This window comes from Cynocephalus volans, chromosome 5, assembly GCF_027409185.1.
Source record: "Cynocephalus volans isolate mCynVol1 chromosome 5, mCynVol1.pri, whole genome shotgun sequence".
Taxonomy (NCBI): domain Eukaryota; kingdom Metazoa; phylum Chordata; class Mammalia; order Dermoptera; family Cynocephalidae; genus Cynocephalus; species Cynocephalus volans.
In genome coordinates this window covers 60,556,858-60,628,946 of record NC_084464.1, presented here as the reverse complement: position 1 = coordinate 60,628,946, position 72,089 = coordinate 60,556,858, and the positions used below count along the sequence as shown (strand labels likewise).

Below are 72,089 nucleotides of genomic sequence, written 5' to 3'. Positions count from 1 at the left end.
ACCATATTAAGTATTATTATTAAAGGTAACAAAGGCATATTAGAATAACCCTGTAGTATGAAGAGTTTTAGTGTTCAAGAAAGAAAATGGAGTTTATAGTTTCAACTTCTCTTTGTTGTCTTTAAACACTGCTCAAGCACTCAATTCTTCTCCAATGGGAAATATGAACTTTCACCAAAGGTGGGTACTGGAATGTTGTTGTTACAGAAAAATAAGGAGGCCACAGTTGATAGCCTCAAGGCAAAGTAAGCAAAGACAGAAGATATAGAGGGGTCTGTTGCTGTCCCTCCTTTTACTTCCACATGGAATTGCAGGACACTTGCTCATATAGAACTCTTGATTTAGTAAAAGGAAAGAGAATATAAATAACATTCACCATTGTCACAAACCAGCTGGGCACTATAACCCAAGAGAAAATCATTACATTCTTTCACTTAATATCTATCATTTCAAAGTACATATCCAGTTTTGATTATGTTATATTCCTCTTACTGACTTCTCCATCCACAAAGGTTGGAGAAACCTAATGTTCATTTGTTTGGTGAAGAAGAGAGAGAGAGAATAAAAATGTCTGGAGTGAAAAGGTGAAAATAATATGACAGGTTTAGACACATAGATTTATTTTCTGGCTTCTCAACATAACTAATAACATATTGTGTGTTTGAATGTACAGGTGGAAAAGCTTTATTTTCTAAAGAAATTATTTTAATGTAAGGATTTGAGTGTTTTCTGTCTTTCGGTATTTGAGTTAGCCTTGTCAGAAGATAGCAAAGAAGTAGTAACATCAAAATAGTCATATAGGTGCTCAGTAACTGGCTTCAGGAACAGAACACATCAAAGGCTATAAAAGCAATACAGTGTTACATACAAACAAAGTCCAAATTATATTGTTCTTTCAACAAATGTTACTTTAGTCTTTTTAGCTATAACAAAGGAAGGTTGCATGGAAAAGGTAGAACCTGGAATGGGTAAATAAGAAGTAAATACATTTAGAATGGGAAAGGGCGATAGAGGAGAATAAAATAAACCTCAGTGGAAAGAGAGAATGGTCAACTGGAAGATATTTACAGAGATTTTCCACAAAGCAGCAAGAAGAGATAGGAAAATAAATTATGTAAAATAGAGGTTAAAATACAAAATGAGAATGTCTAATATACAACTGCTTGATAGGTCAGAAGAGAAAAATAGAGAACATAGATAAGGGGATATTTAAAGTAATGATGACTATGAATTTTGCAGAATAGATAAACAGATCCAAGAAACAGGATATGTAAAAGTTATTTCATGCTTGCACATTATAGTGCAATAGTAAATCATCAAAAATAAAGAGAAGGTCTTGAAAAAAAGCCACAGAGATGGAACATATCATCTACAGGTGAGTAATAATTAATAGAACAGAATTCTCAACAAGGCAATGACAGCCAAAAAATAGGAAGACAGTATCTGGTAATTGTTGAAAGAAAATAGTCACCAACCTACAAATGTGTATCAACCCACAATTGTGTATCAACCTATAATTGTGTATCTATCTGGTAATATTACCACTAAATAATAATTAAATAGAAATGTAGACTAATGAAATATGAAGGTTTATAACCAACAGACTAGTGTGAGTTATAAAGCTTATATTTAAAAAAAGAAAAAGAATACCAGATGTTTGGTCTAAGATCTGAAAAGAAATGAAGAAAAAATAAAATTGTAAAATTATAAGTAAATTTAAATGAGCCTTGTCTCAATAAAGTATAATAGATTATTTGTTGGCTTTAGAAAAATATTTAAGCATTAGTCAAAATTGTATGTAGGGTGGAAAGACTGGTGCTGAAACATCCTAATTTTTTTTTCCTTACTGTTCAGGAGGCAGATTGAGATATTAAGAGTTTAAGTTAAATCTGGATGTTATAAGAGTAAACAAAAGAGGTAGAGTGTATAAAGAGTAAAGAGAACAGTATACACAGTATTATATAATTTACATCTGTAAAAAGCGACACTGATGAAGTAAACCAGAAATAATGAAATCATTGGGCCTCAAGCCTTTGGGTGGAATGAGGTATACAGAATTAAGAGGGAGATGAAATTTCTCTGAGGATTTACTTTTTAATGTAATTTTTATTTATTTAATGAGTATTAATGTTTTACAAATTTAAAACATAAAATTAAATCTACAAGGATGATATGAATGATTCTAAACTTGGGTTTAATAAAATAAATCTAACTGCATGTTAATATAACAATTATCACCTCAAATACTTACCATTTTTTGTGGAGAGAATATTTGAAATGTACTCCTAGCAATTTTTAAATGTACAAAACATCATTATTTACTGTATTCACCATACTGCTCAATATATCTCAAAGAATAGCTACATAGGCTCTTGGAGAATTTAGGTGTTTTTACATTGTGTTTCTCTACCGTACCTAGCGGTACTGCTGAGTTGCACCTCAGAACACTATAATTTTAAAAGTTTGAAAATAACTGACATAGGACAGTAACATCATCTTACGGAAGAGACAACAGAAATTTTTTTAAAAAGAGAAGTAATTTGTTCAAAGTCTAGTGATTTCCATCTCTATTACTGTATGTTATTGGGAAAGTTTTTTAAGCCTTTTATTTTTTAATATGTAAGGGGAGAAAATAATACCTCTTTCTAAGGTTCGTTTGAGTTTTAGAAGAGATAGTATATATCAAATTACCATAGTGTCTGTTTCAGAGTAATCACTCGACAATAGTTAATTATAATTATTTGTAATCAACTGATACTCAAACCCATGTCAATTGTCTAAAATAAAAGGTGGCTGGAGAGAGATGGGGTAGAACACAATTTCAACATATGATGGAGCAACAATATTTATATTTGATTTGGGAAGAAGTTTTTTAAGTTCTCCACAGATTAGGTCTGCATCAAAAGTTGCCTAAGTAAAGCAGTGTAAATATTTTCCTTTTCATGGTTCATCTGACAAGTTTGGAACATAGACGTTCCAAAATAGTCATCCTTTTAAGCAGAAGCCCTTAGAGTCTCGCTACTGCCATATGCTATAACCTTCTATTATCCTATGCCTTTGTATTCCCATTTCTCCTAGAAGAGATTCTGCAAATAGGAAAGGCATAAAATTAAGCATTTAGTATTTAAGTCTGCTTGCTAGATTGATTTTTTTATAATGTTTATTCTTTTAAAATTCTGATATAATTCATATAACATTACTATGCTTTGAGTGTGTCTACAAAGTTCATGTGTTGGCAACCTAATCCCCAATGCGACAGTGTTGAGACGTGGGACCATAAAGAGGTGATTAGAGCCCTCATGAATGGATTAATGCCATTATGAGAAATGGGTTGGTTATTGTGGGAGTGGGTTCTTGGTGAAAGGATGAGTTCTTCCCCCTTTCCTCTCTGTAGACCCTTGGTCTTGGATTTCACAGCCTCAACAACCATGAGCCAAATAAATTTTTGTTCATAATAGATTACCCAGTCTCAAGTATTCTGCTATAGCAGCATAAAACGAACTAAGAAAAACATAAAATTAATCATTTTAAGGTGTATGATCTAGTGGATTTTAGTACATTGAAAATGTTGTGCAAAAATCAGCACTATCTAATTCAGAACATTTTCATCACTCTAAAAAGAAACCTCATCTTAGCCGTCACTCCCAAATCCTTCCTCCTCTCATCCCCTGGAAACTATTAATCAACTTTCTGTCTCTATGGATTTGACTATTCGGGACATTTTATACAAGTGAATTCAGGCAATATGTGGTCTTTTGTGTCTGATTTAATTCACTTAGCATAATGCTTTCAAAATTCATTCATGTTGTATCTTAGTACTGTATTTCTGTTTATGGGTGAATAATATTCCATTGTATGGATATGCCAGATTTTGTTTATCCATTTATCAATTCATGAAAATTTGGATTTTTTTTCACCTTTGTCTTATTCTAAATAATGCTGTCGTGGATATTCCTGTAAAAGTTTTTGTATGAATACGTATTTCAATTCTTTCGGTCATATATAGAAATAGGATTGCTGGGTCATAATGGTAACTTTAGATTTAACTTTTGAGTAACTATGAAACTGTTTTCTATAGTGGCTGCACTATTTTACATTCCCACCAGCAATGTATGAGAACTCCTATTTTCTGTTTGCTTTCTAAATTATAGCCATTTTAGTGGGTGTGAACTGATACCTCATTGTGGTTTTTATGTACATTTTTAATGACTAACAATTTTGAGCACATTCTCATGTGCTTATCAGCCTTATATATATATATATATATATATATATATATATATATATATATATATATATATATATATATATATATAATATATTTTTTTTTTCTTTGGAGAACTGTTTAATCAAATAGTTTCCCAATTTTTATATCAGGTTACTTGTCTTTTTATTATTGAGTTATATTCTACATACTAGACTCTTATTAAATATATAATTTGTAAATATTTTCTCCTGTTCTCTATGTTGTCTTTTCACTTTTTTGACAGTGGCCCTTTAAACATGAGGATTTTAATTTGGATAAAGTCCAATTTATCTATTTTTGTTGTTGTTGTTCTTGAGCTTTTGGTGTCATCTATAAGAAACTACTACCTAATCCAAGGTAATAAAGACTTACAACTATGTTTTCTCAAAATAATTTTAGTTATAACTTTTACATTTAGCTATTTTTTTCCCCATTGAATTAATTTTGTATATGGTTTGAGGTAAGAGTCAAAATGTATTCTCTTTCATGTGAATGTTCAGTTATCCCTACATTATTTACTCAAATAGCTACATTTTCCCCATAGAATTATTTAGGCACCCTTATCAAAAGTCAATTTACACAAATGTATTTTTATTCTGGACTCTCAATTTTATTTTGTTGATTTTTGTGTCCATCCTATGCTAGCAGTAGATTTTCTTGATTACCGTGACTCGGTAGTAAGTTTTGAAATTAGGACATGTGAGTCTTCAATTTTTTTTTTTCTTTTTCAAGGTTATTTTGACTATTTGGAGTTCTGGCATTTTCATATGCATTTGTTGTACTCCATAAGTTTTGGTGTGTAGTATTTTTGCTATTATTCATCCTAAGAATACTCTATCTTTTTTTATTCAAAATGTTTTAATTTCTTAAATTTTCTTAATTTTTATTCAAAATGTTTTAATTGTTTGCACATATTTGTGGGATATAATGCATTATTTCAATACATACATATACTGCACAATGATTCACTTAGGGTAGATAGCATAGTAGCATAGTTTCACACCCATTAGTCTATCCCTTCTCCTCTCCCCCACCGCCTTCCCCACCCAAGCTCTGGTAAACATTATTCTACTCTCTACTTCTATGACAACCACTTTTTTTTTTTTTTTTGGTTCCTCATATGAATGATATCATACAGTATTTATTTTTTTGTGTCTAACTGACTTCACTTAACAGGATGGTTTCTAGTTTCATCCACGTAGCTGCAAATGATATCTTTTTTTAATAACTGAGTAGTATTCCATTGTGTGTGTGTATAATCCAGTCATCTCTTGATGGACATTTAGGTTGATTCCTTCGCTTGACTACTGTGAACAGTGCTGCAATGAACATGGGAGAGCAGATGTCTTTTTGGTGTATTGATTTCATTTACTTGGGGTGTATACCACTAGAGAGATAGCTGGATCATAGGGTAGATCTATTTTTAGTTCTCTGAGAAATCTCCATACTGTTTTCCACAGTGGCTATACCAATTTACAATCCCACCAGAAATGTAGGAGAGTTTCTTTCTCTCCACATCCGCCCCCTCATTATTATTTTTTTTTTTCTTGTTGATATAGCCATTTTAACTAGGGTGAGAGGATATCTCACTGTGGTTTTAATCTTCATTTCCCTGATTATTAGTGATGATCAGCATTTTTTCATGTGCCTATTGGCCATTGACATGTCTCCTTTTGAGATATGTCTATTCAGGTTATCGCTCAATTTTTAAGAGGGTTATTTGTTTTTCTATTAGTCTGTTTCTGTTGAGTATAACAAAATACCTGGAACTGGGTACTTTGTAAAAAAAAAATGAAATTTGTTTCTTACAGTTTCAGAGGCTAGGAAATCAAAAGTCTATGGAACACACCCGGTGAGTGTCTTCTTTGATAGTGGCTTTACAGCAATGCAGGGGTCTCACATGACTGAAAATAGTGGAGCACAGAGAAAGAGCTCCTCATGTGCTCTCCTTTTAAGCCCTCAGAACCATGCCTCTGACCACCATTATTAATCCATTCATTACGGCATGGTCCTACAATCTAATCACCTCTATGAGGCCCCACCTTTCAGTTAGCACAATAGGACTTCCCACCCTCAACAGTTACAGTGGGAATCAAGCTTCTACCATATGAACTTTGGGGGGCACAATTCAATCAGTCCACAGCAGTTTTTTTCTGTCGAGTCATTTAAGTTTCTTATATATTCTGGATATTAGCCGCTTGCCTGATGTGTGGTTGGCAAACACTTTCTTCCATTCTGCAGGTTGTCTCTTCACTTGGTTGACAGTGTATCTTGCTGTACAGAAACTTTTTAGTTTTATGTAGTACCATTTATGTATTTTTGCTTTAGTTGCCTGTGCCTTTGTAGCCTCGTTCAAAAAAGCACTGCCTGCTACCATTTCATGTTATATTTCCTCTATGTTTTCTTCTCATAGTTGCATAATTTGGGGTCTTAAATTTAGGTCTCTAATCCATTTTGAGTTGATTTTTGTGTATGGTGAGAAATAAGGGTCTAGTTTCAATCTTCTGCATGTAGATATCCAGTTTTCTCAGCACCATGTGTTGAAGAGGCTGTCCTTTCCCCATTGTATATTCTTGGTACCTTTGTCAAAAATCACTGGCTATTAAGTGTAAGGGTTTTTAATTCTTCTCACCCATGAACATGGAATATCTTCACATTTATTTGTGTCTTCTTCGATATTTTTCACCAATGTCTTACAGTTTTCATTGTAGAGGTCCTTTACTTCCTTGGTTAAATTTACTCCTAGGTATTTTATTTTTGATAGCTATTGTGAGTGGAATTACTTTCTTGATTTCTTCATTGGCTATTTCATTGTCAGCACATAGGAAGGCTATTGATTTTTTTATGTTGATTTTGAATTCTGCCACTTTACTGAATTAATTTATTATCTTTTGTAATTTTTTGGTGTAGTCTTTAGGATTTTCTATGTATGTGATCATATCATCTCAAATAAGGATAGTTTGACTTTCTCATTTCCTATTAGGATGCCCTTTACTGCTTTCTCTTGCCTTCTTACACAGGCTAGAACTTCTAGTACTATGTTGAATAAGAGTGTGGAAAGTGGGCTTCCTTGTCTTGTTCCAGATCTTAGAGAAAAACCTTCCAATTTCTGTCCATTCAGTATGATATTAGCTGTGGGTTTATCATATATGGCCTTTGTAATGTTGAGGTACATTCCCTCGATACCTAATTTGTTGAGTGTTTTTATCATGAAGGGATGTGGGATTTTATCAAATGCTTTCTCTGTGTTTATTGAACTGATCATATTTTGTTTCTTTCATTCTGTTGATATGATGTATCACATTTATTGATTTGCATATGTTGAACCATCTTTATATACCTAGGATAAATCCTACTTGATTATAGTGTACAATCTTTTTATAGTTTTTCTTTCTATTTACTTTTGAACCAGGTTATTTAGAAATATATTGTTTACTTTTCACATGTTTGTGAATTTTCCAATTGTTCTTTCAGTTATTGATTTCTAATTAACTTCATTGGAGTCAGAGAAAACATACTTTGTATAATTTCAATCTTTTACATATATTGATACTTGGTTTGTGACCTAATATATGGCTATCCTAGAGAATGTTCCATGGTCACTTGAGAAGAATGTGTATTTTGCTTTGTATCTATGGGATGTTCCACAGGTTTCTGTATAGGTCTAGGTAGCTTATAGTGTTGCCCATTTTTTCTGCTAACTTACTGAACTGTCTAGTTGTTGTATCCATTATTGAAAGTGGGGTATTAATGTCTACAGATACTATTTTTTAAATGTCTGTTTATTTATCCCTACAATTCTGTCATGTTTTGTTTTATGCATCTTAGGGCTCCTATGTTAGGCATATAAATGTTTATAATTGCTGTATCTTCTTGATAGATTAATCATTTTTTCATTAAAAAATGTCCTTTTTTGTTTCTAGCAACAATTTTTGCCTTAATGTCTATTTTGTCTCATGTTAATATAGTCTCTCTAGTTCTCTTGTGGTTAATGTTTGCATGGGATATTTTTTCTATTCTTTTAGTATAATCAACTGATAAGGAGTACATGGCTCAGTGTTAAAGATCTGTTTACCTTTTCCTTCTTTTTAACCTACACCAGTAGACTACTTCCCATTGGTACAAATCCTTAGTATTCTGTATATTTTCTGAATACAATAGAGTGAATTAGAAATTAATAACTAAATTCTGAATTTTAGTGCTCAATATTTGTTTAATAAATGTTATACAGTGATATATTAAAGTGGTCTTCCTCCCATCAGTTGATGCTGAATTCTCAATTTTTTTTCTTTCCCACAAAGAAAACAGCTAAATCAATTTTCCCACTTCTGATTTAAGTACAAAGTTTTCATATGTATTTTATAATATGAAGCATTTGTTGTAAAGGATAACAATCGTTAGGCAAGTAAGTTCATCTCTCCTGATTTCACTTTCCTCACCTGTAACATGAAAGGATCTGATTAGAATCTCTAAGCAGCCTGATATTCTTTATTAATCTGTGCCATAGATTCTGTTAAGTCTGAGATTCATTTTTTTTATGTTTTATAGAATGAATAATTTAAGTTTTCTAGAGTAATATGTGACCCCTTTCAGAAGTATTAGCATTCCAGGATATTGTTAGAAACACAATTTATTAGGTCCCATTCCAGACCTACAAAATCAGATATGCTGTGAGTGGGACCCTGTAATCTGGTTTTAACAGGACCTTTAGCAGATCTGCATATAGCTGAAGTTTAAGAACCAGTGTCCTAGAAATTCTCTTTTTTTTTTTTTTTTTTTTTTTCTCGTGACCGGCACTCAGCCAGTGAGTGCACCAGTCATTCCTATATAGGATCCGAACCCGCGGCGGGAGCGTCGCCGCGCTCCTAGCACAGCACGCTACCGAGTGCGCCACGGGCTCGGCCCCTAGAAATTCTCTTGACTCTGCAGTAGGAAAGACTTGACTAACCATTTTCGCCTTACAGCATCAGCTCCTGGGTACTGGGGAAAACCTCTACCTCTTCCTTATATATATGAAATAATAGACTTTGCAACCATGCAAATTAGATCAGACATTATTTTCAGTTCCAAAAACTGAATTAAAAATATTGGATCTAGAATTTTGAAATTAGATGATTATAAGAAATTCATAAATCATACTTAAACATTTGTTTCGTTGACTATTTCCCAAACTCATTACTGAATCCAGAATCTCTTTATTATGTTACACTTAAGTAATTACATATTACATTAACTGAAATAAATCACATAATTTCCTTGGTTCTCATTATTTGCATTTGTATAACAAAAGTGATCTCAATGAAAACTTCTAGCTATTAAAATTGTACATTCAGATATTCAACAATTTAACACTAGGGGTATTAGAATACTTAGCACTACATACACATAACATATAATAGAGGTTCAGATTACTGTAACATTTCTATCTTGATGTTTTAGCAATTCAAACACATATCCCTTATTTAAAAAGTGTCTTAAAGATTGAGTTTCATGGAAGTCTATTTAAGATAAACAAGCACATTTTACTTTTATGAGAAAAATTGAACAATATTTTTGGGACCATGTTCTTTGAAAGTGGCATTATTCAACCAAGCATGCAAATGTTCATCCTTTGATAAGCTTCAGTAGTTTAAACCGCTTCCCAGGAGAATATATAAATGAAAGTGATTCCTGTTTGTTTCCTTAATTCAAAAGCACCTGTCTTGAAAAAGAAGATCTGTTGACACTTTTTTCTTAAGAAACTCTTTATCATGAAGATTCATCTCTTTTTCTTTATTCTGCTCTTTTGGGTCACAATTTTATCAGGTAACATGCAAATATTTTGAATGGATTGGAATGAATTCAATTTGAATGAATTTGAGGAGACAGTAGTTGTTTCTTGATAAAAGATATGAAAATGCCATAGGAATTAAGAGATTATTACACTAAATGTAATGCAGTATTCTGGATTGAACTCTAAAACAGAAAATAAGACAATAGTGGGAAAGCTGATGAAATATGAAAAAAGTGTAGTTTAGTTAACAGTATTGCATCAATATTAATTTCTTAGGTTTGATAAATGTTACCACGATTATGTGAGATATAACAAAAGGAGAATCTGGCCTCTATACATTTGCAACTATTCTGTAAATGTAAAATAATTTCAAAATAAAAAGAAAAAATATGAGATCATTGAATTAGTTCTACCACCTTCATCCAGCAAAAATTTTTCCATATCTATTCTTGACGCATGCTATACCTTGCTGGAAAAATATTATTTAACGTAATCAACTAGTAAGGGATAAATGGCTCAGTGTTAGAGATCTACTTACCATTTCCTTTTTTTTTTTTTAACTTGTGCCAATAGACTACTTCCCATTTGTAGAAATCCTTTCTTAGTATTCTGTTCTTGGTAGTGCAGGCAAATTATATCCCTTGTTGGCCTTTCTTTAATTATTTCTTGCCACTGCCTTCTGTCTTTGAATGCTACAGATCACATGAATGTAAGTAATACCTTGCACACAAGCTATGTTTTTGGTGAAATCCCCCTCCGCTCCACCAAAGGACTATTCCTTCACATCAGGTACATAACAAGTTTCTCTTCTCCTGAACTGCACAGAAATAGAATAAGTGCTGGAGATGGAGAGATCATTGAATCTACTCCCTTCCTCTTAAACAGCTTGAGATGAAAAGCTGAGCTCAAGTCTACCCAGCTTTTGATAGTGGCAATGAAATCAGACTCATATTCATCAACTCTTGGGACAATACTCCTTTTCATTACTGGGCTGATTTTTTTAACCCTAAGAGGCCTGAAGACTAAATTAATTTATTCTTTCATTTTGAGTAATCTAAAAATTCACACCACAAGAAAATGATAAATCATTTAAGGGCTGCAAGTAGATAAAATTCAATATTGGGGCAAACATCAATAAAGTAACAAGGTATTGCAGTTAATTTAATTAAGAGAATAACTTCCTTTCCTTTCATTCAAAATTGTTCAAAAAGGATCTCTGGATTTTATTCCAACTCTATAGCAGGACAAAAATAATTCACACAGCTTTCACTAAGTAGTAAATCTTTTTCTTCTAATTTTAACAATAGCTAAAATTAATAAAACACTATGCTAAACATTTTAATTGTTTTAGCTTACTATTTATAACAGCTATATGAGGTACTCTTACTAACTAAAGTCATTTATGTATTTATTCAGCAAAGTTAAAAATCATTTTGCCCCGTAGATTTAGAAATTATAAGCCACTTGGGGGATATAGTGATATAGAGTACAACATCAGTGTTAATACATTTCTGTATATTATTTTTTATATTTTCAAAGTCAGGCTATTGTCTTTTTTTTATTGTTCATGGACCAAACCTTCAGAGAACTATTACCATTAAAAAACAAACAAACAAAAAACTCACATTAAAAAAAAAATCAGAATACATATTTTCTCCACAAAACTAGAAGAGGTGTGATATGGACTATATAAATTTTTAAAATATTATAAAGCATTTAGAACGGTGTCTTTCACCTTACAGTTCACTAACATACAGCATTTGAACTAAACTGAAAAAAAATAAATGTCTTATGTATGACTCTTTGAGAGTTCCTCAATTTTTTTTTTTTTGCATCTCATCTTCAGTCTTCTAGATAATGAAAGTTCCTATTCATATTTGAGGTAGGAAAATTCATCTCTTCCCCACTCGGTTACAGATGAAAAGATGTCTACATAAAAGTTCTTAAATTTTCTATGCAGGGGAATTTCTATTCAAGTAACTTAGCTTTGTTTATTTTCTAGAGGTTATAAATGCACAGGAAGTCTAGAAATGGAGTACTATTTCATCATCCCTTTCCTTTCACTTTGTTTGCCAAATTGAAAAATGTTTTATTGCCAATAATCACTTTTCTTTAAATCTAACCTGTACTTCGAGCGTAGGACAGTATAGATTTGGCTTGAAAGTGTAGTCATGATTTTTCTCCTGATTTCAAGAAGGTTAATAGCGGCCTAAAGAATAGAAAAGCAGGTGAGTGAAAATAAAAAGAAATTGTGGTTGAAGATTTATTCTGAGAAACATCTTGTCTAGTTCTAGCTTATATATGAAGAGTGACTTTGTACAAATCTTTGAAAAAATTCTCTATCATGTTCGAATGGTATAATGCAATATGTGTGATACATGCAAAGTGCTATGAGAGAGAAATGAGGGAGAGATTACTTTCCTGAAAGGGATCAGCAGAGGCTTCAGAGAGAAGTTAGTATTTGAACAATGTATCTGAGGGCTGAGACGATATTTGCTTGGCTTATCACAGTATTACTAAAACAGCGGTTAGTCGTTCTCAGCGAGGCGTGACTGAGCACAAGGGAACACTAGGCAATGTCTGGAGACCTTTTAGATAGTCACAACTGGTACCACTGGCTTCTGTGGGTAGAGGCCAGGGATGCTGCTAAATATCCTACAATGCACAGAACAGCTCCCCAGAGCAAAGAATTTTCCAACCCAAAAGGTCAATGTGGCTTAGGGTCAGAAACTCTTTCCAAGAGTTTGACATAGAGCTTGAAAAGAAGTATAATTAACAGATACTAGTTGAACGTGTGGCTGGATGCTTGCAAAGATGACTATTGGGAATCCAAGAACACAAGCTCTGGGACACGTTTAGAGGTCAGAATGAGGAAAAAGAAGACCGTGATATTTTGGAAAGGTGAAATAAGACACAGAATGAATAGGGAAAGGGGTGAAGTCAGTTCAAGGTGAAATATTGAACAGTGTTAAATGTGACATAACGCTTTTCTAAAGTGAGTATAAATCGGGTTTCTATCACTGGCAAATCACATATGGGTTTCATTATAATAACTCCTTAGAAAATGTGTAATAAGTAATGATATTTAGAAGTGAACATTTAAATTATGTAAATTAACTATACTTTCTTCTATGCTTTTGTTTCTTTAAGTTTCATCATATTCTGCATTGCTTCAGTTATAGTGAGATGAGAGCCAATATCAATAGAATAACTAGGTTTTATATCAGCTGTTTATACCAACAACATGGGTAGTGTAGGTCTGATTCTATGTAGTCACCAAAAGGCATCACTACTTACCACCATTTCTCAACTATTGGAAATGCAGACAGAATGTCTAGGCAGAAAGTCTTTAAAGGGACTGATTGGAACAGCAAACCTTACTTAACGGGAGAAAACAGTAGACAAATGTACTTTCTTTCATTTATGCTTTATATATGAAAACATATATCAGAACATTTTCCTGACCCCAGCTACAAATCTCACTCGTTCTTTCATGATTGAGAAGAAAAAGAATCAGGAGCAGGGGTTAGCAAAATTTTTCCAGAAATGAGCCAGATAATAAATAGTTCAGGCTTTAAGAAGCCTATGATCTCAAATGTGTCATTTTAATGCAAAAGCAGTGTAGACAATGTGTTTAAAAAGTGGGTCTGGCTCTGTGCCAATAAAGTTACAGTATTTACAAAAACAGGTGTCAGGCTGGGTTTGGCCCCCTTATCATAGTTTATTGGTTTTCAATAAAGAGGATTTACAGCACAATGATTGGGAGATATTCTTTTTAAGTTACTGTTATTTCAAAAATTTTGTAGTAAAAGAAGAAAAAGACATCACTAGCAATTTTAGACATCATGTAATGGCCAACAATGGTTGTACCTTCTAGTCTCGCCCATATATATATTTTTAATTAATGCTGTCATCAGACACATGTCTAATTTAGATAATTTCTTTGGGGAAAGTAAATCCCAAAATGTCCAGAGTTGTGGGAATTCAGACAAATTGCCCAGCATTGCCTAACTCTTAACACTTTAGAAAAATAAAATCAAGCTGTGGTGGAATCCCTTAAAAAATAATTCATAAAGCACAACATTCAGTCTAAATAATGTTTATGAGAGTAGAAAAAAGGGCAGCCTAAATACAGTTAGATAATTGTAGAGATGAAACCTGACAGAAGATAAATTATGGTCACTTTTTTACGGTTGATCTTGGGAACTTTCCTTGAGTCACTGCACAGTCACGTGTAAGGCAGCAAGTTGGAACACCTGACTTAGGTCCAAGATAATACCTGATTTCTAGGATGTACCTTGCACCAAGTGACAGTAAATTCACTTAAACTTTCTCCAAAAGGTAAAAGTTTTCAACTCTATGATCTTTTGCTTTTTAGACTTTCTCCTTTTAAAACACAGTTGTATCATAGTTAGATTGCTAATTCCAGTCATTCTTTCCTTCTTACAGCCAAAAAGAGATATCCTGAGTATGGTAGCTTGGATTTGAGGAGAGAGTGCAGAAAGGGTAATGGTCGATGTAAAAATGAGTGCCAAGAATATGAAGTTAGGATTGCTTACTGCATAAGACCCGGAACTCATTGCTGCTTGCAGATCTAAGGATGACAGAAGAAGAGACAGACATGCTCCAAGAAGAGGGGACAAGTGTTACTAAGTCTTTCCAGCACATCTTTCAAGGCTTGTGTGTCCGTAATACACAAAAAAATAAATAAAATTTAATATTGAACCATTCAGAAGTGGTTCTATGTCACACATATCTGGTGCCTTTGCATTGCATTTTTCACCCGATTACTTGGTACCAGAAGTAAGCAGAATTTATTTTATGAAAGTTTCTCCAGAACTACTCAAATTTCTATGTGCCTTGTTTTAGTTGACAAAAGCAATGTTGTGGGAAACCCTGGGTCGAAGAATTGTAGCATTATATTTCTGAGGTACAAGCCTCCAGTAAAAATGTACTGTTATTTTACTAGATGTAGATTATCCATGAAGAAATGTTGATCCACTGTGAATGGAAAACTAGACATTGAGAGTGCAGATCTTTCTCATGAAACAGACAGAGCTGATGAAAGAGGATAACCAGAATGTAGGAGTGAAAGAGCAGGGGAAAATCACAACCAGTTCTAATTTCTACTCTTATTTATTATCAATTACGAAAAAGTGTGTATCAAAAAATAGGAGAGGGAGTAAAAATTTCAGAAAAAAAAGAGACTGTATGTAATTAAAAATTTTGACCAAGGAAGTCAGAAACTATGGCTAATAGTTTAGCGCAGCTCTTCAGTCCTGAGATATGATCCTGCCTCAGAAGATACACAACAAAAGGCAGGAGCAATAACCTCCACTTTTCAGCTTTACTCTGTCTCAGTTCCTCTTCTATTGCCTCTGAGGGTCCACAGTATTCTACCCTACAGCACTCTCAACAATATATCTGTACCATACAGTTTCCATTCAAAAATGCTAATTCCATTTATGAGTTTAAGAATACAATTCACCAATTTGTATTAATTCAAATTCTCATTAAGAAACACCGCCAATACCACAACACACTAATAAAACAGAAGCTACCCTCCCCACAACCCCACCAAAAAAAATTAAATAATCTCTTGGCAAATCAACTAAAGAAAAATAAAATTTCTTGAATGCATACATGTGGGCCAAACTAGGACTCAACAAAAGAGGAGAAATCAAAGAATTTCAGGTACCAGTTCTCTTGGTATTTTTATTATGGCATTTTTGTGAATCCATTCTATTTTCCAAATGCAGCTATGAGATAATATGTTCAAACAGAGCATTAATCTATAACAGTGACTTGCATGGGGAAATAATTTTTTCCTATTTAGATAAAATTGCTCTGTATATAATTCCATATGTAATTTATATATACTTTGGTCACAAGGGACTGATTAATTTTCACTGTTTTAGTTTAATAAACATATTAGTTTTATTATGAAATAATTCTTTACTAAGCACATATTGGAACATTACATGTATTCACATATTATCTTTCACAGATTTTAATAATGTAAAATTGTCTTTGGCTGTTCACTGTGTTCCCTTGCAATACAAATATCTTCAAAATACTTTTATAATATTCATTTATAACAGGGGTTCTCAACCTCAGCACTATTGGTATTTTGGTCCAGATAATTGTTGTGGGAGGTATCCCGTTCATTGTGTGTTTAGCAGCAGTATGTTTCTTAGCATCTCTAGCCTTTACCCACTAGATGCCAATAGCACCCTTTTTCCTAATTGTGATAATCAGAAATGCTTACTTACATTGTCAAATATCCCCTTTGCGGGGCAAAAATCATACCTGGCTGAGAACTACTGATTTATAAAGTTAAGCATTCATTCTCACAGAAATTTAAAAAATAAAAATGGAAAAACTAAAAAAAAACTAACATTTTTAGGTAACTATAACTCTGCGTCTTTTGAGAATAATTATCTGTTTGAAATTGTCATATTTTTGCATATAGGCTAGAGAGGATATACTGATGGCCTCAGAAAAAATTAGCTTAACTTTTGGACAATGTTGAGAAGGAGATTAGTAAAATTAAATGCTTGACATGAAAGTTTGGTTATTACTATTCATCTTACCCACCCAGAAACTGAGCCATTGCTATATCAAGACCTCTAACATAGAGGCCTAATATAATATTAATATGGGGAAAACAAGAATTGACCTTGTTAGGGGCCACCTAGCAATTGAAGATGATGACAGATTTTCTAGAAAACAACTAAGGCATATCTGCACATAAACTAGGCTGTGCTAAGATTACTGGTATACACTCTATTCTTCAGTGATTTACTGAGAGAAACCAAAACCATCTAAGTTTCTGAGCTGGTCTTTCTTGTGTAGTCAAGTGTATATTCAAGCCACCAGCCTCTCCTTCAGCTCAAAGGACAAATGTCAGAAAGCTAGAAAAGAATGTGAACTTATGTGTATCAACTATGAAATTCATATCATTCCATGAAGAAATCTTCCAAGTGCTTTCTGTGTGTAATACCAAGATTGAAACTCTAGAAGCCACTTTGAGAAGCTCTACAACCTATTACCTTAAAGAGAGAGTGTTACTAATTATTCTTTCCCCAGAATTTATGTGTCTGACTTTTTAATTTGTTAATAAAATTTTTTAAAGTAAAGAAAAAAAAAAGACAAATACTTACAAATAGGAAGATGTCTGGCAACTTTCCTGATAATGCATTAGAATTCTCATTGTATGAATTGACATAAAAACTAAATAATCTTAAACTAGTTAGTTCTAAAAAAACTGAGTTTTACATTTTTCCCTCCTTTGACCCTGAATATAAATTTCTGTGATCCTGTGTATTTCCCTTCACTTTTAGTTTTCTGTGAGTCTTGATTAGCTGTGATTCTTGAAATATACACCACCAATTGTTGGATATTTTTGCTGTTATTTAGCAGTTCAATACCCACGAGTCAATTAAAATCATTATATTGAAATAAAATTTATTACTATCAAATTCCAGCACAAACTAGGAAAATAAGAATTAGAATCCTACCTCATATCATGCCCTCAAATTCAACCTATTTGAGGATTTGTTTCACTTCAATGTCCTGGGGCAAGAATCAAATCTAATTCCAATTAGCAATTTATTTATTCAGGCAACCTTTAATTAATGGCTTACTTCTTCCCAGGCATAATGTCATGGGTTTTAGATTTAGAGATATAAAATTTCAGTTCATGTCTTAAGGAACTCATATTGACTCACAAAGTTCAAAAATGAATAAGATAGGGAATGTTCTCCCAGAAAGATAAATGTCAATTTATAGCACATATAACAAGATTTAGACACTGTGTTCAACATGCTCTTTCTCATTGTTTACCCATTCAATAAATATTCATTGAGCACCTACTATGTGTCCATCAGAGTCCAATAAGATTGGGACACAGCAAGAAACAAAATAGGTATTACTCCCTATCTTTGTGGAGCTCATATTCTAGTGGGTAGAGACAAATATAAACAACAAACATAATAAATAAGCAAATTATATAGTGTATTAGAAGGTGATAAGTGTTACAGAAGGGGAATCAAAACAAGGTGAAGGGGCCCATAATTGCTAGTTGGCTGTAGTAATTTTAAATATACTTTTTCATGGGACTCTATTGAGAAAGTAACATTTGAGCAAAAAGTTGGAAGAAGTGGTCATGGAAGCACACTTGAAATTTGTGAGGAATGCCTGGAAGACAAGAGTTGCTGGAAAATAGTGACCCAGGAGGAGAGTCCTGGGGAAGGAGTTCAGAGAGGAAACTTGTTGACAGATCACCCAGGGAGTGCTAGGAACAAGAAGTGATCTTGACTTTTATGACTTATTCTGAGAGAAATCCAAACCAGTTCTAGCTGGAGGAGAGACATGATTTATTTTTTGTTTCTTTGTTTGTTTTTTAAAAAGACATCTATGGAGTGCTTTAATAACATAGGAGTCCATTTAAATAATATAGACAGTAAATTATGGTATCTCATTCCAGGGTGACAACAATAAAAACATTGAGAAATGGTAGGATTCTAGATATGTTAAAGGCAGAGTAAGCTGAATTTTATGAGCGATTGAATTTTGGATATGAGACAGAAAGAGGTCAAGAATGACTCCACAATTCCTTGCTTGAGCAACTGGAAAAATTAAGTTATTCCATTGAGTAAGACAGGGAGAATATTAGGTAGAACAAGTTTGGATTGGAAGATTAGTTCAATTTTGGACATGTGACACTTGAGATAGTAATAGATTTGACTATTGTTTATGTGAAAACAACAAAATTGAATACCAGAGTGGATATAGTAATCCATTGAGTTGGCAAGAGGGACTGACATCTAATTCATGGTATGAGGGATTAGCTCTTCATTAGAGCAAGGAGATACCATGTTCATTCATAAATAGGAGGGGTAGAATATACAGATATAGATGCTGATGGGTGGGTTAATTCGATGGTGAAAGTCTGTGGAAAGTCACTTAGGAAACTTCAACTGGATCATTGAGGAAGGGAGCAAGAGTGAAAATGGAAAGGATGTTTTGGAACTGAGAGGAGAGAAGAGAATTTGTAATAATCTCCAAGAAGAATAGAAGGTTGAATTGACTATTGATATTCTTTACAACTGTCCTGTTTCCTGCATCTTCATCCCCTCCTTAGCTACTGATTTTGTTTTTTCTTATATATTGATCTATACAAGTTTGCCATTCTTGCAAGTCAAAAATCATTTAAAAATTCAGCTATCTTATATGATTCTACTCAAGTCTCACCTTCGAAAATAGTCTCCCTTATCTTGTTTCTTTCTTCAAGCTCCTTTCTAATTTGATTTGTTCTATTCTTCACCAAACTTTTTGAAAAACAGCCTGGACTTGTAGTCTTCACTTCATCAACTCTTACTCACTCTCCACCCCCATACGTTCACCCACATAAATTAACTGAAAATTTTCTTGCTGAAATTATAAAATGTTTTTCTAAAAGCAAACCCAAAAGCCTATTTTAATTCTTTATCTAGTTAGACTTCTCCTAGACACATGCTAGAGTTGACCACTATATTGACAATTGTTAATTGAATTCTCTATTTTCAATAGTCTCCTAAATGTCAGTGGTCTCCAGTGTTTTATCCCTGAATCCTCTTTCATCTTATTTTTATATGCTTTGTCTGGGTTATGTTGCTAACTCCAATGAGTTCTGCTATCAAAAGACACTTTCTCAATCTCATTCCCAAACCTAAAAGCTGTATTCATTGTTCCTTATGGAACTTACCTGGATAGCTTCCAAATTCTTCAATCTTGATATGTCCAAAAGGAATTCGTGTTACTCACAAAGGATAAACTCTGTTCAATCTATTCTATTCTCTGTTTCACTATTGACCATATGGTCTTAAGGGCTAAAACTCTTGGCATAATTGCTATTCTACGCCCCAGTTCCCCTCCCTCCATATCCAGAACTAACCAAATTAGGCTGCTTCTCATTCAGAAATATGCTCTAGATTCACTTTCTCCTCTTTAATTTCAAGTCCTATTAACTTAATTATCTTTCTCATCATTTCTGGTTTAGACTAATGTAATAACATTTTACATAGATTTCTCACTACAAAATTTTTTCTACTTCTCCCTTAAAGAGAAAGATAGTGTTTAGAATCTCTTCAGTTTCACCACTGTATTCATGATAATATTCAACTCCTCAGCTTTGTAAGGCCTTTTGCCACCTGTACCCAATTTGACTACTATGTATTTTCTGAACTCCACGTCAATATCATTTTAATCATGCTAAAAAGATATATCATTCCCATAGATCAAAAATTCGTTGAAAAAGACATATCTAAGTGTTGGATATATATTTTTGCCTGTAAAGTCTTCCCCAAAGTTCCTTTAAAATATGCTATTGGCTTCTCAAGAACCAGCCAGAAGTTTCCTCCTCAATGAAGCAATTAAGCTTACACTTGCTTTCGAGTCCAACATACCTAGCTTTGTATCCTGCTTCCTCTCCTGCTCCCTCTGAAATCTTGTGCAAAGTTCTTAACTTCAGTTGTCCTTATAGGTGAAAAGGGAAGGATTATATCTATTTTATAAGGTTACTGGAGAATTAAATCAGATAGTGAATATATCTTGCTTAGTAAAGAAACTGAAACTTAGGGAACACTTAATAAAGCATATCATTTAGGAGTGGTTCTGGCAGTAGCAGCTGTTGTAGTAACAGTAAAATAGATTTTCAGAGAGAGTTTACAGCCCTTCCTTTACAAGCAATATTGTACTTTTTCCACACCTATGTCATTATCTCCTCACAAATATTGACTGTCTTTGGGGGGTGATGTGCTTAAATATTTCATTCATTTTTTTGTTCCTACTTAGGACAGGACCAAGCACAATATAGTCGCTTACTAAATGTGTGTTGTATGATTCACAACAGAGGGCATTCTCTTCATTTCATAGTAAAAGTGGAGAAAAATTGGTAAATTAGTAAAGGGTTATTTTAACCTCCCACAAATCTGTAAATTACTCCTACTAAATAAAAACTTACTTTTTATAGGCTGCAAAATAGTTCCCTATTTATTATCTCATTTGATTGCCACACAGCCCTCTGAAGTAGGTGATTAGTACTAAACCTATTTTACATTTGTGTAAACAAATACGGGGCTTAAGTCATTTGCTCAGTTGACACGGATATAAAGTGATGAAGCACTTGTAATAAAGCACATGGAGTTTTTCTCTGTGGTGACAGAGAAGTTGTTTGCTAAGAGATGGGGAGATATATGCCAGACATTTCTCCTAGGAGAATGAAGAACTCCCTACAGAGCTTGGGAAAACTAACATCAAGTCAGTTGTATGGGGATCACTGAGCTTTTAGCCCTTGGTTTCTTAACAGGTTTGTCCCTATGCATGTGCATGTTGGACTTGCTATAGGTGGTGTCCACAATACACCTCCACCATATTTATGGTACCTCACTCTTGCCATGATTCCCAGAAACCATTCTGGAATGTATTCTTATAAAAGCCCCAAACTAGCATTTTCTTTCCTCTCTTTTCATAAAAATTAGTTATCGTGGGCCTTGTTTCTCCAGTGATGTACAAAATGTGCAGAAGTATAAGTGGGTGAAAGAAACACTATGTGTCCTTCCTCATTTTTGCTTTTATGTGGTATATATCAACCAGTTTTGATCATCTCACATAAATACTCATGCACTCATAAAAGACATTTGAACAGCATTCTACAGTTTAAAAATTGCTTTCACACATATAACATACTATAGTTTTCCTAACAATACTAAGAAGTGTTATTCTCATTTATAACTTACACATGCCAAATCTGTGATTCTATAATAATATATAATTTTCAAATAAATACAAAGTAATAGAACCAATTTCGCCATGTGTGTCTCTTGGATCATATGGTTGTACAGATTTCTTCATGATTCAAAATATTCCTATTCTTTTAATTAATAATAAAACAACACTAGTACATTTTTAATATTGCTTATGATCACTATAAATCTATACTTTCTTTCCTGAATCTTAAAAATCACCATAGATTTGGTGGGTTGACATAAGGATCCAGGAATGTTGATTAACTTAAAATACCCATCCCAGCAAAAGTTAAAAAAAAAGAAAACGTGAAATGCAATCACGAATCATGCTCTTCCCTACTTTAAATTGCATCGAATATGTCTCTGAGATTACTTTAGATTTCACCAAAATTCACCAGGGATTCTGTCATCATGAAGGAGATTCCCTTTTCCTAAAAAGATACATATATTCACGTAGGAAACCCCTTGATAGCTACTTTCTCTTCAAGTTTAACTTCCTTCTCTTTTTTACCAATTTCATTAAGGATAATAAAGTTTGTACATGAGAAATCTTCTCTAGTTTCTCTCTGGTTCTTAACCTAATGTCTGGAGAATACTAGGTACTCAAATAAATGCCAGTCATTTTGAGTTGAAATAATACACCTTTCTAAATTTCAATTAGGCTCTATACAATTAGGTTCTACAAGTAGACATTATATAATTTAAATGCAAATTTAATTGATTCTCCAATTTTAATGAAATTATTTTGCTTTGTTTTTTCCTGACACATGCACATACACAATATAAGATTCAAAATATATTTGTGGTAATTATGTTTGCTATATTATATCATGCAGATAGGTGGAATGACTGACACAAGATAAGTAAGTACGTTGACAAAATTTGGCAAATAAAGAGGTCTGACTCCAAAGTCTCTTTTCTTTCCTAAAGACACAATTGCAGCACAATTGAATCATGAAGAACAATAAAACCCTAAAGAAACAAATTTTTTTCCTCCATTTACTGTAGTTTAATGTATGAATATAGAGCTATGATTTTGAAATTTCAGAACTTTTTTATTGTTATTGTTTTAGATGATTCACAAGGAACTGGAAGACTAATGTAGGGCTCACCTTTTTACTAGATATGTAATGTACAACATAACAATGTTTCTATGTGTGTATCTAAAGCACTTTAGTTTTCTCAATGATTGATTGTATCAATAAATATTTCCATGACCACTATGTTCCAGTTATTGGACTATACTGGGTAAGAGATAAAGAATCAGAAAAAAAATCCATAACTATCATATAGGGCTTTATATTTTGGCTACAAGAATAAAATAGCATGACAAATGTTTGGGAAAAATACATATAATTAAGTTCCAAATTATGATATTCAGTCATTAAGTGTTCCTGTAGACTGGTGGCAGAAAGAGACAGATCCATTTGTTCTAATGAACAAAGTTTCAACTAAAAGTAAGATCTGGAATGGAAAACAAAGCATTGAACAAGTGATGATGCTATGAAAAGACAATAATATTAGATTTAAAATTTGCCAAAACATAAAAATAAAAATGTAAGGTTTTTAGAAAACTATAAACATTACCTTAATGAAAGAATGGGAGAGTGTTTGTTCTAAATAAACTGAGAAAAAAGAAAGGGTGTCAAGAACCCCTAGGAGTCAGCTGAAGTTTAGTATTGATGTGAACAGCAAGATAAGGTCATACAAATTTTGTACAACTAAAATATTTATAGCTCATTCACTTTCTAAAATGACTAAAACAACTTGATGTTCCATACTCTCCAGCTTGCATGCATATGATCTCATGAATAGAACAGATTTTGTCTCTGCTTAGTAAGAAGACCTCCCAAATGGATAATGGACTGATAACTTTAGATGTCTTTCTTGATTGCAGTCAGAAGTCACTTCCCACCAAAGTACAGATTGGAAAGATGCCAAAAAGTAAAAGGAATATGTAAAACATTTTGTGATCATGTTGAGTATGATTACGGATACTGCATTAAATGGAGAAATCAGTGCTGCATATAAATTCTGGAATACAGAAGTACTATTGGGCATCCAGTCTGGATCAGAGATGAATCTTATTTACCCGAGTAGGTAAAAAGAAAATGTTTCCAATGTTTAATGAAAATATGCACTTTTAAATCCTAAATATATCTATTTACTTACAAAAAAATTAGTCTGTATTTATTGGGGATTTTTGTATTTCAGATGGATGGGCCTATTAATCAAGCAAAAAAAAAATCAGAATCTAATTATGCTTATAATCTTATTATCGCAACTTTGCCACCCAGACCTTCATGCTGTTTATCTCAGTTACTCTGCTCCCTCTCTAAATAAAATATATGTGACCTTATTGCCAGCTTTACTGTCGTGGGTATCTTCATACGTATATCCTTGTTTTCACATCAAAATCATTCCCTGTGTTTATAGCCTTTCATTCTTCTTTAACAGAAAACACCTGTTTTCTCCCTTTCAAATGTGAGACCCTTCAGTCTTGGCTTGCCTAATGATTTTTTGTATACTTTTAACAACTTACTGTGCTCTTGAGATGACACAAGTTTAACAGTCTTCTCTCAGTAGGGTGATTAAGTACTATTCATAATACAGCAAAGGAATACATAATGAGGTCTGAGAGACAGGGCTCCTTTTAGTCCTGCAATCTTTTATTCAAGGGAAATCTAACAAGGAAGCTCAGTAATAGGTATTCTTGTCCCAGAAATGTTGGAGGACTGGTATCTGGCGAGCTCGCTTCCCTGCCCTTAGAGAGTGTGCCAAATGGAATCATCTATTTGGTTGGGGCAAGAATTGAGGCTCCATTGCTATGGAAAGTCTTGTGTTGTGAAGCACAGCGAGCTGATGAATAAACCTGACCAACTACTCAGAATTCCTATCTACAAGACTAAGCATAAAACCTAGCAGAGTTACTTTTGTCTAAAAGGGTAATGGAGATATTTGTAGAAGTGATTTCAGTTTCAGAAGGAGCTCTCACAATTATGCAGCTGATATCTGATAATTTGGCAAATGTCATAGTGAACCTGGGAAATGTGAAGACACATGGAAAACAGAGTTCATGTATAAGCAGAATGAAGACTCCCCTGGCCACCCTGGAGACCATATTGCATACCCCAGAAATCCTCACTGAGGAAGGAGGGCTTTTGCATTTCTAGAAGTTGTGCTACTGTTGGGGACAGGGATGGGGTGATGACATTTAGTTTAACAAGAGATTGTTGTTATTATGACATACACCATGTACTTAAAATGGTTTAGGATACTGTACCTGAAATATTTAATTTAAATTGTTTACATAGAAGTTGATATATGATATGAATTTATTTACAAGTAATGAATTTCTGGACAGATAGGCCTAGAGAAAAAACAATAATGTTTTTGTGAAAGTACAATAATCTTTCTCTGACTACTAGCTCTTTAAAGATAACACTATTTAACCAAATGCAGAACTCTTCTTTATTATTAATAAGCTTCAGATGGCAAGCATTTTCTGTTCCCTCTTTTCAACACCTTACATGAGAAGGAATATCTGTAATTCCTTTTTACAAAGAAATTTTCTAACATGACAATTCTTTTTCTCTTTTATTTAAAAAAATTTTATGTTGTTATTTAAGATCAGAATTCCACCAGGAAACATAGAACTTTTTTTACAGGGATATTTATACTGTTGAATTGGAGAAGGAATCACTTGTTTCTTCGCAAAGTAATAATGATACTCTAAGCATTAAAGGGTCATTACATCAATCATATGTAATAGCCGTAAAGTCATCTCTGACCACTTAATTTTGCCCAATGCAATTTTTACTTTACCTAATAAAATGACAAAACTTTGGATTGTGGGCTTGGAAGGTTTGTTTAGAAAAATATCCTTCCCAGTATGGTTCTGGTATTAAACACAGCTAATAATATTTTTTGGAGAAATTTACTTTATGATAGAATGTTCTAAATGCACGAGTTACACATGTGAATGCTGTGAGAAGGCAATGAAGATTATAATCCCTTTTTAAAAAACAGTCCGGGAAGACTTCAGAGAGGAGATGGTATTTCAGGGAAGGAATTGGCATGTACGTTTGGTTTATTAGATATCCTTAGAGCCTGGCACAGGGCTTAACCAAGAGTAGATACTTAATATATTTTTATTAAATGAATGAATAGATAGATGAAGGCATGCATAAGTAATGGAGATCCAAAGACTCCATTTTGAGGAAAACTCATAATTAAGAGCATAACATGGAAAAGAAGAAGACAAGTTTTTCAGAGTTATTACTGAAATAAGGTTAGAATTAGTAAAGGCATTTTCAGAAGAAGTGGTTATAAATAACATTAAGCAGAGTATCTCGGATGATGTGGTGTTTTGAATAAAGTGAGTATGTTTAGGTTTTACTCAGTGAGAAGGTTCCATGTGGGATTGACTATACTGCTTCCGAGAACTGAGTTGTAGGGTGAGTAAACATACTTAATAGTTAAAGATTAAGCTGTGCAACAATTTGCTATTTTGTTTTTTTTGTTAGTATTGTCATATACCCCATCTCTTTAGCTATAGTTCGAAGAAAGCCAACACTATATGTTCAAAAGAATTGCTTATCTATTATCTGTGCCAAATAATAGCCTGAGTTTTAATTTATGTATTCATTAAGAATATATAGATATTCATAATATTCATAGATATTATTAATATTCATTAAGAATGCTGTTCTCTGTTGGAAACATTGACAAAGCGTTGAAAGAGAAAAGCCTGGGATTCATGGGATAAAACTGAAAAATCCAAATTTAGGTATTGACAGAAAATAAAGAACACTTTTACTAATTTATCACGATAAGTATGATAAAGTTTAGGTCTGCTCTTTCATCAGTAAACTGAAAATCTTGAATTCATACTTAGGATTCATACCCATCCTTTTTATGTCAATATTTAAAAATTAATAAAACAGAGCAACTATAATAACAACTTTACACCCGCCTGACTTTGTATGCAAAGCCAGAAACCATTGCTGTACTTATAGAATTTCATATATATAGTTATATAAATTCAATCTGCCGACAAATGTATTAAAATCCCAACTGTTAGAATATGAATGCTAAAATTCATGAAAAAAAATCTAATCTTTTGGCACAGTCCCCTGACTGTATTCTATGTCTGTCTTTGCCTGGCTAGTCCTCTTCACAGAGACATATCTACAAAATATCCCTTGAAGAATGCTAATAGCAGGAGTTCTTTTGGTCCTTCTGGGTTTTCTTAAACCCTCTGCCTAAAAGATAAAGCTTTACATCACATTGCTGATTCTATTGAGATTTTAATTTTAACTTCCATTAATTGTTATCTCATTGGGTTTTTGTTTTCTGTGCTTTTCCATTAAATGTCTTAGTGGAAGAAATGTTATTTCTAGACAGAAAATTCAAGCTTTTCATTTTTTTCTTCTAATTTTAGCATCTTTTTTGAGATGACTGACCAAGTAAAATACATATGTTTAAATTATAAAATTTTATGTTTTTTGGCTTATGTATGCACCTATGAAATTATCACCACAGTCAAGGTGGGAAACATACCAATCATCTCCAAAAGGTTTCTCTTGCACCTCTGCATTTCTTGCCTTCCACTCCTTCTTGCCCTCTTCCCCCACCGCCAGGCAACTGTTGATCTGCCTGCTTTCTGTCACTATATATTAGTTTGCATACACTTTGTGCTTTTAAAATCTTGTTTCTTTTACTTGGCATAGTTTTGAGGTTCACCCATACTGTTATTGGTAGCCACATTTCATTCCTCTTTATTGCCGATTAGTAAACCATTGTATGAATATACCACAGATTAGTTTTCATTCACCTCTTGATGGACATCTGGATTGTTTCCAGATATTGGCTATTACAGTAAAAGTGCTATGAACATTTCTGTAAATTCTTTGTGTGAACATATGTTTGCTTTTATTCCTCTTGGGTAAATACCTAGGAGTAATATTGCTGAGCCATACGGTAGATGTGTGTATAACTTTTTTAGAAAAATTTCCAAACTGCTTTCTAAAGTGTAAGGTTTTACATCCCCACCAGGAAGTATACGAGTTAAGGTTTCTACATCCTTGCTAACATTTAGTATGGTCAGTCTTTAATCTTAAATATTCCAATAGGTGTTTAATGGTATATCATTGCTGTTTTAATTTGATAACAGCAAATGAATAATTATATTATTGCCACCACATATCTTTTGTCAAATATCTATTCAAATGTCTTGCACATTGTTATATTGGATTGTTATTTTTGAGTTTTGTGAATTTTTATAAAGTCTAAGTAAAATTCTTTTCTAAGATATGAAATTTACAAATATTTTCTCCTCATCTATCATCTGCTTTTCATTCTCTTAATAGTGAATAGAGAACAGAAGTTCTTCATTTTGAAAAAGTACAATATGTCTTTTATTTTTGTTTTATGAGTTGTGTTTTTAGTATTGTATCTAAGAAATATTTGCCAAATCAAGATTACAAAGGCTTTTCCTATGTTTTCTCTATGCATTTTATGTAATTGTAGGTTTTACACTTAGGAGTATAATACATTTTGAGTTAATTTTTGTGCATGGTGTGAAATCCAGTTAAAAGTTTGTATACAGATATCCAATGGTTCCAGTACCATTTGTTGAAAAGACTCTCCATTCTCCCTGAATTGCAATAGCAACTTTATCAAAAATCAATTGATCACATATGAATAGGTTTATTGGTCTACTTGTTTACCTTAATGTCAATAACACACTGTCTTGATTATGGAAGGTTTACAGTTAATGCTGAAGCAATTAGAGTAAATCTTTCAACATTATTTTTTCCAAAGTTGCTTTGGCTATTCAAGGTCCATTATATTTCCCTATGAATTTAACAATCAGCTGGTCAATTTCTCAAAAAATCTTGACGAGATTTTGATTGGGATTGCATTGAATCTATAAATCAGTTTAAGGAGGATTAACATCTTAAGATATTGAGTCTTGCAATCCATGAAGCTTGTATAATGTTGCACTTATTTGGGTCTTTTAAACTTTCTCTCAGCAATGTTATATACTTTTCAATGTATAAATTTTACACTTTTGTTATATTTATCCCTATTTCATATTTTAAAGCTGCTTTAAATGCTGTTCTTTTAAAAGTTTGGTTTCTAAAAATAAAGACGTAATCTGCAAATAAAGACAGTTTTACTTCTTCTGCTCCAATTCAGATACATTTTATGTCTTTTTCTTGCGTTATTGCCCTGACTAAAATCCAAAGTGGAGTTGGGGGGAAAGGGGGAGGGAGAGGGTGGTTGGGGATAACTGGGTGGGGGACATGGGGTACAAATGCAATGTGTGGTAATGGATATGCTGCCAGTATGAATCTAACCTTCACATTTTGGGCATGAGGTATCAGCTTTGTATCTCATGAATATTCATAACCAATAAAAATAATAATAATTAAAAAATTTAAAAAATAAAATAAAATCCTTTAGTACAATGTTAAATAAGAGCAGTGAAAACAAACTTTCTTACCTGGTTCCTCATCTTAGGGAGAAAGCACTCAGGTTTTTTGCAATCCAGTAGGATGTTAACTGATGTTTATTATAGGTGCTTATTATCAGGTTGAGGAAATACTTCTATTAGTAATTTTCTGAGCGATTTTATCAGGAACTGCTTTCGATTCTTGTCAAAAATTTTCCACATCTATGAAGGTGATTCCAAATACACACACACACACACACACACACACACACACACACACACACACACACACACACACACATACACACACATATATTATCCAGTTAATGTGGTGAATTATATTGACTGATTTTCAAATGGTAAATCAGCCTGCATTCCTGATAACCCCCTTCTTGGTCATAATGTCTTGTTCCTTCTACATTAACTGTTTTCATAGAATTTCTTAGTGATAGCACTTGGGAATGGAGTTTTCATTATGAGGTTTTAAAATACAAATTCAATTTAATAGACATTGGGTTATTGGGCTTTGCCTGTTTCTTTTTAAGTAAGTTTTTAAAGTTCATATTTTTTCAAATAATACATTTATTATACGGTGAGAGGTATGGATCTAGTTTCATTCTCCTGCATATCGATATCCAGTTATCCCAACACCACTTGCTGAAGAGGCAGTCCCTTCCCCAGTGAATAGGCTTGGTGCCTTTGTCAAAGATCAGATGGCAGTAAGTGTGTGGGTTGATTTCTGGATTCTCTATTCTATTCCATTGGTCAGTGTGTCTGTTTTTATGCCAGTACCATACTGCCCATCATCAAATGAGTGGATACGGAAAATGTGGTACATCTACACAATGGAATACTACTCAGCTATAAAAACGAATGAAATACTGCCATTTGCAACAACATGGATGGACCTTGAGAGAATTATATTAAGTGAAACAAGTCAGGCACAGAAAGAGAAATACCACATGTTCTCACTTATTGGAGGGAGCTAAACATTAATATATAAATTCACACACACACATACACACACACACACACACAAATCGGGGGGGGGAGGGAAGAAGATATAACAACCACAATTATTTGAAGTTGATACAACAAGCAAACAGAAAGGACATTGTTGGGGGGAGGGGGGAGGGAGAAGGGAGGGAGGTTTTGGTGATGGGGAGCATTAATCAGCTACAATGTATTTCAACAAAATAAAATTTAAAAAATAATAATAATAATAATACATTTATTTTATCTAAATACTTAAATTTGTCATAAAGATACTTATAATATTCTCTATTATCTTTTTAGTAATTGTAGAATCTGTAATGATCAGATCTCTTATATTCTTGATATTGGGAATTTGGAATGTTTCTCACTTTGTGCCTGAGTATTCTGAAAGAGGCTTATTAAATTATTAACCTTCTCAATGACTGTAATTATTTTATATTTTTCTCAGATCGTTTTTCTGATTTTGTTTTATTAATTTTATTTCTGTTATTCATTTCTTTTCTTCTGCTTAATTTGGTTTTAATACGCTTTTCTTTGTCTACTTTTTTAAGATGGAAATCGATGTCATTAGTTGATGACATTGCTTCTTTTCTAATCCAGGCTTAATGCTATAAAATTCCCTCTATATACCATTTAGTTGCATTACAGATACTTTTATATGTTACATTTTATTTTTATTCATTTCCAAGCACTTTCTAATTTCTCTTTCAACTTTTTTGATTTATAAGTTATTTAAAAATGTGTCATTTTGTTTCCAAATATTTGGGATTTCGCAGATATTTCTGGACATTTAAGATTTTTCTCATTGATTTCTATTTAATTTCATTATTACCAGAGGACAGGATAGGTATGACTTGAATTTTTTGATTTATTAAGACATGTTTTATGGCCCAGAATATGGTATATCTTGGTAAATGTTTTTGTTCACTTGAGAATGTGTATTTTGCTCCCACCAGTTGAAATGATCTGAAATATTCAATTGGCTCGAGTTGTTTTTGAAGTAAAATTACCAACATGTTCTATAAATTATTGATAATGATATTTTGAAATCACTAATAATAACTATGAATTTGTCTATTTCTTTCTGTAGTTTTATTAGTTTTTGCTTCATATATTTTCAGTTCCTGTGATTAGATGCATAAATGTTTAGGATTTTCATTTTCTTTTAATGAATTGACTCTTTATTATTGTAAAATGGCCTTTTTATCCCTGGCGATATTCTTTATTTGAAATGTACTTTGTCTTACTTCAATAAAGGAGCTCCAACTTTCTTTCAATTAATGTTAACATAGCATATCTTTTTCTGTACTTTAACTAGTAACCTCTTTGTGGTTCTTTTTTTTTTTTTTTTTGTCTTGTTTTTTCCTGGCAGCTGGCCAGTACAGGAATCCAAACCTGTGACCTTGGTGTTATAAGGCTGTGCTCTAACCAACTGAACTAACCAGCCAGCCCCTATTTGTGTTTTTGTATTTAGCACATGTTTCTTATATGTAGCATGTAATTGTGTGTTTAGATCATGAACATTTAATGTGATTTTTGACATAATTTGCCTTATGTTTATTATCTCAGAATTTGTTTGCTATTTGTTCCTCCTGTTATTTATTTCTATTGTCTTCTTTTATTGGCTACTTTTAAATCAATTGTACAATTGTATAATTTTGTTTTGTCTTTGTTGGCTTATTAGCCATAAAGCATGTATTATTTTGGTGAATGTTCTGGTGTTTAAAGTCGACATCTTTGTCCCTTCACAGTCTGCCTTCACATTTAGTATAATAACCCTATTAAAAATATACTTCCTTTTCTCCTTTCCTGGCCTTTATGACATGGTCGATATGCATTTTAATTCTATATAGTTTATAATGCGTATACTACATTGTTATTACTTTTGCTTTAACAGTCAATTGTTATTTAAAGTGATTTAAGTAATAAGAAAAAAATCTTTATATTTAGAGATTTAATACCATTTTTGGTGTTCTTGATTCTTTGTTTAGGTTGAGTTTTCCATCTGGAATCATTTTTCCCTCTACTTGAAGATTTCTTGCTATATTTTTTAATATTTCTGCTGATTAGTTTTTTAGCTTCTTATGTCTCAAAAAGTCTTTATTTTAACTTTTTTCTTGAAAGATATATTTCCTGAATTAAAAAATTCTATGTTGACAGTTCATTGTTGCTGGGTTTTTTTTTTTTCTTTTTCTTTTTCTTTTAGTACTGTAAAGATGCTGCTTGATGGTCTTCACACTTGCACTGTATGTGATGAAAAATTTACTGCTATCCTTATCTTTTGTTATTGGCCACTCAAAGTGAATGCTGGTATGAGGTTTTTTAACAGAGACCTGGGATTACCCCCTTCAAGTGACCTAGGCTTCTCTAAGACAAGTGTTTTAAGTGATGAAGAATACACCTCAATGGTATCTTCCATCCTTCGGTGTTTGACACAGAGAAACCAGAATTCTCTAAGTTTCTAATTCTTCTTTTGTTTTAGACCAGTGTACATTCAAGTAACCACCCACTACAATCAATCCAAGGAAGAAACCTACCGTCCCCTACTTTCAGTTGCTGCTCTGGGGTGAAAGTGGAAGTCAACTAAAGGGAAGTAAATTAGCTAGAAACAGGGAGATTTACAAACATTTCCCCTGGGAATTCAAAGCACACTACAGACCTTGAAAGAACTTACATTGAATCAACTGTAGAGGGCCAATGGGAGATTTTAAGCATGAAGACCCTAATGGGGTTGTCTCTATGAGTGCGCATGAAGAACTTACATTACAGGTAACAGTCATTGGTGCCTCACACTATCTAAGATTTCCAGAAGCCTTTGAGATATACACCAAAAGCAATGTACACATTTTTCCTCTTCCCATTAAAATTTACTTATTTTGAAACAATATTTTAGGGATGCTGTTTTGATGAGCTGAGGTTTAGATGAAAGTATGAGAGTACTTCAAAGGGTTCACAGAAAGATCCGTATTATCTTTTAATTCTGTTTTTCAAAAAACTTTCTTAGTTCCCTTGTATATATAAAATGTGCCCTTTCCATAAATGAATCATGCAATTAATTTTGATGTATCATATATCAATTGATTCTACCTGTCTAAATAAACACATATTTCCATACATCATGGTTAATTAGCATTTATAGAACATTGTTAAGTTTATGAATTGCCTTCACATATATTACCTTACTGAATCACCACATTTTTAAAGTTGACTGTTCTTCTCATTACAAGTTTACACACAAGAAAACAAAGATTTCAAATGAATGCCTTATTTATTCATAGATAAGAAGAGGCAAAACTTATTTTGCAATGCATATCTGTTGATCCAGAGCACATGTGCTTTGTACAATGCTTTGCTTTAAGACTGTAAACTTGTCCAGTCTCTCCAAAAATAACTTAAATAATTTAAACATAAAATAAATTTATGCATTTTTCATTTTCACTTTTGTTAATTAATAATTGATCAATATTTTCTTTTTTAATCTAGCTTACTTAAAACAAAGTTCTTAGTTACTAGTGAGAATTAGAGAGTCTTTGAACACTGATTGTCTTAGAAAAACTAATCCCATTAAAGAATTCTAAATTTTAGATAATAGCAAAAATAAATTGATCTAGATTTTGCATTTTAACAAAAGTCACCATGGCCTAAGTGCTACCTCACTCCTGACAACAGTAAATACATTAACCTGAATACCTTAAACAATAGATTTACAGAATGTTAGAAGGAAACTTTAGTGGTACTGTACACCTCATTCTACAACTGAGGAACCCCAGGCTCAGAAAACTTAATAAAACTGTATAATGTTAAAAAATTGCTAAGCATTGGTTAGAAAAGAAACACGTTAATTTAGTGGTTCTCAAAGTATTGTCCTTTGATCAGCAATATCATCATCCCCTGGGAACTTAGAAATGTATATTCTCAGGCCTCCACCCCAGACCTGTGGAATGAGAAACTCTGCAGGTGGGGCACAGGGCTCTGTGTTGTAATGAACTCTTCAGGTAATTCTGATGCATGCTAGGGTCTGAGAGCCACTGCTCCAACTCCAATATGTTTTCCTTACATCATGTTGCTTCGCACAATGTGAGAGCTGACACATGATGTGAAGTCCTTGGGCTTATAGTCAGCAATAAAAAAGCAGTAAGTAAAACATGTCCCCGCATAGAAGTGCTATGACAGCTTCTGAAAATTTCAGGGAACTTAGTTCAAAAAACCATGAAATGAGATTGAATAACACGCATTATTTTTCATTTCAGTTGTTAAACTTACCACACCCTATAAAAACACACAGTTCACTGGTTTTGAGATTTTCAATTTACCATGTTTCTTTTCTTATTAAAAATTCTCCAACACTGGGTTAGAGGAGCTCAGTGAGGATTGCAGGGTATCACAGACACATAATGTTTGACTTTGGATTTTTGATTCCATGATGCCTCTATTAAAGCTTCCTCCATGCTCATAATTCAAGGAACTCACAACAATATGTTGAATCCTTTGAGATTTATAGAGATGAATAAAAGTACCTAATTTTAAGAGTCCCTTCAATTGTAATATTTGCTTGAAGCCACTGACTTCAGTTATTTCTCTTGATACTTTCATTTCTGTGATGTTTTTGTCATGCAAGTATTCATTTAATTGAGAGAACAGAAGGATAGAAAGTAAAAGAGAACTAGAACTCTGAAGCTAGAAGCATTCTTTGCTTTTTACATGCACCTCTAGCAATCAAAGATTTCTCTTTTGACTTAATCTACATTCTGTATCTTTCTACCACAAGCAAATAATTCCAAAATAAAGAAATTCATAAGAAATTATGTAAAATAATAGGAAGACAGGGAAAGTTTATCATATGTGGAAAGAAAGGCTCATGAGTATCGTATTTGTCTGTTTCCTCATATGTAAAATGAAGACAATGATTTCTTCCTACCTGAGGTGGATAAAAATTTAATTGTCTATTTTATTTATAACAAGTTTTCTAGTGTCATATCCACACTATACTTATTCCTTTGGGGAATTTCTCCCATATTCTAGCCTCGGGATTTAATTCGGCATCAACATTGTCTTATAATTCTTGCTCCCTGACAACAACAAGGTAAAAAGTTGAACCCTTGACCCCTGTTTCTCAGTTAGTTTTTAGTTTTTCCCTGGGATTGTTATCACATTCCTCTCTATTCAAATATTCATTACAAAGTTGACTGGGTTTTTCCATCAAGTAAATAACCCCTCTCACTCTCCAACTCTCTAGTAGGTAAGAAGTAGACAAATACGAAGCCAGCTTGCAGAGAAACAGGTATGAGAATTACTGGGACAGAATATCACTGGAAATGAGTCCCATTTCAGTCATTTCTAATATAAGCTTCACACTTGTTTTCCTCATTGGTTTGATTTGGTTTGTTATGAGATCTTTTAAATTTCACATTTGTACTTTATTACACTTCTCACTGTGTAACGGAGACAAAAAAAGATTACTCAAAGCAACATGAATGCAATGAGAAGCCCGAAGGAACTGCACCTCAGCAACTGCTCTGTTAGAAGGAGAAACTGGGAAGTTTCACAAGAAAAATCAGTTGATTCAATCATTTCAAAAGAACACAGAGACATGGGCAATGTGACAAAAGTTATCTATGGCTAAGTAGAGCTTAAACAATAGAAACTAGTAACATCATTTAAATTAACAATATTACATTGCAAAGTACAGTTTGTGAAAAGCTAAGTTGATCAAACTGTGATCATTATCTAATTTAAAATGTAACCTCTCCTTAAATGATTTAAGCAAAAGTTTCATCTTATGATTAAATCTAAGTATAATTGTCTCTAAAGTTTCCACCAACAAACAGCTTGCCCTTAACATTTTTTTCACATTTTTCCCTACAGCAATTCTTTCACCATCTTTTAACAACAGTCAGTATGTTAAATAATCAAAGTACATAATCCCATCCCTAATCAGTGATTAGAATTGGGCTTTTGCCTGCTAGCTGTAGACCATTGTCTCCTAAACAAGGACTTTTGTCCTATACATGCATTACCTAAAAACCTGATCTAAAAATCAACTGAGAATCAAACATATACTTGATTAGAATTGATTAGACAGGCTTTCTGCCTGTTAGCTGTAGGCCACTGCCTCCTAGCTAAGGACTTTTGTCCCATAAGTTTTTTTTAGCTAAAAGGCCCTGTCTAAAAATCAAATGAGAATCAAGATCTTTGGCCCTCTACATTAGCTTCTCATGGCATGAGTCAGTGAAAGAGAGCAGCCAAGAAAAGAAAGATATGAGATGAGTCACAAGTCCACCATTTCTAGCTGTCTCATCCCAAAATCAGCTTTTGCTGGATTTGCACCAGATCTGTATTTAGCCTTAAAATAAATTCTTATTTTTTTTGTCTTGAGCTATGTTGAGTGGTTTACTCTTACTTCTGAATAATAATTTTGACCAGAATATTGAAAAATGTTTGATGACTTATTTCTCTGTGCGTGTGTGTGTGTGTGTGTGTCTGTGTTGGCAGAGAGGACACACATACCAGATTTGCATTCCATTGCCACCTAAGGTAGATTGACAATATGCATCATATATTCAAAAGGTGAAAGACCACCAGTTCAAAGACCAAATTATATGATGCTTTGAATTTTGTTTGCAAATTATAAAGCTGATGACATTCAGTTATCAAAAAACAAAACAATGGTAATGGGCTACAATAATCAACCACATTATATATTGACAAAATAAAAAACAAAAAACAGAATTGAAAAACAGTACTGAGTTTACTGCTTTAGCTTCTGGTGGATGTACAGTACTAGGTGATACAGGTCTTCTTTCTTGTCTCTTTCAGTACTGTAAGACCCGTGCACCATGCACAAATCCCGCATGTTGGGATGGCTCATCTCACAAAGACCATGAGATAGAGACGGTTGCAATAAACATGAGGTTTTATTATTCCAGCATGCTGGGGTCGCTTCATCTCCAGGACAAAAGCGGCCCCCAGTTTACAATACAAGCACCTTTTATACAGTTTTTCCTGAACAGATCTCTATGACAGGATGAGTTGTTGGTTATCTGTGGCACCCTTGGATTTATGGGCAGACTTTAGCAGGCTGGCACCCCAATAGATCTAGATCTGTGGCGCCTTTAGATTTACAGGTGGGCTTTAGCAGGCTGGTACCCCCGATAAGGAACAGCGCTTCTCTTAATCATATATCTTCCCGGGGGTCTGGCCAGGAGGCTCTTAGATAAGGTACTAGTCAGTTCCTGGAACTGGGTGAGGGCCATTCCCTTCTTGGAATGTTTAGTGTACTTGGACCCTCCTGCCCCTTTGTACGGCCTCTTTAGAAGCTGCTTAATAGCCCCTTAGAAGCTGCTCTACATCTCAATAGCCCCTTAAAAGTTGCTTAATAGCCCCTTAGAAGCTGCTTTACTTAGAATGTCATTAGCAAGCATTTGTCACAAAACTGTGTATACTAAAGTTTATATTTTTCTACAGTCCCTACAGTACCATTTTATATATACATTCTGGATTTTAAATAAAATTTTCTTCCACATTTATGCTAGAGACTTCGTTTCATGGGGCAAAATTTTACTTCAAAAGAGACCTCAAAGATTTGTGGTTCTCGTAATGTGGCAGAAAGAGATAAGTCAGAGCTCTTACTGCTATAAATACCCAGAAGATTTAGAAAGAATACAGTTTTCAAATTGTTAATTATATAGTTAAGTTCTCTAGAATAAGACTGCTCAACATACTAGACAAAAGAATAATCCAAAAACTACGTAGTAATGGCAAGAGCTGAGATAGCACATATGGGGTGGAGGTAGGGAAAGTACAACCAAGCACAGCAAAGGCCTTGAGGTTTTACACACAGGCAGTTAGAGACATAGTTATAGTTTCTCATTAGGCTGATATGAAGAAAACTAGACCATTTTACTCCAAAGTATGGCTGAACTAAAGAAGTGGCCTCAAGATCTGACATTCCACCCCCACCCTCTATGTCTCTCAACCCTTTGTATTTCCCAAAGCATAGGACGAGGCTGTTCCCTGAAGTTCCCTTATCTAACGAGAAACCAGATCCCCAAAGGGAATAACAATTGCCCTTCATCCCCTCCCTGAAATCTCATTGTCTGTCTCAGGGGAAAACACTGAGGAATACAGCCAGGCTTGGAAGGACTTTTTCACAGAATGATGTCTGCCTCTCGGGCTCATTCAAATTCCAAAGAGAATCATTTACAAGTTAATTTCTATCTCCTGGGTCTACTCATTCTCCTTAATAATTACTTACTGTCCTTCAAATAATTATCTAGATATCCCATCTTTCCCCTCCCCTATGAAGAGGGGTATGTAACCTTCTGTGCCGGAGACCAGCTCCATAGGATTCGTTGGACCTGAATAGGTAGTGTGGATTTGGTGAAAAGGAAGAGACGGACCACAGATGTCTAGTGCAAGTGTGGACAACAACCACAAGAATCTTGCTTTATTTATATTTTTTACTTAACCTCTTACATGATGATTTATCCTTTAATCAAAACATTTTTTATTTCACTCTATAGAAAAAGAAAAATTAGAATGTTCCAAAGCACACATGCTGTGATAAAAACACCCACTCATGCATCAATAGTTAACCCCAAAGCCTGTGGCTCATGGCCAGGAAACTACAATAGCAACATGCTTGGCTTTAAAACGTCATACTTTTGGTCTGAATCATAAACCTTAACCTTCTTAGCTTACAATTTAACCCCTTTTTGATCTTACTTATACTTACTACACTTAATTTTAATAACATTGATTAGTTATGGTTAACAATTTAATATTGCTTCACTCTATATTGATCATTTTAATTTATAGTCAAAATCACAATATTTATACCTTTTATTTCCCTGCCAATAGACTCCAGGAATAGCACAGGGAGCAAAGTAAAAACTTAAATGATCCTATTCAAACTAACAGAAACACACTATATCATTCTTATTATTACTAGGGAAAAAACATGTTCTTGATAAATCAAGTGAAACTGTGGGAATGGGGAAAAACAAAGAAATCTATAACTGGTTATGATCAATTAATTGTAAACAAACAGGAAATTCCACGGAGCCATGTCAAACATACGGGACCCCCTGCAGCCTAGCTGAACAAGGGGTATCGCTCCTCAGGCTCCCATGCCATTCCCTATAGCAGGATGGCTCACGGCACTTCTGTACCCTGTTGGGTTATTGAGCAATCATTCTCCTGTGATTTCCTCGTGCTATGCATGCTAAAATCAATTTCTATGCCTTTTTCTTCTATTGATCTGCCTTTTGTCAGTTGATTTTCAGAAAACCCTTGGGAGGCAAAAAGGAAGATTTCCCTTGGCCCCCTACAATTGAAAAATCACTGCTTAGGACAGTGACATGAACCATTATAGCTGTCACCCTAAGAATATGCAAGTAAATAAGAGTGCGTGGATATCCCATTTGGGGACCTTGAAAAATGAGTCAGTAAATTGGTCAGAAGGGCCCAGACTTCATATGGAACAGCAATGACAGCAACAAAAGCATGGAACAGGCGTGACCCCTGTTACAAGAAGTTATAAAGTGTAAAATCATCGACATAGTAGTAAAACTCAGAGCCATTAACAAACAGCAGAGTTGTAAGTAAAGGCACAGGGCAATAGAGATGGACTACTCACTTCAAAGGAGAACATACTGACCATCAAGCATAACACAGAAGCTCCAGCAGGACCTTGCAGGCCACAGGGGAGACTTGTGGGCTAGGTAGAATGGCTCAGAGACAAATTGTTCAATAAATTCCCCCATGTCACTTTATTATATTGGCACAAATAACTGTGAAAGCTGGGTAGGTACTTTAAAAACAAGGTTAATAAAGTTTTCTAAATGAAAACTGGAGATTCAGAGTGGACTGCCAGGGAATCATTAACAAATTTAATGTTCTGGAAAACTACCAAGCCTTGAATGATAAACATGCAGATTCCCTTTAATTTTTTTGAGATGCTAGTGAAGTTCTTCAGCTATAGTTCTCCTCAATAAGCCATAGATTCAATAAGCTTCTAATATTCAATGAACAAAACTATGTGCCACACACGTGAACTAGAAATGTAAATATGTATCTCATCCCAAACTGCAGAGAGCTTCACATATACAATCTGATTGTGTCTTGATTAAAAAAAAAAAAAAACCCACTAGCCAGGGAAATTAGTATTTCTAGTGTTTTCCTTCTTTTTGGCACACATTTCTTCAAATAAGCATAACATATATATTGGAATTTTTCCTGGAAAGTTACAGAAGGGGATTCTTGAAGTCCCTTCTAGATTAGTAAGTACATATCTAGATTAGTAAGTACATTAGAAAGTACTGCTGATAAAGAAAGAGTCTATGATTTATTCAACAGAACATTGACATACTTGTGACTAAGAATATTATTAAGGTTGAGAGAGGTTGGAAGGAGTGACTGGTAGCCCTAAGATTCTGGGCAAATCAGTAATCCTTTATCTTTTTTAGTTTTCTAACTACCATTCACGTTAGATTTCCATCTAAACCTAAATTTAAATCACTCAGTTTTATCTATAGCCGTATGTTGTATATACATATACACACGCACACACACATGTAATTTTCCTCCATAAGTAGTTTCCTGACTCGTGAAGCATAAAGAAAGGCCAAAGGATAAAAGTTTGTGATAGAATATTGGCTGGTGACTCCTGGAGCGGTTAGTACAGTCAAAATGTAAAGGGTAGGAATTTAAAAGAAGACACATTAGTTTAGGCCTGATTAACTACTCACCTTAAGTAATTTAATCTTTATCTGTGCGAGGTGACTAATTTTATTCTCAGTATTCCTAAGGAAGCTGATGCTCAGAAAGAAGAAGTACCTTGCCCAAGAGCCACACGGCCAGAAAGCAGTAAAGTGGATCCTCACGTGGTTCGTTCTGTCTGTAATTATACCACCTTAATAGAGGGCTTGAATAGACACATACAGAGGTACTCACATTCTCTTGGGCTTGGTGGGGAGAAGACGATGCTTCATTCTGCGTTCCAGTCATCACTCAATTAGAGCAAGGGAAGCGATGAGACTTAAGTGGAAGAAATGACGTAGATGAGCTCACACCCAACAGAAGTAGAGGGAGTAACTAAATCAGTGGTATCAAGCCTAAGTAAAAATTAGGAACATTTGGAGGGAGGTATTTATATTAAAATACAATTTTCTGGACAACACCCCTGAATAAAATAATGAGACCATTAAGGAATGTTGCCCAGGATGTGTATTTTTTTAATTATCCCAACTGATTCTAAAAATTATCAATTTTAGAGAACCACTGATTTTGCTAATCTCTGAACTGTTTGTAGACATGAATTCACCTATTATTTTTAGAGTCCATCAGTCATCTATCATTTACAAAAGCTTAAAGAGTTAAGTGCTGGGCCATATACAGGTATATAAAGAAATTAGAGAAATTCATTATTGCCTTTCAAAAATTTGTTTGTGCACAAATTTATCAGTCATAGTGTGCTAGATAAGAACATGTGTTCAAAAATCAGACTGCTTTGGGGTCTAGTGTCAGCAATGGTAGTTACTAGTACAATTACTTTGAACGAGTTATTCAATGAATGCCTCTAAGTCCCATTTACCCAGTTGTGTAACAATGACTGTAAAACCAGCACCTGCTTCACAAGGTTGTTGCTATGTTTAATGGAGATGATAAATGTAAAGCAGTAAACCAGTAAACAGTATTCAGTAAATGTTCAATAACTATTTATTTACTATTATCTGTTGGGAATCCAGTAAGAACCAAGCCTTGTGCTAAATATGAAAAATACAAAAAAGAGAGTGGGGTTATAAAGAGCATCGTATGTGTACAGTTTATATACTCTTTTAGGACATTGGTCTTGTCATTCTCCCACATACAAGCCATACTTTAAGTGGTAAATCACAATTACTTTGTTAAGTTTTGGAAGGCTGAACATTAGTTCCACTTCATCATCTTCCATATCCTGAAAGAGGGAAAGAAATAGAAAACTTCTTTTGACTTAATCTCTGATCCCTTAGAATTAGAAATGGAATTAAGTACGTTCACTTTCTCTGAAATGCCATTTTCTAAAATTTCCTAGACAGGTAAGTGGTGGATACTACAACTATTACCATAACTTTATTTCAATTCCCATTCAGTAAGTATGTACCAAATGCCTATTCTGTTCTAGGCTCCATTGAAAAATGGTCAAAGTCCTTGTTCTCAAGGAGTTTACATTCTAGTGAGGTGTGACAGTTAATAATAGTAGTAGGAGGAGGAGGAGGAGTAGAAGCAGTAGTAGTAGTAGCAGTAGTAGCAGTAGTAGTAGTAGAAATAGTAATAATAATTATACCAAAATATTAATAAATAATAAAGCAAACAAGCCAATGATGAGCCAAGCTGATTTCAAATAAAGACAAATGAGGAAAACAAAGAAAGAAAGTTGAAATAAGCAAGGCTTACTATCATTGTCAGAATAATCACACACACATACACACACAAAAATACTTCAAAATCATCTTTGATAAGATGACTTGTGACTGCAGAGACCAGAATAACAAGAAAAAATCAGCTATGTGGTTCTTGGTAAAGAAATAAAAAACAGCAACTTGAAAGAAGTAACATAGTCGCAATGCTTAATAATGAGACCTAAATATCACATATCATACACACACACACACACACACACACACACACACACACACACACACACACAGCCAAAATCCTTCTGAAGAAAAGGAAAGATTAGGTTGTGTGAGGTTTAAATAATGAATTCTATGAGGAAATGTGTCTTCTAAGTAAAATTTGAATTGATACACAGAAGTAGGTTTTATGCAAAACATGTGAAATAAATATTTAGTTACCATTGTGAATTTATAATCCATAACTTTAAAATTCAGTTAGATATAAGAAATAAGAGGAGGCAAATAATAAGAAAATGCACCACAAGAGATAATCAGTACTTAAGTGCCTACTAAGCAATGGTTACTGGAGATAGTTTCAGATTAGTATTTTTAAATCACCCTATAAAAAAGTAAAACTATAATGGGCTCTGGCTACTTCACCATAGCTTTCTTTTATATTATCTCTCTCATCATATATTATGGAATGAATTGTATCCTCCCAAAGTTTAATGTGTTGGAGGCTTGGTCCCCACCATGACATTGTTAAGAGAGTAGGGAATCCTGTTATGGTTATTGAAAGGTGGGCCTTGGAGAGGTGATTGGATTGTGAAGACTGTGACCTCTTGAATGGATTGATCCATTCTTGGAATAGTGGGAGTGATTCTGGTGGCTTTAAAAAGAGGATAAATGAGAAGGTTAGTGTCCCTCTGTTTTGTTGTTCTCACCATGTGGCACCCTACATTACTTTAGAGTCACCTCACCAAGTGTGTTCCCCAGACTTTGGATTTCCTGGCCTCAAAAACTGTAAGTATTTCATTTTCTTTCAGATTACCCAGTTCCAGGTATTTTCTTCTAGCAACAGAAACAGACTAAAACAACCAACTTAAGAGGAGTGGCTTATTTTAGGCAGACAAAATGGATATGGCTACACTAAAGCACAAATGAGTCCTTGTATCCTAGGTCATCTTCTTATCTATGACATCACTATGATAATGCCTAACTTTTAAATTTTCTTTTATATTTTTCCTACTCATTATTTTGTTCTGCTTATATACAATTAGTCTTATTAAATCTCTAACAGTTTAAGGTCATGTGTTGCTTTATACAGAGAGAATGATGAGAAAACAGATTTTCCATTTTTATATAAGTGTATAGACACCTTTTGAGTGAGGAATGAACCATAGAAGTAACAAGAGGTCTAGATTACCATTTCAAAAACTTGGATTATAGAATAACCTTACAACTTGTTTTCCCCAATGACAGAGGGAGTTAGAACACAAATCATTAAGTCATTAGAATTTATCTTTTTGGATTTTTACACCTACCTCTAAGTTTATGAATGTGGGCCAAATTGTTTATGTTCATGTGTCAATTACTCATAAATCATTTTTCACATGTTATCGGTTTGATCCAAATTCTAAATATAGCTGGTCTTCCAATCTGGCCTTCAAGGAATGTAAAAGGGTGAACAAAACCAATGCCATTTTGTGCCCTGCTTGCTATGTTGATTTGTGCTTAACCTCATTCTTTTGTTTCACTGAGATATAGGCAATATTAGAAGATGTAGGTTGAAACAGCAAAATGCCAAAATGTGGGGTTGGGGGGGATGATGTCAAAGTGTAGAGTTGGCTTTGGTTCTCTTTTTTTCTTATATATTAAATTGTTATTATTCTAACATTATCTGTAATAACTGCAACATGTTTTTTGTAAACCTCATGGTAACCATAACACTAAAGCTTATAAAAGACATACTAAAAATAAATAGGAATAAATCAAAATACACTGCTAGAGAAAACTGCTCACTCACAAAGAAGACAGTAAGATTTTTTTAAAAAGGATTAACAAAACAACAAGAAAACAAGTAACAAAATGGCAGTAACAAGTCTCTGTATATCAATAGTAACTCAAAATATAAATGCCCCAATTGAAAGACACAGAGTGGTTCACTGGATTATAAAAGAAGAACCAATAATATACTGCCTACAAGAAACTCACTTCATCTATGAAGACACACGCCAACTGTGTGAAGGGACAGAAAAAGATGTTTCATGCAAATAGAAACCAAAAAAGTGCAGAAGTAGCTACATTTAGATAAAATAGACTTCTAGCCAAGGAAAGTAAAAAAAGATAAGGCCTTTATATAATGGTAAAGAAATCATTTCAACTAAAGGTTACAACAATTCTAAATATATATGCACCTAACTCCAGAGCACCCAGTTATATAAAGGAATTACTATTATACCGAGAATTCACCAGGAAACATCAGAATTAATCTCTATTACAGGCTAAATAGACCTAACAGGCATATAAAGAACATTTCATCCAACAGCTGCAAAATACACATTCTTCTCATCAACATATGAAACATTCTCTCAAATAGACCATATGTTAGGTCACAAAACAAGTCTTAACAAATTTTATAAAAACTTGAAATCATATCAACTATCTTGTCTAACCACAAAGGAATAAAACTAGAAATCGACAACAAAAGGAAAACTAGAAACCAAATGAATATGTGGATATTAAACAACATGATCCTAAACAATGAATGGGTCAAAGAAGAAATAAAAATTAAATTAAAAAATTATTGGAGACAAAGGAAAATGAAAACATAATGTAGCAGAACCTATGGGATACAGCAAAAGCAGTTCTAAGCAAGAAGTTTATAGCAGTAAATGCCTACATCGAAAAATAAGAAAGGCTTCAAATGAACACCCTAAAATTACACCTCATGGATCTGGAAAAACAAGAACAAACTAAGCCCAAAATTAGTAGAAGAAGGGAAATAAATTTCAGAACAGAAATAAATGAATTCAAGATAAAAAAAATGTGAGAAAATTGATAAAACAAAGAGCTGGATTTTGAGCAATTTAAAAAAAATGATAAACATTTAGCTAAACTAACAAAGAAAAAAGAGAGATAACTCAAATAAATAAAATTAGAAATGAAAAAGAGACATTACAAATGATACCATAGGGATACAAAGGATCATAAGAGACTACTGCAAACAACTACATGTGAACAAACTGGAAGACTTAGAAGAAATGGATAAATTCCTGGAAACATATAACTTACCAAGGTTGAGTCATGAAGAACTAGAAAACATAGACAAATAATGAGTAATGAGTTTGAAGCAGTAATAAAAAGTGTCCCAATGACAAAAACCCCAGGACCAGATAGCTTCACTGCTGAATTTTACTAAACATTTAAGGAAGTACTAATACCAATTCATCTCAGACAATTTCCAAAACACTGAAGAGGATGGAATACTTCCAAACTCATTCTATGAGGACATTAACCTTATACCAAAACTAGAAAAACATCCAAAAAAAAAAAAAAAAAAAGGACAGTTACAGACCAATATCCTTAATGCACAAAGATGCAAAGATCCTCAACAAAATACTAGCAAACAGAATCAAGCAACTCATTAAAAAGATCATTCACCATGATCAGTCAAATGGGAATTATCTCACAGAGGCATGGATAGCTCAACATATGCAAACCAATAAACATTATACATCATATCAAGAGAATAAAGGAAAAAATATATGATGACTTCAATAGATGCGGAGATAGCATTTGATAAAATCCAACACCCTTTCATAATAAAAACACTCAAGAAACTAGGTATAGAAGGAATGTCCCTTAACACAATAAATTCTATACATGACAAATCCACAGCAAATAACATACTGAGTGGGCAAAAATTGGAGGCTTTTCCTCTGAAATCTGGAACAAAACAAGGATGTTCACTTTCCCCACTCTTATTCAACACAGTACTAGAAGTTCTAGCCAGTGCAATAAGGCAAGAGAAAGCAATAAAGGGCATACAAATTGGAAAGGAGAAAGTTAAACTATCCCTATTTGCAGATGGCATGATCCTATATACAGAAAACCCTGAAGACTCCACCAAAAAATTGCTAGAACTAATAAATGGATTCAGTATAGTGGCAGGATATAAAATCAACACACAAAAATCAATAGCCTTCCTATACATCAATAATGAAATAGCTGAAGAAAAAAAACCAAGAAAGCAATCCCATTCACAATAGCTACCAAAAGAAAAAAGAAAAAAGAAATACCTGGGAGTAAATTGAATGAAGGAAGTAAAAGACCTCTACAATAAGAAACTGTAAGACACATTGCTGAAAAAAATTGGAGAGGACACAAATAAATGGATAGATATCCCATATTTATGGGTCAGAAGAATTACCATCATCAAAATGTCAATATTACCCAAAGCAATCTACATGTTCAATGCAATCCCTATAAAAATACTAATGGCATTCTTCACAAAAATAGAAAAAAAAGTCTTAAAATTTGTATGGAATCACACACAAAAAACGTGTATAGCCAAAGTAATCTGAATGAAAAGAACAATGTTGGAGGCATCACACTTTCTGACTTCAAAATATACTCTAAAGCTATAGTAACCAAAAAAGCATGGTACTGGCATAAAAATAGACAAATGGACCAATGGAACAGAATAGACAGCCCAGAAAAAAATCACACTTTTTTAGCCAACTTATTTTCAAAAAAAGGTACTAAGGATACCAAGAATGTACAGAGGGGAAAGGACAGTCTCTTCCATAAATGGTGCTGGGAAAACTGGATTTCCACATGCAGAAGATTGAAACTAGACTTCTATCTCTTATCATACTCAAAAAATAAACTCAAAATGTATTTAGGACATAAATTTAAAACTCAAAACAATGAAACTACTAGAGGAAAACATAGGGGAAACACTACAAGAAATGGGAGTGGGCAGCACTTTTTTGAACAAGACCACAAAGCCACAGGCAATTAAAGCAAAAACACACAAATGGGACTACATCAAACTGAAAAGCTTCTGCACAACAAAGGACATTTTAAACAAAGTGAAGAGATAACTTACAGAATTGGAGAAACTGTTTACAAACTACACATAAGACAAGGAGCTAATATCCAGAATATATAAGGAACTCAACTCAACAACAAAAAACAATTAATTAATTAACTAATTAATAATGCAATTAAAAAATAGGTAAATTACCTGAATAGACATTTCTCAAATGACAACATACAAATATCCAACAATCACATGAAAAAAATGCTAAAATCATCAGGGAAATGCAAATTAAAACTGCAATGAGATATCATTTCACCCCAGTTAGAATGGCTATTATCAACAAGACAGAAAACAACAATGCTGGCAAGGATGCAGAGAAAATGGAACCCTTCTACATTGTTGGTGGGAATGTAAATTGGTACAGCCATTGCAGAAAAACATTTAGAGGTTCCTCAGAGAACTAAAAACAGATGTACCGTATGATCCAGCTATCCCACTACCAGGCATATTCCCAAAGAAAGTGAAATCAATATGTCAGAAAGACCCCTGCACTCCCATGTTTGTTGCAGTGCTATTCACAATAGCCAACAGATAGAATCAACCTAAATGTCCATCAATATATGAATGGATAAAAAGTTGTGGGATGTATATACAATGCAATACTATTGAGCTTTAAAAAAAAAAAAAAAGATAGCCTATAATTTCCAGCAACATGGATGGAACTAGAAACCATCATATTAAGTCAAGGAAGTCAGACATAGAAAGACAAATACTGCATGATCTCACTCCTATGTGGAATCTAAAAAAAAGGAAATAGTGGTTCTCATGGAAGTAGAGAGTAGAATAATATTTACCAGAGACTGGGAGGAGTGTGGGGAGGAAGGAGAAATGCTGGAAACTAATTGGTACAAAACTATGCCATTTACACTCAGTGATTCACTGTGCAGTATATGCACGTATTGAAACAAGTCATTGTACCCCACGAAAAGAAATATAAATAAAATTGAAAAAAAAGAGTTCCTATGTTATAAAATTTGTCATAAGAATTAAACTAGATAATCCATATAAAGTACTTAGAGTAGTTCCTAACACATAATAAATGCTCAAAAACCATGTGGCTGAAAATGTAAATAATATTGATTATGTACTTCTGATAAATTACTAACCAAGAATACTTTAATTCCATTATTTGTTTATACAAGTGAAAATGCGTTCATGTTTGGCACATTGAGGTCATAACAGAAGTAACTTCTATTATACTTGCTTGCTATTTTGCAATATTTACATAAATATGTGCCCAATCTGGAAAGACAGCATTAATCAGTATTGTAATCACTCTAAGAAGGCTATAAAAACAAGAGTCCATCTTGTTTTTATTCTTTCACCAAAGAATAGCACAACTCTCAGACATTTTGAGCTCTGTCCCAACTTCATTCTAGTAACTACATCAGCAATGAAGATATTTTGTATTTTTCTGACCTTTGTCTTCGCTGTGTCTTGTGGTCCAGCAGGTAATATTTGTTAATATGGAAATAATGTAAAGGGCAAAATGTTTTTATAAATGCTTTATCTGAAAAAAAAATTATTGTTAGGAGGCTCAATGTGAACTCCTTATAAGGCAATTTTCTCTATTTTTTCATGGAATAAGGAATGAGTAGTACTGATAAGTGAGTAAATAATGGGAAAAAAAAATTTCCCTAAGATGTAGAATTAAACCTATTTATTTTGTTGGTTGTGTGATGGGACTATGACTCCTTAGATATTTGCTACTGCCTTCTTTATTAAACTGCAGTTTCTTGAACTGATATTGTAGCTGTTGTCAAAATTAAGCTCCTAGCCCAGTAATAGGGGAGTGGGGGTGGATGTGAATGGTTATTTAGAACAAAAACCATGTAGAATATTTCTCCCATGTCCTTTTCTCTTTACACTTTAGGGAGCATGCACAAATTAAATATTTAAGAATGTTCTATTTACCAAAAAATAAAAATAGAAAAAGCTAGTGGCAAAGAATGTATGTTCAATAAATATCTTCAATAGAGTTCCCCAGATATGATTTTATAAACAAAGTGGCTTAACTCTATACTTTAAAGAACTTTATCTATCTATGTATCTATATATGTATCTATCTATCTATCTAAGGAGATTAAACCTGGATTTATAATCATAGCTACTTTTTCTTAGTTCCACAGCAAAAAACAAGAGAAGTTGCGGAGAAAAAAAGAGAATGTCGCCTTGTTCGTGGTGCTTGCAAGCTTGAATGCAATTCCTGGGAATACGTATATAATTACTGCAATATTGACTCTGAACCTTGCTGTGTGGTAAGGGAATACCAAAAGCCAGTCATAAAAAAGTCAAGTATTGGACCTAAAACAGATGTAAATTATAATCATGTTACATAGCACTACTTTGTAGCAATATTTTTAATAAAAATAAACTTTTACTTTCAAGTGAGTGTCTTCTGGCCTTCTGGATTACACAACTATATCATAACTAGTGAGTTCAATGTTGGGTGAGTACAAAAGAAATAAATTTGAAATACTGGTAGGATCTTCTTCATTAAATTGGAAGAATATTTTTTCCTCCCACGAGATAAAAGACTTCTATCCTTAGTGCTTCCCTTCACCTTTGGCCTATTTATTTGCCTTGTGCAGAAGCCTACTTATTTTCACATAGTTTTTGAAATATCAATTAACAATCATGGTTTATGCTGCCTATCCATACTCTCAAGATAAATGAGTTTGGATCTTGGACACAAAGTTTTATATATCTTAATCATATAATAGGGCAGTATTGATACAAATAATTATAAGAACAAACAAACAGAACTAAAAAGGGAGTAAAGGGGAATATATTAAGGTCTTACCTATTAAAAATACATCAAGAAAAATAGCAGAAGAAAATATAGTAAATCTTTAGAGTAATTATTTTAAAGAGATGGGTTTATGGTTGAATTATTTTCCTCTTTATAATATGTTGTTTTCACATATATACAATTTTATAGTCAGAATAAAAACAAATTAAAAACATTTGAGATCTATTTTTTCTTATTGTAAAACAATATGAAAATTTGGAAAAATACAGAAATAACCAGAGGTAAAAAGAAAAGTCATTTCTAATTCTACAATTCAGAGTTGACTATTATACTCAGTCTTGGACATAGGCATTCAATTCAAGGGCCTTCTCTCCTGGCCCTCAAGAATTTTATTTAACTTCTCTCACCTAATAACTAAATATTTAATGCTTTGGCCTTTGTTCTTGCCTTCAATGAAATCATTGTGCTTCTATGTTTCCACAGTTTACATTAATTTCTGTCATAATATTGAATTAATTTTAATATAAATTTTCTTATGAATTATAAAGCATCAGTAAAAGCTCTGCATTCAGAATTTAAAGTATCCATCGAATATATTTGTTCCTTGTACCTATAGAACTGATATGAGTAATATTAAAATTTATGCCATAATTTTGACTCAAAGGAAATCAAAAAAGTTTAGTGAATTTGAGGTTTAAGAGGAATGGATGATTTCCAATTTTCTTTCTTGGAGAGTTTGCCTAACAATGTGATCACTCATTAGAAAATATTGTAAGAGGAACAGACTGGGAAAGGAAAATTATGACATGTTAAGTTTAGACTTTTCTGTTATATACATGTGTGAAGCTCAGGAAAGAAAAATGTGCTTCAAATATAGATTTATGGCAACCTCTATTGAAGCCCGAAGAAAGGCTGCCAATTGAGAAGAAAAAAATGTCTAAAGTTTCTAACAATAACATTGAAAGTACATGAGGAAAAATTGCAATCCATAGAGGAGGTTAAGAAGAAGCTCGCCAAGGAGAATTCATTCTCAGGCTTTGTATCTTCTCAGGTGAGGTCCCAGACATAGAAAAGACTAGGCAATCCCATCCCCATCACGCTCTGTGTTAATTTTTGTCCCACACAAACCATGAACATAATAAAATGTTTTTTGATTTTTTCAGATCAACAAGTTTTAGAGTATTTTATGCACAACAATATTAACCAAAGCACAGTATAACTTCCAAACTACAGAAATTATTTTAAAGAAAAGTGACGATAAATAAAGAATCATGTGCAGAACTTCTGGATCAGTAAGGTAAAAATCTCTGAAAATCAGCTCCTTCATAAAAGCAACAAAAACAATGGCATAAAATTGTCCATATCAACTTTGTAAGAGTTCTGCAAATTAAGCAGACTTGCAAAATCTCCATGGAGCCTTTTTTCAAGAAAAAATTCTGAATCTCAATCAGAACAGTAAAATTTGTGACATTCTAATGCCTTATTTTGATTCCCCTCTCTCCAGCTCTACAATATGCTTGACAACGAGCAATCTTCCAACTGTGGTAGCTATGAATATATAAACAATACCAACAATTCAATAACAAGAGTACACTAACCCAATTAAAAAGTGAGCAAAAGATTTGAATAGACATTTCTCAACAGAAGATTTACAACTGTTCAGCAAGCTTGTGAAAAGGTGTTTAATCTCGGCAGACATCAAAAAAATGCAGATCAATACTACAATGTGATACCACTCCAATCCATTAGGAGGGTTATAATCAAAACAACAGATAATAACAAAAGTTTACTAGCATGTGAAGGAAAAATTAGAATACTACAATATAGATAAACTTTGAAAATATGCTAAGTGAAAGCAGCTAGTCACAAATAGTCAGTTATTACATGATTTCATTTATATAAAATATCCAAAAAAGGCAAATCCGTAGAGACAGAAGGTAGAATAGTGGTTTACTAGGGATCAGGGGCAGAGAGAACTTAATGGGTGATAGCTAGAGAGTATAGGGTTTCTTTGGAGGTGATTGGGTTCAGGACATGATGCCCCAAAATATGGTACCTTGGCATTTGAAAAACAGCAGAAGCAGGAAGACCATTCTCACTTTTCTCTCCCTTCTTCTCTCCTGAAGCAGACCATAAAGTCTAGATGAACTTCCTGTAATATGGATACTACATTCCAGCAGTACCTTCCCTATACGCCAAAGTGACATCCTTATCTTTGAAGGCACAGAAACATCAAGAAGAATCTGAGCCTTAAAAGACCTGCTAAGTTCCCTCTAGTTTATTCCTATTAGATCATATCCCTTGTGTTCAATTATACTTCTACACAACTGTCCGCTCTTTCTCAAACCTAAACATAAAAATGCTCAAATTTACCTGTTTCTTTGGGTCTTCATTTCTGAAGACTCCTGTGTCACATACAACTTACATTAAATACATTTTTATGCTTTTCTGTTGTTAATCTGTCTTTTGTAATGGGGACCTAGCCACAAACCTGGTGATGGATGAGAAAAGAATTTTTTTTCTCCCCTGTAGGGTAATAAAAACAGTCTAAAGTTGATTGTGAATTACATGGCTCTGTGAATATACTAAGCATCGTTGCATCATATGTATTAAATAGGTAAATTGTTAGGCATGTGAATTATATCTCCATAATGTTAAGAAAGAATGAATGCAAACTTCCTGTCAGAGATTATGCAAGACAAAACACAATGTATCAACACCTTTTAATACTGGAAAATTCTGCCAACCTAGAATTCTATGAAGTGAAAAAAGTGTTAAAAGTGAAAGTGAAATAAGGACATTTTTAAGCAGAGAGAGAGAGAGACCTGAAAGAACACATTGCCAGCAGTAATTTTTTGAAAAAATTTTAATCAAAATTAGTCCAGAAAAAGTTCACAAGATTAGATTGGATTCACACAAAGGAACAAATGAAGCTAGAATTGGTAAATTTGTGGGTAAATGTAAGAGATTCTTTCCTTTAAATTTTAATTTTTATAAAAGATAATTGGTTGCTAAAAGCAAAAATAATAATTTGTGCAGTTATCATTTGAGCAGTTTATAGCATTGCAGAAGGAAATAAGCAGCAATAATAGTGCAAAGCACAGGAAGGGGGAAATAAAAGTATAGGGTTGTGAGCCTCTTGTATTATGTGTAAAAGTTAAAGACATATATTATAAATCATAGAGCAAGGATAAAAATATATATATATATATATATATATATATATCCAATAAGGTAGTTAAGCTGTAATCATAAAAATGAATAATCGCTTCCTGGCCTTTTGGCTGAGATCAAGTGTAGTATCAGCTCTTAATCAGTTTAATAAAAATGATTAGACAAGAAAAGTCCAATCCACAGAGAGGAACAGAAGATAAGGGGAACAAAGGCAAGGACAAAAAATAGAAAATAAATAACAAGATGGCAGGTTTAATCACAACAATATCATAATTTTACTAAATATAAATACTGTGAACACAGCAATTAAAAGGCAGAGACTGTAAGATAGGATATTGTATTAGTTATTTATTTCTGCATATCAAATTACCCCTATAAGTTATAGCTTCAAACCTTTATTATATCACAGATTCTGTGCAGAAGGGTGCCAGAAACAGCTTAACTTGATGCCTGTTTCAAGGTCTGTGACAAGGTTTCACTCAAGCAGGCGACCTGGTTTGCAGTCATCTCAAGACTCAACTGAGTTGAAATATCTGAAATATCTGCTTCTAAGCTCATGCGTGTTGTGATTGGCAGGCTTCGGTTCTTGAGGACTACTGGACTTAGGGCTCCAGTTTTTTCACAAGTGTTAAATAGAGGGCCTCAGATTCTCAACACATCATTTGGGCCTTTCCATACAAATTTTCACAGCATAGCACCTTGCTTTCCCCAGCATAAGTGATCTGAGTGACAGAGAAAGAGAGACTTAGGTAGTGAGAGAAAAAAAAAGAAAAAAAAGAGGGACAGAGAGAGACAGACAGAGACAGAAAGAGAGAGATCTCAAGACTGTAACCATAGTCTTTTTGAATGGATATATTAGAAAATAAGAAATGTTTCAAATCAGTAACTTAATTTCCTACTTAAGAATGTACAAAAAGGGCAAATTAACCCAATTTTATCAAAACATGCACTTCAATGAAGTACTTAACTTTATTTAACTGAAGGAAGAAAATACTAAGATCAGCAATCGATTAAATAGGAAATGGACAAATATTAGAAAAAAACAAGAACAAAGGCTGATTTTTTAAAAGCAAAAACTGTCTTTCAGAAACCTTAGCAAGATTGATCCAAAGAGAAGGAAAGACAGAGTTAGAAAGAGAGAATGAGAGAGAGAACACAAATTACCAATATCAGGAATGAAATGGGAGTAGTCACTACAGACACAGTAGATACTAAAAGAGCAATTAAGGGGCCGAGCCCGTGGCACACTTGGGAGAGTGCAGCGCTGGGAGCGCAGCGACGCTCGCGGTTCGGATCCTATATAGGACTGGCCAGTGCACTCACTGGCTGAGTGCCGGTCACGAAAAAGACAAAAAATAAATAAATAAATAAATAAAATAAAAGAGCAATTAAAGAATACAACAAAAACTGTTATGCCGATATTCTGACAATTTATATGAAATGGAAAAATTCATGAAATGACATAAACTCCCAAAATTCACTCAAGAAGAAATTCACAACCTGAACAGGACTATATCTATTTTAAAAAACAATCTACATTTAAAAACTTTACCACATAGAAAATTCCAGGTACAGATGAAAGTTACAAAGAAACTGCAGAATGATATTACTCATGAATATAGATGCAGAAATCTTTAACAAAATATCAAATAAAAGGTAAATTAATTTCATACTCAGAACTCAATCAGCATAATTCCTTATATTAAAAAAAGCAAAAACATGATTATCTTAATAAATGCAAACAACAATCTAAAATAAATGTAAACCACATTCATAATAATAACTCTTGGCAACTAACAGGAGAGGGGAATTTTCTCAATGTGATCAAAGGCATCTATAAAACACCTACAGCTAACCTCATTCTTAGGGTCAAAGATTTAATTGAATGCATCCACCCTAAGATCAGAAACAAGACAAGGATATTCATTCTCACCACTTTGATCCAACACTGAAATATAATTCTAGAACGTGCATCAAGAAAAATAAATAAAAGTATATAGATCACAAATAAAGAAATATATTGTCATTATTTGAAGACAGCATAATGTCTATGTAGTAATCCTAAAGAATTTAAAAATGAAGATATGAAAACTTATAATTGAATTAGCAAGATTGTTGAAACAAGACCGTTATAGAACTACGAGGGTCAAGCAAGATGGCCAACGAGAATTGCCTGATGCCTGTGTCCTCCACCCCACAAAAAGAAACCAAAACAGCAAACAACTACATTTTGACCAGGACAACTGAAGAAATACATTGCAGAGCACAGAGGAGTGATGAAATCCTTGTGAAGCGTGAAAATAGTACCATAGAGGACAGAGCGAGTTACCCTGCCTCTGCTTTACTGTCTCCCCTCAGGAATTTGGCTGGCTCAAAGTCAAATACCACAATACATTCAATGTATCCACAATGTATCCTACAACTATTGATTTGCCTACATATAGGAAGAATCAGCAGCATAAGTATCTGAGATCACCATAACAAACAGAATATTAGACCCTGAGAAACCAAAGATAGTTTAAGAAAAAGAACAGAATTTAATACAAAATACAAACATCTCTAAACTGTATTAAGGGGGGTTGGCTGGTTAGCTCAGTTGGTTAGAGTGCCATGTTACAAAACTGAGGTCAATGGTTCAGATCCCTGTACCAGCCAACTGCCAAAAAAAATAAAAATAAAAATAAAATAAAATGTATAAACAAAGGGATTCAAGAAGGCTTTATATCTATAAAACAAGAGTACTGCTCTGTGGCCTCCAAACAATCAGAAAACAGAAAATATGTCTCAAATCATACACTTATAAATATGTGCTAAACAATAGAAAGGCTGAAAATAAAAGTGAAAGATATTTAAAATTATAGAATAACACAAGCAGATATAAAAGTAGAAGAGAAAAATAAAATTATACAGGAATGTTCTAACATTTGAAAAAATGAGCAGAACACCTAAACAGACATTTCTCAAAAGAAGACATACAATGTCCAACAGGTAGGTGAAGAAATGCTCAATATCACTAATCATCAAGGAAATGCAAATCAAAGCCACCTTGAGATATCATCTCACTTAATTTGGAATGGCTATTATCAAAAAGATAGAAAATAAATACTGATGAGGATTCAGAGAAAAAAGGAACTTTCATAAATCGTTGGTAGGAAAGTAAATTAGTACAGCCATTATGGAAAACAATATGAAGGTTCCCAAAAAAACTAAAACTAAAACTAACTTATGACCCAGCAATCCCACTACTGGGTATATACACAAAGGAAATTAAATCAACATATTAAAGAGATACCTACACTCCCATGTTCATCAGCACCACTATTCACAATAACCAAGAGGTGGAACCAACATAAATGTTCATCAATGAATGAATGGATTAAAAAATGTGGTATATATGCACAATGGAATACTATCGTGTTATTAAAAAACAAAAAACAAACAAACAAAAATAACTTGTCGTTTGTAGCAACATGGATGAAACAGGTGACCATCATGTTAAGTGAAGTAAGACAGGCACAGAAAGTCACTGCATGGCCTCACCCATATATTTAATCTAAAAAGAAAAGATGGTTCTCATGGAAGTAGAGAACAATGGTTGACAGAGGCTGGAAAGGGAAGAGTGGGTAGGCATGAGGGGAAGGGGTGAAATAACAGACACAAAGTTACAGGTAGATAGAATAAGTTCTGGTGTTCTGGACTAACTATAGCTAATAGTATTATATTGTATATTTACAAGTTATTTAAAAGTAGCTGGAAAAGAGGATCTTCAATGTAATCACTATAAAGAAAAGATAAACTTTTAGGTGTGTTGGCTATATGGACATATTGATAAATTTACACACCAGATTAGTGACTAGAACATATGTTGAAAAGTAGTCAGTAGTTTAACAGACAATATTTATTTAATATCTGAAATTATAAATTAATATTTCTCTTAAACACACTCCATGCATGCCCTTTTGTGTGTGTGTGTGTGCGCGTGTGTGTGTGTGCGCGCGCGCGTAAAGCAAGCAATACTTTATTAAAAGAGGAGATAGACAGGCAAAGGGGGGTAGCTACAGAGAAGCTAGCCCCTCAAGGGAGCTGTCCAGGGTCCTTTAAAGGGCAAGAGGTTAAGGAATGCAGGCCAGCATCATCATTTTGAGCCTCTGGAGGTGATTCATTCTGTTCTTCATGAGCACATGCTCAGTTAGGGCTTTTGTCCTTGTGCTTGCTCAGTAGGTTCAAGATGGTGGTGTTGTTCATTATTGTCACCCCAAGAGTGTCATTGTACTGGTCACCTTGAAGCTCTGTGTGCATGCAGGGAAAGGGGTCTTGAGGTTAATCTGCAACTTAATTTTTACAATTTGGGGAAAGAATGGGTAGTAATAATAAGTATTAAACAAAGCTAATAGTTATATTGTAACAAGCTTTGGGGAGGGGTCTTGCAATTCAGTGAATATCTGTTTCGCTCTTATCTCAATTTATTTTATCAGTGCAGGCCATGGGGTAATCATGTGCCCTGGGGGTCTCATGACTGAGCAGTGGAAAAATAACAAAAGGTCCTCTGCAGGGAAAATGGGATCAGTTTGGTTCACAGGCCTAGCCTTAGTCTCTCTCATTCCCCTCTGAGAGATTTTATCCTCCCTGTTCTTAAGGAGAAAGGGTCTGGAGGTCTCATTCTTCTGAAACTACTTTCTCCTAGCCATGGGCATAGTCCCTGCCTACACTTTGGAGGTGTAAAAATCTCTTGCTGACTGATCTAGTGATTTATAGGGACTTGGTTCCTCTTGGGAGGGGATGGGTTGGAATCCTTGCATCACCACCATCTTGATGTGGAACTGTTGTAGCCTAGAAAATATTAGCTTTACTAACAGATTAAAAGACAGGGCTAGAATCTAATAACAGACATACTGTAGTTTTCTTCTGAAAGATAATTTTCTCTCTCAAAGTTTCCCATTTTTACCAAAGATATTTAAGACAAGACCAATTTATTTGCAAAATAAGTTTAGTTTCTGGCCAGATTATTTGCATAAAGTGCAGCAATAATAATAGTTTATCCTATAAGTTCCTTCTGAGTTGGCTTTGCTTAGACTTTTATAGGGAATCTCAGATTAGACTTTCCAGAGCCTCTCTGATTATGTGTATGAGCTGGGTGAACTCCTCTCTTCTGGAAGTCCCCAAAATATTGAGGTTTTGGCCTGTCTGTCAGAAAGTTACATTTTTTACTTACCTCAAGGCCAGGAACTTTGTAATGATGTAGACAAGCTATCGGGCCAGTCTTCCTAAGGGGCTTTTTACTGGTTCCATAAAAAGGTCAACCTCAATTACTTAAGAAAGTTCGGTTATATCTGAAAACACGGCATTCCAGTCAAAGCCTTGCTAAAATAACCATTGTCTCCAATTGTGTCCATTTTGCCTGCTTTCAAGCTCTAGACTCCCTTGGCTATAGCTTCCTGAAGAGCAAGGCAGCTTTGGTATCCTGCTCATAGTGCCATAGCTGTAGGGATCACAGGAAGATATCCCCTTTAACACCCTGAAAGTTCTCTAAAAAATCATCTGATAAGGTCAGAGAATTGGGAAGATTAGAGTATATCCATGACCTGCTTTGAGCAAGAGGGATTCCAGTTTCCATGGCTTACCTGGAATGAGACTGAGAGACAGGAGGGCAGGAGAAGGTCAGAGGAAAACTTTTAGCTTTTGAGGCCTTCACTTTGGGATGTCACTTTCTGGGCCCCAACAGAACATTGCAAAGAAATACCAACTTCTTTCACTTTAGTTCATCCCATAACTTAAAGTCCTTCCAGTCACCTAAAATACATTGAAGAGGGGGTTCTTCTGGGATTCTGATGGCATTTCCAATCTTGTCCCTAACGACATATTTGGTGTCTTTAATATGGGGAGCCCAGGGTGGGATGGAGTTTATGTGACCAGGCATTGGTATAGTTATGAGACCTCTTTCATCCCACTTAGAATGGACGTAGAGGGTCACAAGGATGTGTTGAGCAATTAAAGACTGAAGAGAAGGAACCTCCTTAGATGGGTCTGCACCAAGTCCAAGTTATATTTATTTCCACCCCCAATTCCCTTACTACCTCAAAGCGCTCAGCTAAATGTTTAACCAAGCAGAAAAATAAAAAGAAAAAAGGAACAGTGGGGTCAACTCTATCCTAGTCCCAATGGGCAAGGCCAACCTCTTACTCATTCTTATTCCACTGACACACTAATAGATAAAAACAGTTCTCCCCACTATTATTGGCACAGAAAAGAAAAATACCAATTAGATTTAAATCAGAGCAACAAAGCACAACTAGGAGCCCTCCAGGGTGCACCTATACAGCAGATAATATGCACTGGGAAGCAATACAGCTGCGGTCAACCCAAGATGAAGGTGCAAAGGCTCAGTTACTTACAACAGCAGGGGAGGGTTTGGAAAAAACAGAAAAAAAAGCCAGCTAGAAGCCTTCCAGGGTGCACCTATATAGCAGAAGACACAATCCACTGAACAGCAGGGGAGAACTCAGAAAATCAGAGAAAGGTAAAGAGAATTTTATTGGCTTCTGAACTTCCAGTCGCTGCGTGGCATGGGAATGAATCCCCACCACTCTCATGAATCCCCTGATAGGGGGAAACTGTTCAGGCAAGATCTTCACAGTATAGGACTGGCCCTCCCACCTCTGCTAGTCACCCATCAGGGCAAGCCATTGCTAGCCAGAGGGAGCATGCTTCTCATAGGTTGAGAGGAGTTTAACTTGTAGTTGTCTGTAGTCACTTTAAAGTGGAAAAACAGGGAAAGAGAAAGGGAGAGTAAAAGAGAATAAAGTGTTGTTTCGTTAGAATTTAGGCTGCGGGCTCTGAGAGAGACTTACCAGCAGCAGAGACATGGGAACAAAATAGTCCCACTGGCCACTTGCCTCTTGAAGTTGGGATCTCCTTTGGCTTCTGAGACTTTCCAATTATTGCTGGTGCAAATATTAAAGCAGCACATGTGCAGTGTGGAAAAAATACCAGGGCCATCCCCAGAACCCAAAGTCCCCTTATGTCTTGGCTTGGCTAATCAAAGAAATGTTACCAAATTAAGCTTTTGGGTCCCAAAGTTGCAGAAATGAACAATGCACCCAACAGTAAAGCAAGCAATGCTTTATTGAAAGAGGAGAGAGACTTATGCCTAAGGGGGGTAGCCGCAGAGAAGCTAACCCCTGCCCTTTATGTTGATACTTAACTGATCAGTACTGATATGAAGATGCCATGTTTACAGCTATCATCCACATAGAGGTTTTTCCCCAAAGCTAATTATTTTCAAGTGTTTTCAACTTGGGTAATTCTGCCCACAGCCCTAGTCATTGGAGCAGAGACAGGTACACAAAATTAAAACAATTTCCGTATACAGAGACTTTCTCTTCATTAGAAAACTATAAATAGTGAATGTTTCTTGGCTTTTTGGAAAGTGCTCTAGTCTCTATATTGTCACCAAATCTTTCAACAGCTTCTTGCTACAGAATGAAGATCTTTTGCTATCTCCTCCATTTTTTGTGTTATGTGATCTTCATTCTACCAGGTAAAATAGATGTTTCTGGTATATTCGTAACATATAACTTTGATCTAGAAATAGTAATATTAGATAACTAGTTGCAGGTTCTTAACATAAGCTTGTCAATTAAAGCGTCTTGATTATATTGAATTTGGTTTCCTCATTTTAGAATATTATTTTACTAGTGTACTTTACGTATCTCATTTTCAAAATTAACATGCAGGTAAAATGAGATGATGAAGATGAGATTCTTCATCCTTTTTGGACCTTGATTTATTTTTTTAGATATATACATAATTAAGAAATTTATAATATATTACATTTATTTATAAGATTCAGAAATAATGGCCTAGTAGTAATCAGGCCAGAGAAGATGAATATATACTGAGAAAAACAGTATATATCTCTTCAGATATCAGTTACAGAATCTATGAAATGATCCAAGATATAGTCTCAGAATATGTTGGGAAATGAAGTGCAGCAGGAATAAAAGGGTAAGTAAAGAAGTAGTACCTCAAACATCCTCGTCAAATTATTAAAGGGATGCTACAATGAGTTGATGAATCAATTACAAAGAAGTAATACAAATATGTACTACAATGAATCCCTTCGTGGTCATTATACTATATTTGTAAGAAGTATACCAATGAGGCAATCTAGACTCTCTAACAATGAAGATGAAAATTTGTATGCATATGTGTTCCAATTTAGCCCTAAAAATTTGGAAGTTCAAGAGGTGCATCATGTATAGAAATAAAACTGAATTCAAACTCAAAAAACCTAGATTTTATTACTATTTCACTACTTAATAGCTCTGTGAACTTTGCCACTCAGAGAATTTAACCAATTTGTCAACATCCTTAACAGAAAAAAAAAGAAAGTACAATCACAATCAGTATTAACCACAATTTAAAAAAAATTAAAAATCTGATATATAATTTTGTGCCTATTAGTTATATGCATCCCAAAAACTGCAGTTAGGATTTAGTGAAATAACATTGAAAAGTAGCTTTACAAACTAAAAATTAGTCTACCAACTTAGGTGCTATTATTTTTTATTATAGTAGTTGCTGTTATAGTTATTATTAATATTGAAGGGGGCCTGAGGAAATGAGAATCTCAAATATTGATTAGTAAAGTAATTGAGGCACACAGTGCTTGTGTGTCAATCAATGATCATCTAATATTGAATGACTGGTGATTTACTAAACACAATGATAGACACTGAAGAAACAGGGATTCATTCATTCTCTAGGCATACTTACAAGCTAGTTGAATAAACTCAGATAAATCAATTAAAATGATCTGATTTAGAAGGTTTTTGTAAGCAAGCTCTAAATAGTAAGAATGGTGAATTGTGACAATGGTGGAGGTTTGGGGAAATGTCTTGAATTCTCTAATAAAGAACTTTGAAAATTTGGGTAAGACACTTGTATTTTGATCTTGAAAGATGAGAGAGAGAAAGGCAAGCCAAGAAGTAAACATGAGTGCTTAGTATATGACAAACACCATTCCATAATTTTTCTGTAGCTATCTAATATGACCTTCCAGATAACACTGTAAAATGACTGTTATTGCCTCTTTTTACAGAGGAGAAAAATTACATTGAAGGAGAAAATTTTTCAAGGTCACACCTATACTACCATGTGTCATAAGTGGAATACAAATTCAGGCTTTTCAAATTCCAGCATATTGTTCTTCCCATTTCATAGAGAAGGCACTAAGTTAAAGAAAAGACTGAGTAGGTAATTTGGTCAAAAGCAGCAAGGTCACATGGGAAAGAAACTGCGCTTCAGATGTATGGAGTCTCTACATCATCTAACCAAAATTTGCTGAGCATGCAGAAATCTTTTGATAAGCTTTTGAAAACTCTTGGTCTAAGAACAGTGACCACAGACTTTAGCTTTTGATCATCCAACAGATACTAAGTTATAATGTACACTGAAATGAACAAAACACTTTGTATTTGGCCTTTCACAGACTAAGAAAACAGGAAGGACAATACGAGGTATCAAGATAGGTGGCTTATAGAGGAGTACATATGAGTTGCACAGTGGTGTGGTTTGGCTGATGGTAAAACTTGAAAGTCAAAAAAGAAGCTATGAAAAGTGTGCAATAAGTGGATGCTCCGTGAAGATGTAGAAGAGTGTTTGGTCCAAACAGGGAAAGATCATGGTGAAGAGAACAGTTGTAGAAAATTGATAGGGCCTAATATTGACAATGATTAAACATGAGGGAGCCAGAAGTCTTTTAGGAGAAGTAAAAGCATAAAATAATCTATAGAGAGGTGAAGTCAGCATACTATCCTGATTCATAGAGTGAGCTTGCCATCACATAGATCAGAATTCATGCTGAGAACCTGAGCCTCCTTTGTAGCTGTACAGGAAGCTTGACTTAACTTTACAACAGATGAAAATATCATTAATTTCATGAAGTTAAAAAAAATTTTTCTTACATTGAATATCATATTGCAATATTTCAAGAAATGGAGAAGTAAAGAGAAAAAAAAAGAAAAAGAAAAAGAAAAGGAAAGGAAGTAGTACAGAAAAAGGAATACAAGATAGTGTTCAAGTGTGGCCAGCTCCTAAGATGTCTCAGAATAGGCCATGGATCTGAAATGACAGAATCATGATAGATTTGGTAGCTTTACAATGTACTGCATGGAGAATAAGTGGCTGGATCAAGAAGAGAGAAGAAAAGATATTCACGAGGGATGAAATATTGGCAAGAAAACAGTATGGGTTTTGGTGCTCCACATTTTTCTAATTTTAAAATTAAAGTGGCTCAAAGTGAAGGCAAGATAATTTGGTTACTTGAAAAATATAAAGAAAAGATTACAAAAAAAGTAGAGAGCTTCGTAATAATAGTAGGAAATGATAATATACCTAACTCAATTGCAGAGACAACAGAGCAAAACAAGCAACATAAAAATAAGAATATGAAAGACTGAAACATGAAGACGAGCAAAACTTTAATTAAAAGAATAAATCTCAATGAATATTAGAAAATATTTTGAAGTGAATGGTAATATAAATGAGATAAATCAAAGCTAATGGAATACAGTTACAGTTATGTTTACAGGGAAATCTGTATAGTTATGTCCACTTATCTAAAAAGAATTAAAGCTAAAAATTTAACTCATAGTTAGAAAAAGAAAATCAAATTAAACACACAGTAACAAGCATATAGTAAGATGTAAGCGTACAGTAATAAACTGGAAAATAGACACTAGAGAAAACCAAAAAGACCATATTTTATTTTTTGAAAGGACTAATAAAATTAATAAAGCTTTAACAAAACTGTAAAGAAAATACTGAAGGCACAAATAAACTTTATTTGTGCATATGATATTAGTACATATAATAGAAATATCAAAATGATTATGTAAAAATGTTACGAACAAGTTTATGGTAATACATTAAAAAATGTGTATACAATGGATAATTCCTGGAAAAAAAAATGAATCAACAAAAAGAAAAGAAAAAAATGCTTCTAAGTCATTCAAGGGAACATAATCTGTGATAATTAAGCTTTTTATTTAAAAAAAAACTCTGGGCCCAGATTGTTCCACTGTTAAATTCTGAACATTTAAGGAAGAAATAAAACCAATTATGCACAGACTTTTCCAGAGAGTAGACTAAAAGAGTGTTTCTAACTAATTTTGTGAGATCAATAATGCCTGGTATTAAAACTGATGAGGACATTACAAAAATGAAAATTATAGGTGAAACTTGATCATGAATATAGGTGCAAAATCCTTTTAAAAAAACAAAACCTAAAATTAAAGTTTTAATATCAGAAGTTTGCTTGAATTCCTGGATTGTGAGGGTAGTATAGCTTTCTAAAATCAATGTAACCACATGAATAGATAAGAGGAGAAAATTTATATGATTGAGTCAATAGATAAAGACGATTTTTGGTAAAATTTATTATTTTCAAAAATCTTGGCAAATTAACAATAAATACAATTAAGTTCCTGCATCCAATGATGTGTATCTACAAAAAGAAAACTATGCAATAAACATTCTACTAAATAGCATCACAATGAAAATTTTACCTTTGAGATCAGAAATAAGAAAAGATGCCTTTTATCACTAATTTCAATTAATGTTACAATAGAGTCCTAGCTAATTCATAAGAAAAGTATAGGTAAAGATTTTTAAGCATTTAAACAGAAGGAAAAGACTGTCATTCAGTTTCCTTGATGGTGTATATAGAAAAAGATAAGGGATCCTTATTGTTAATATAATTAATGAATGAGTTTAGATAGATTGTTGAATATAAAAATGAATATAAAAATTAATTAGATTTATATATATTAATACTTAGAAGAGAAGTATATTATAAATTCAATACCACTTAAAATAGCCTTAAAATATCAGTTACAAAGGAGTAACTCTAAAGAAAAGATTTGTAAGACCTCTACCCAGAAAGCTAAGAAACATCACTGAGAAATTAATGAAGACCTAAATTCAAAAAGGATACACCGTAACAATGGATTTAAAAATTCATTATTGTAAAGCTGTCAATATTTCGCAAATTAAGCCATAGAGTTAATGTAATTGTAGTCACATTCTAAAAGGTCTTGTTCATTTTGTTTTGTTTTGTTTTTTTAGTCTTGTAAAATCTGACAAAAATAGTAATTCTGAAATTTGTATGGAAAGGTAAAGCACTAAATAATAATCAAGTCATTATTATCAAAGGAAGACTGAGGTGGGAGGATTTGCTCAACAATACAGTGTTATATTAAAAAGAAAAATATATCAATGGAGCTGAATAGAGAATCCACAAACAGACCCACATACTATAGATACTGGATTAATGATAAAGTTAGCACTACAGAATAATACAGCAGTAAACTTTACAGTAAAATAAGGGCAGTTTCATTGCTTAGTCAACTGGGGAAAAAATGAAATTTGACCCTTATCTCTCGCTATAGCCAAAACACAATTCAAACTTAACTGTAGATGTAAGCATGGAAGACAAAACAATAAATCACATAAGTTAGTATAGGAGAATTTACTAATGATCTTGGCATACAAGAAATAACAATTCTTATGAGTAAAAAACAACAGCATTTAATACATTTAAATTAGGAAATTTTGCAAGTCAAAAACATCATCAAGTACAAAAGCAATTCCTGTATTAGGAAAACTATTTGCAATATACTTAGCATCCAACGGATAAATAACCTGAATGTATAAAGAAATTATACAAACAGCATAAAACAGACAGACCACCCAATAGAAAAGGTCAAAGATTGACCACTTTCTACAAACTGGATATCTATAAGGTAAGTAAACATAAGAAAGATGTTATACTTCCTCAATAATCAGAAAAATGAACAGTTTATTATGAAATATGAGACATATGAGACATCATTGCATTCCCATCAGAATTACTAAATTAGAAATATCAAGTATTCATTAGGTTTTAAAATGCCTGTAACTATTTTATAATGCTGCTGGAAGTCTAAATTATCACAAATAACTTGAAAACATGTTTATCATTATCTACTAAATTTGAAGCTATGCAGACACATTGCCCTTTCATTCCATCTTTGGGGATATGCCCAACAGAAATATATGAATACGTGCCACAAGAGTCAAGTATAAGAGTATCTCAAAACTGAAAACAATCTAAATATGCATCAGTAGATAATAATAAAATGTAATGTATGTATATAACAGACTACTATATGACAATGAAAATGGAATAATTACAATTACACAAAATATGGAGGAATCTCAAAAAAAGATTTTTTTGAGTGAAGGAATTTAGGTATAATCATATACGTATTATACAGTTGCATTCATATAAAGCTTAAAATGGGAAAACCTAAACAAAATATTATGTCAAGATAATGGTTTCTTTCAGAAATGAAGTGAGACCTGGGTAGTGTTTATGTAAGTGTTTAATTTCTAATACTTTCAGTTGAGTATTTATATTTGGACACTCTTCTGTAAATTTGTTGTAGTTTCTTTTTAAAGTTTATATATGAAGAAATAAAATATTAATAAATTGCATGATTTTTCTATTAAACATTTCGCTAATTTAAGCTGTTTCAAAAATCTATAACTATATCCATAAAATATAATAGACAGCTTAAAGAGATCTAGAATTTGTGAGAATTTAAAATATAAAAGTATTAAGAATATAATAAAAATCATTTCAAGATATAGAGAGAATTTTTCAGTAAATAGTATGGAACAATTGTTTAGTCATTTAGGAGAAATGAAGTTAGCTACATATCTGAAAATTACAATTGCTGTAAAGGAAAAAATATAATAATAAAATATAATGAAAAGATTTTATGTAAGAATATTTTACTGTAAAGGTGGAATAATATATTAAAAATTGATAACTTTTCTGTACATTTTTGCATATCAACATTATAAGATTTTTTACATTTTTAAAAATGAAAATACATTTATCTTGTAATAAAACTGTTATTGCCTAAAAACAACCAATAACAAAATTAAAAACATCATCTAAGGAAGATCAACTTGTGACAATTATGACAGATAAAAGTTATCATCCATAATATATTTAAAAGCCTTATGTACTCATTAAAAATTTATAAAATTATCCCAATAACATCATAATAAAGTATATCAACAAATAATTTAAAGAAAAAGAAAAAAGTCTTTCAACATAAAAAATCAAAGACAAAAATTAAAATTGCAATTATTTGGGGAAAAAATTACATACAACGTTGGTGGCAGTATAGATTATAAACCTACAATCACTCTTTTACAACTGTACTAAGTATATATCATACATATATCAAAAGAAGTAATATACATTTGTTTTGTAGTAATCTTAAAATATTAAAACTTTAGATATGACCTGATTGCCCAAAAAGAGTTGAAAGACTCTTTAATAATGTTTTAATTTTTTAAAAAAAGTTTCATTCTATATATGAGATATTTTATGTATGATATTTTATGTATGTGATATTATTAGTGTATCCATATTTGGGGGTATTTTCTAAACTTGTTACAATGTACATATCATACTTTTTGTAATCAGAAATAATACATGCTTAAACATGAGATCAGTAATTTCAGTTACTCTTCTTTTACTGTAGCCACATGTACCTTGGTGGATGCGGATCGTTGCATAAAACGTAAAGGTCGCTGTAGGAGAGACTGTCGTATGGATGAAAAGCAAATTGATATATGTTTCTCACCAAGTAAGATTTGCTGCGGCGAGAGGATTGATGAAGACGATCATATGGGAATAGTTTGAAAAGGAAGACATACCTCTGAACAAAGAAATTGCATGTGCACTAGTGCAGAAGTAGTATAGGAATATAATTAGAAAAATAATTAAACACATAAGCCAATATTGTTGTCTTTTTTATTATAGGTGTTAATTACATGTATAATGGATTTAGGTAGGAACTCTCTTATTTTCTCTAAGCTAAATGTGTCGATAGAAGCATATGTTGAGCTGATTACCTATCATATGAATATCAAGCTTGCCTTAATTTAGTTCCACTTTTAATCTGGTTTTGGTCATCTAAACTCAGCAATTAAACATTTTCCAGCTTCACTATAATCTCATTAGAAATTTCATTTATAAAAAAAACAATATTTATGTGCTTATCAATTGCCTAAATGTCATTGTCAGTTATGGAGTCAAGACACAAAACACCTTAGCAAAAGATGAGTGTATATGCTGTAGCAGAGCATGGACTTTCCTCTTATTGGTCCTTGCTCTCATTTTTCTCAAGGTTCTGCTCATTCAAAATGGGATGTTAATCTAATACTATCTGGTCCATTAAGAACTGGGTTTAAATTCAATCTGAACTTTAGCTAACAAATCTAGAATTGTAAAACACTAGCTGAGCTTATTATTAGCATTTCCTTACTTAGCTTAGGATGGTATGGAAAAATGCACAAAGTTTCAATCTCCTCACTAACACTAGCTGTTCAGGTTGGGCAGGTTACCTGACATCTTTATGTCTCAGCTTCCACATCTATAAATAGAAAGTAATAATAGCACCTACTTCAAGTGTTGTGGGGAGTAAATGAGTTAATACACTTAAGTGTTCAGAAAAATGCCTAATATATGATAAATGATCAACAAATATTAGCTCTTATTACTTAATGATAAGAAATGTGAAGCCCAAATAGATTAAATGATCAAAATGATTTTAGTTAAGGAGCAGATGGAAAAGAACTCATGTCATAACTCCTAGACAAGCACTCTTTCCAGATATGTAAGTAGCTATGGTTCGTGAAAGGAACCTACAATAGAAGGATATGTCAAAAAGGACAGGGCTTTTAGTGTTCGCATGCCAATTTTTCCTTTTATTTGTTTCTGTAATCCCTGGAGCAGCATAGGAAGCTTTTGCAATACTTAGTGTGCTGAGAATTAGAAATATGTCCTAAAAACATTAGGCTTGGATGAGCACCAGAGCTTTAATAACAATCTTTGGATGGAGGGTCACACCTAACCTGAGACTATCCACCTTCACTTTGAATAATTATCAAGACTTTGAACCTACTTTAAGGTATTCCAGTGTTTGAATAGTTCAGAGAACCCAACTCCATTTTTGTAAATCTGTTTCAGAGACTGATCCTAGGAATTTAACTGTTTTCTACATAAGAGCCACTGAATAGTCCTGCCGTGTTCCAGGTTGCTTGGTTCAGCAATTAAGCATAATGCGATTTGTCACTTTTTTTTTTTTTAACTTTGATAGTGGAACTTTCCTTACCCTCTAAGAGAAGAGAAACTTAATGCCTATTAATTGGGCATTTTATTTTAACTTCTCTTTAATGGACGATGGTAACTACTACTAAATCCAATGCTATTCCTAAAAGTCCTTTTACTTCCAGATCTTAATAAAAGAGTACCCAAAGCAAAGCAAAATAAAACTTGGATCTATTGCTAAATATCCCCCTTTTTAATAACTGAAACTAAAATGTCTCCATACAGAAAATATCCAAATAGTTATTTCTGTTGTTAAAATGACTTACTACTTATTGCCAGTGTCAAAATTTGGCATTTTCCACGTACGACACTACATACATTTTTATCTGGCTGTGTGTGTGTGAGTGTGTGTATTCATTATGAAATTCTCTTATACCTCAGTGACTCTAATATCTACACTGCATATAAGAAACAGCAAAGAATGATGTATTTCAGTGGTAATGAAGAGGGTTTTAGTAATAACCATAGATCCCTAGGGGAAATATTATCTAATGACTAAAGTAATAAATTAAGAAACAAGAATTTTTACTTCTTTATAAATTCAGTAGTTTATTTACTTTGCATAGCTGTTTAAGAAACAGAAAAAGAAAAGCAAAAGGAATGACTAAACTCTCATGTTTATACTCCTCAGACCTCCCATAGGAAATTCTGAGTGGCATGAAGTTTCTTAAGACAAACTAGATACTAAAACACATAATAATCTGCTGGGGATATGATATGTCTTTTATAGTCCCAAGATAAAAGAAAAGGAGTGCCCAGCACTTTTGCCCCAGGCACTGCTAAACAGGTGTATTAACTTTTGATAAATATGAATAACTCAATTCCATCAGTGCAGGGAGAGACATATAAAAAGATACGCTTTCTACTTTCCTCTCATTCAAAGACTCCAGAGCTGCTGGTTGGGCCGACTCTCTCCAATCATGAAAATTCCTGTCTTTCTCTTTGTTTTCTTTTTCTTCTTGGCCCCATTGTCACCAGGTAAAATGGAAACACTAATTGAGAGGGTGGAATATCTTTTTGGAGAGTGAAATCTTGGTTCATGTCAACTGGAGTTAAAGGAGTGACTCAATTGCCAAGAGAGTGGTTTGTTGTGGTCCCAGGAGTGAATCACAGATAAAGGATCTTACTAAAAAGTAAGGTTCCTGGTGAGTCATATTATGGTGGTAGACAACTTAAGGACTTGATCAAAGAATTATGGGCTAGGTGTCCAGAAAGACAAATTAGGATAGTAAACTGTAGTCATCTGGACCCTTGAGAAATGATGAGCACCGTGCTGTATTATAACAGTAAGCTTTTCACTAATAGTGATAGATTTGGCTATATTATGTTGCGTGGTTTAGTTTGAGAACACTCATTTAAAAATGGTGTTTTCAACTCATTTAGAATTTTTAAAAAATTAATGGCTCTATTACCTCAGGTTCAATTAAATAGCTATTAATATTAGCCAGATAATGAAATGAGTATGATTTTTGGAGTTATTGATACCTGGACTTAGATTTAGTTTCTGCCATGTATTGGCTATATAAATCTATCAGGTTATTTAAACTCCTTCAGAACCAATTTTCTCATTTGTGCATAAATATAGCAATTAGTTCTGCCTCATAGTATTATTATGAGGATTAATGATATATAAATATGCAAAGTGCCTAATATAAAGTATAATACATATTAAGTTCTTAAACAGCGTACCTTCCTTTATAAATTTTTATTGTACTTATTATTCTCAGGTTGGATTGTCAGCCAGCCAAAGGGAAGCACCTTGATGGAGATCATCAAAAGAGCTGTTTTGACACATTTCAGGCTACTTAAGATAGAAACAGTATTTTCTTGTGTGTGCAAGGACACTACAAACAATTACTTCATACACACTCAAGAAAATTTCACTTACCTTAAAAAAATAAAACAAACAAAAATGGTAACTCTATGGTCTTCTGATTTAGAACTTGTTTAGAACTTTAATAATTCACTCTTTGAATTCCAACTTCATCCCTTAGCAACAGGGATAAAACCAAGTGCTCCAGCAATAAGTCTAGCTTTGAGTAAATTAAACAGAAAAAACAAAACAAAACCTCAAACACCTAAGTATTTTGAATAAAAAATTCAAATGGTTTGAATTGATAATTCAAATAAAATTTATAGGGTAATAATTATGAAGATAATTTTTGAGTTACCTCATTCTAAACTC

At 33.4% G+C, this 72,089-nt stretch overlaps 4 protein-coding genes and 1 pseudogene across 4 annotated transcripts; all 5 read left to right on the top strand.

The window, feature by feature from the left end:
* Positions 1-9,996: 9,996 nt before the first annotated feature.
* Positions 9,997-14,617, top strand: LOC134379061 (beta-defensin 110). The gene is made up of 2 exons (XM_063098317.1): positions 9,997-10,051; positions 14,469-14,617. The coding sequence occupies exons 1-2, from the start codon at positions 9,997-9,999 to the stop codon at positions 14,615-14,617; spliced, it is 204 nt and encodes a 67-aa protein (XP_062954387.1).
* A 2-nt stretch (positions 14,618-14,619) lies between these two features.
* Positions 14,620-23,839, top strand: LOC134379060 (beta-defensin 110-like). Its single transcript, XM_063098316.1, has 2 exons — positions 14,620-14,707; positions 23,706-23,839. Exons 1-2 carry the CDS (start codon positions 14,620-14,622, stop codon positions 23,837-23,839), a joined length of 222 nt encoding a protein of 73 aa, XP_062954386.1.
* A 25,301-nt stretch (positions 23,840-49,140) lies between these two features.
* On the top strand, positions 49,141-50,086 carry DEFB113 (defensin beta 113). The gene is made up of 2 exons (XM_063098315.1): positions 49,141-49,198; positions 49,869-50,086. Exons 1-2 carry the CDS (start codon positions 49,141-49,143, stop codon positions 50,084-50,086), a joined length of 276 nt encoding a protein of 91 aa, XP_062954385.1.
* Positions 50,087-53,763: 3,677 nt separating this feature from the next.
* Positions 53,764-53,854, top strand: LOC134379422 (U2 spliceosomal RNA; annotated as a pseudogene).
* Positions 53,855-61,152: 7,298 nt separating this feature from the next.
* On the top strand, positions 61,153-68,434 carry DEFB114 (defensin beta 114). Its single transcript, XM_063098314.1, has 2 exons — positions 61,153-61,210; positions 68,274-68,434. The coding sequence occupies exons 1-2, from the start codon at positions 61,153-61,155 to the stop codon at positions 68,432-68,434; spliced, it is 219 nt and encodes a 72-aa protein (XP_062954384.1).
* The last annotated feature ends 3,655 nt before the right edge of the window (positions 68,435-72,089 follow it).

Excerpts from the sequence above, each read along its gene's own strand:
- LOC134379061 (XM_063098317.1), top strand. The coding sequence starts at position 9,997 with ATGAAGATTCATCTCTTTTTCTTTATTCTGCTCTTTTGGGTCACAATT. Across the intron at positions 10,052-14,468 it reads TTGGGTCACAATTTTATCAG|CCAAAAAGAGATATCCTGAG; the intron begins GTAACATGCAAA and ends TCCTTCTTACAG.
- LOC134379060 (XM_063098316.1), top strand. The coding sequence starts at position 14,620 with ATGACAGAAGAAGAGACAGACATGCTCCAAGAAGAGGGGACAAGTGTT. Across the intron at positions 14,708-23,705 it reads CTTTCAAGGCTTGTGTGTCC|TCAGAAGTCACTTCCCACCA; the intron begins GTAATACACAAA and ends TCTTGATTGCAG.
- DEFB113 (XM_063098315.1), top strand. The coding sequence starts at position 49,141 with ATGAAGATATTTTGTATTTTTCTGACCTTTGTCTTCGCTGTGTCTTGT. Across the intron at positions 49,199-49,868 it reads TGTGTCTTGTGGTCCAGCAG|TTCCACAGCAAAAAACAAGA; the intron begins GTAATATTTGTT and ends ACTTTTTCTTAG.
- DEFB114 (XM_063098314.1), top strand. The coding sequence starts at position 61,153 with ATGAAGATCTTTTGCTATCTCCTCCATTTTTTGTGTTATGTGATCTTC. Across the intron at positions 61,211-68,273 it reads TGTGATCTTCATTCTACCAG|CCACATGTACCTTGGTGGAT; the intron begins GTAAAATAGATG and ends CTTTTACTGTAG.